Source organism: Numida meleagris, chromosome 1 (genome assembly GCF_002078875.1).
Source record: "Numida meleagris isolate 19003 breed g44 Domestic line chromosome 1, NumMel1.0, whole genome shotgun sequence".
Lineage (NCBI taxonomy): Eukaryota > Metazoa > Chordata > Aves > Galliformes > Numididae > Numida > Numida meleagris.
The window spans coordinates 24,294,919-24,367,007 of NC_034409.1; the positions used below are offsets into that span (position 1 = coordinate 24,294,919).

Here is a 72,089-nt window from a genome sequence, read left to right on the forward strand (position 1 = left end):
CCCCTATGAAATCTGTCAAGAATGGACGTAAATGTGATGTAATGGAGGAACATTCGGGAATTATTTTAGCAAGCTGTGTGATATTAATAAGATAAGAAGGAAAGAAATAGAATGCCTTGTTTAATATAGAGAGACAACACTAGGCAAAGAAGAGAACAATATAAGAAGACAGACTATTCCCCCAAGCATAATCTGTTCAGATTAGCAAGTTCAATCAAACCTTTACTTCCTGTAACATTGTGCCAGATGTGACATTTTTAAAAATAGGAAACTAAGATTTGATAATGAATATTTTCTGCAGATATTGATGTTATTATTTTTTCAGCAAATTTTGTATACTTGATTCTTTATTAAAGAAGGTAAAAAGCACAAATCTTGGCTTGAAGATTTTATGATGCAGAATCCTTCTGCACTAAATCAAGTAGGTAGACTTCTGCCAGACAGAGATTCTCTGATGTTAATATGTCTCCACATGAGGCCAGAAATTTGCTGCTGTAGGCAATATACAAGGCCAAGCTCTTCTGAAAAATCCAGCACAATAACTGAAATAAATCATCACAATTGTTTCAAAGGAATCAGAAAGAACATAAGAACAAAAATTCTCCACATCTATGTTTTGATGTCTATTCATTTTAAGATACACTTTGTTTTCAAAAATGATATGGTTTTTAGTTAAATTTTCACATGCAATTGCCATATTCTATTTTCTTCTTGAGAAATAAGTGATGTTACTTGCACTGTTCTACTGGTGCTCATAGCCCAGGAGTTTTACAGAGATTGTTTTCCTTCATATTAGAGTTTGAATTGCTCACATGTATCGTAACAGACACAAGAGTACAGCCCAAGCCAGAGCCCAACAGAATTCTTAGTAGCAGAAATGATGCAAGAAGGCCACAAAAGACTGTGAAAAAGCAAAGCTGGGAGAAGGGGATAGAGCACAGGAACAATCAGGGAACACATGCGGAATGACTTGGCAAAAATACCTAACATGATGAATAAGATGGCAAGTCCATCACTTGCTCAGGCAACATAGGAAAAAAATGAATCGTTAGGAAGCATAATGAAGTGTATGAATCTGAAAAGTAAAATTTTGGGTACAGCAAGCATGTTTTTGGAGGCACAAAGCCGAACAAGTTCAGCAGAATGAGGCTTGAGCACAAGTGAAAATTATTTTCTTGAAATTCAACTAATATTACAGGGTTACTATTCTTAAATACATTTTTCAATAGCAAAAAACAGATTTGGTTCCTGATAACAATGCAGTGATGACAAAGTACTACTGAATGAGGACATCACTGTGAAGAAAACCCAAGGAAGAAAGAATAATCATGATACTTTCCTTCTGAAATCAACAGAAATATTAGTAGACATAAAGCAATCCATGGAATACAAATAACTTTTCTGCAAAATTTCTGTGAATTACATATTTTTTTTATGTGTAGAATAGGGAAGATTAGATATATATGAAATTTTGAGCGTTTGCATTTTGTTTCAGTATTGCTTTACAGATACACAGAATTAAAATTACCAGACCTGTGTCACACTGACTCATGTGCCAAGATTAGAGATCTTGTTAATAATTTATTGTAAAACAATCTTACCAGTCCTCTCTATTTGTTTTCTTCTGACTGCCTTTTTTCATTTTGCATTCTGTATTGTACATTGATGAAGAAGTTCCTACACAAATGATAAGTCATCAGACTGTAAAGTACTGCTATCTTTCTCTAACCAGGGTAAGGACAGTTTTCTGACTCCCTATTATGAATATTTCATAATGTCTTTGTTCAAGAAAATGATCAGAAATTCAGAGTACTTGATACCAAACCAGCTAAACCCTAGTGCCTATTCAGAATAAGAGCTGCAAACTGCCTATGAGAAGGGCCTTAATTAGGCTTCATAACTTCTCTCTTACAGGGAGTCTGGATGTGGAAGCCCACTGTAGTATTAAATCTACATCCTAGAATCTCTCTATAAATGCTTTGTTTTCACAGCAGCTGCATCTCTCTCACACGGTCTGAATACAGCCTAAGTGACTTGCATTCATGATGAACCTCACTCAGCTTGTCCTGGAAGAGTTAGGTATCTTATTCAAGCCAGTTATCTGGCAGCACAGAGAAATAAACACACTAGTAGAATGAGTGTAACTATTTTCAGCAACATTTTTGATAACATAAACTGTCATCTGACAGTGCTTATCTTTCTCCAGCAATTGCACAGGAAGCTGAAGAGACTGTCTTGAGCTTGACTCCCAACTACTGTTAAGTAAAATCAAGAAAAATTAATTTCATGACTACTGACAGAAATTGCAAACAAAATGAAACATCTTGATGCCTCCTTGATGAAATTAGTAAAAAGCAGTTCTCATTTAACATCATCACCAGAGAGGGAAAGAATAAATAAATGAAACATTTCCTCAATTTAAAAGTTTTCTGGTACTTTTCTATGGAACACCAGTCCAAGGTTTGTCTGTCTGTGGAATCAAAGTAACTAGAATAAAAGACAAGTATTTGCAAGCACCATGCTCAAATTAGCAACATTTCTTACCCTATTGTGATGGTATATATGATGTAATATGCTGAAAGACAGGTTGTGATACACAAGTGTCCTCTGCTACAAGGTAGGTATATAAACATGTCCAAAATAGTAAAAATAGTATCAAGGAATACAAGCGAAGTAAAGCAAGAAATATTGCACAGGCGGTTATTTGTGTTTATTTTCTTGCAGTTTTAGAACAGAAAAAAATGTAGAAAAAGTTGCCTGTATTATTTTTAAATTTACTTTCTCTAGCTCCAATTGTTTTTACATGTAATTTATACTTTTTCCTCATCTTTTCTTTAGTATTGAACATATTTTCAGCTTTGTAATGGCTCTTTAATATTGCACTTCAAAATACTAAAGCAATTGTTTAGAGGAAATAGGAATGTAAGCAGAGTTAGTACCATTATGAACTGCACATTTAATTCTAACATGCAGGACTCTACTTAAATTTTCACTACTACATACCATACCAAACCATACTGTGACATCCATAACTTTATATAGTCTTCAATTCTACATTAACTATGTACATATATCTTTCCCACATGATAGGTCACATATAAAATGCTCAAAAATTTCCTTTGAACTTTGAAGGCTTCAGAAACTCTCTGTTCTAAACACTATTCTCATAGTGAAGATCTCATCTATACTCTCCAGCTCATAAGATCAGCCACACTTTACTCTCTGAAGCTTTCATTCCACATCCAAGGTAAAGCCACCTACTTGAAATATGTAGACATCCACACCAAAACTATCACTCCCACACAAAATTGACACCACCATTTTCTCAGGAGATGTGAGAAAATGTATTGCTGTAAGCATACTCATTCTACCTTCCAATTTCTTTTCTCCTTTCAGTGAGATATTTTTCATTAGGAATATACACAACAGAATAATTAACCCAGACAGATAATTTTGATTAAAAAAAAAAACAAAAAACAAAGGCAGCTGTGCTTTTAATAACTTCCATAAGTGCTCTGAGAAGCTGGCATGGAAATTCCTCTTTCCAGAATTACAAAGTCATCTTAAAAAAAGATAATTTTTCCCTGAGATTACGCGAGAAAAATGATGGATGCTCCAAAAGTAATGTCTCCTATGTTATTTTGCTAGCCCACAATGTCAGAGGTGGATGTTGGTGGTATGGCAGTAGAGGTTGTACCTTCCCACCAATATTCTGTTACATTTTATTGCTGAGTGACAGATGGCAGGAGAGCGGCAGTCTGACAAAAGGGCATGTGACACAGAAGTGTGTATGAAGCTAGTGTGTCATTGAATTCCCCCATGCAGAAAAAATGACACCCATTGACATTCATTGATGCTTGCTGAATGTTTATGGAGACCAAACAGTGGATGTGAGCACACTGAGGCAGCGGGTGGTGCACTTCAACAGTGGTGACAGTGGGTGACGTCTGCTGGTGCAGATTGTTATGAGCATGGCATGAAGGGTCTTGTTCATCACTGGTGAAAATGCACAGCATCTGGAGGTGACTGTGTTGAAAAATAGTGTCTTGTAGCCCAGTATCTGTTGTAGTTTTTCTGGAAACAAATAGGAGGCATTACTTTTGGAGCAACCAATGTAGATTTAAAGATGAAAACCTGCAGATAAAATATAATTCTTTATTTTAATTTCCTTTCATTTACAGAATTAAAGGAATGTTGCATGTTTCAATACGAAGCTTCTTTTAATGGATTATCCGAGAGACATGTGAGCAATGTCTGGTCATACTGAAGTTAAAGGCCTTTTGCAACCAAAGACGCTAGTATGATTCAAAGTAGGTCCAGGGTGCTTCTTGTATTGAGTGCCTCATTGATATTCTTTCCTCTTATATCTGCCCTCCGAGTGTATATAGTGTTTTCTTGCTGTCATTAACAAGTCATGACAACACCTGTCAAGTTTACATTGCCACACAATCTTCATTTCTCAACTTCATAACATCCTGATTTTCCTACTCTGAAAAACACATTTCTGTACTTTCTATGAAGGGCTTTTGTACTTCAGATGCTTAATTTACAATTAAAAAGTTCAATATTTGACCATCTTATCTGAAACCCCCTCAAGCCTTATGTTTACTCAAGATGTAAATCAAGGCAGTTTGGATTTTAAATCAATTTGGAGCTTTTAACTGGTGCTATTTTTTTTTACAGTAATTTTTCATCTTTCAAGTGCTATCTCATCAAATCTGTCACTGTAGTAGAGATGCTTTCTTGTTGCATTTGCCCCTCCATTCCCCTTTTAATATAGTTGTGCCTGGCCACTGGCCATAAGACTTCCTAGATAACCCATAACTTACCTCATATTAGGAAAACAGAAAGAAATGCAGCTGCTAGATTTGCTATATGCTATCAAGAGCAATTATAGTGATGAAAGTCAGGGCAGGAACTAAAAACAGTGTCCTCTGAGAACTAGATAGTAAAATTCTTTATAGAAAAATCTTCTCTCAAATTAAAAAATAAATAAATATATAAAAAGAAAGGAAAGAACAACAACAAAAATCACCTTATAAGCAAAATGAGCTTTCCAAATAAATATTCTTAGGAAAGAAGAATGATCTCAAATCGAAAAAGGGGGATAAGGGACTGAACAACACAGAGATGTCTCACTGATGTAACTCACTCAGAGATGTAACACTCTGCAGTTAACTACCTTTCTCCCACTGCAGAATGTGTGAAGCAAAACCTTTCTGAACATTAATGTATGGTAATGGATCCTCCAAAAAGGAGGATATTATACTGAATATGATAACGTAAAGCTGAAGTTGGATAAATGCTCTCAGAGTGCTCTGGCAAAGCTGGAATGCATCACTTCAGTACCCATCCCATGACGAGCAATGACAGTCCAACTTGCAGATCACAGTCTGACACAACGCACCAAAATGGCAAATGGCATACCTGCACCAGACTGAGCTTTTCTTTTTATATTGAGGTAAATAAAGAAATATACAAGCTTCAGCCATCAAACTGTCCCCATGAGAAATAATTGCTCTTTTCTACTTAAAACAAATGGCTGGTATTTTGATGGATAACTTTTAAAACTAAAATAAAGGACAGATTTTTTAGGCCCTTATTATCATACTTTGGTTAATCCTATCCAATTTCTTTAAGCTACCTTCTCAGAAAGTAAAGATACGCTATAGATCACTACAGAATCCGAGCATCTATTCTGTCCCATTACTTGAAAAGCAAGTTCATTTTACTGCTCCATGACTGACTACTGACCAAATAACAACTGGAAATTCAGTTATGTGAATAAAGACCCATGCATCATCTAGAGCTAAAGCCTGCTCCTTATCAAAATACAAACAACTTCTCAATTGTTACTGTTTCTATCAAAGTTACTTACTTCTTTCTTTATGAAATCATGAACTATCAAGCAGGAAAAGATTATATTATGAAACTTACAAATTAATCAACAATAATTTCCTGTAATTCTTACGTATTTCCTCTTTTCATAGAGTCATAGAATCATAGAATGGCCTGGGTTGAAAAGGACCTCAAAGATCATCAAGTCTCAACCCCCCTGCTAAGTGCAGGGTCACCAGCCACTAGACCAGGCTGCCCAGAGCCTGGCCTTGAATGCCTCCAGGGACGGGGCATCCACAACCTCCTTGGGCAACCTGTTCCAGTGCGTCACCACCCTCTGTGTGAAAAACTTCCTCCTAATATCTAACCTAAATCTCCCCTGTCTCAGCTTAAAACTATTCCCCTTTGTCCTATCGCTATCCACCCTCACAAACAATCGATCTCCCTCCTGTTTATACGCTCCCTTCAAGTATTGGAAGGCCACAATGAGGTCTCCCCGGAGCCTTCTCTTCTCCAAACTAAACAAGCCCAGTTCCCTCAACCTTTCCTCATAGGAGAGGTGCTCCAGCTCTCTGATCATCTTGGTCACCCTCCTCTGAACTCGTTCCAAGAGCTCCACGTCCTTCTTGTGCTGGGGGCCCCAGGCCTGGACACAGTACTCCAGATGGGGCCTCACAAGAGCCGAGTAGAGGGGGACCACCACCTGCCTCTCCCTGCTGGCCATTCCTCTTTTAACACAGTCCAGAACACAGTTGGCCCTGCGGGCCACCAGCACACACTGCTGGCTCATGTCGAGCTTCTCATCCACCAGGACCCCCAAGTCCCTCTCTGCAGGGCTGCTTTCAAGGACTTCTTCCCCCAGGTTGTATAAATACATGGGATTGCCCTGGCCCAAGTGCAGCACCCTGCATTTGGCCTCGTTGAACCTCATTAGTTCTCATGGGCCCACTTGTCCAGCCTGTCCAGGTCCCTCTGGATGGCTTCCCTTCCTTCCAGTGTATCGACTGCACCACTCAGCTTGGTGTCATCTGCAAACTTGCTGAGGGTGCACTCGATTCCATCGTCTATGTCATTGATAAAGATGTTGAAGAGCACCAGTCCCAAGACTGAGCCTTGGGGGACATCGCTTGTCACCGGCCTCCACCCTGACACAGAGCCATTCCTCACAACTCTTTGGCTGTGACCAGCCAACCAGTTCTTAACCCACTGAACAGTCCATCCTTCAAATCCATACGTCTACAATTTAGAGAGAAAGATATGATGAGGGCCCCTGTCAAAGGCTTTAGAGAAGTCCAAGTAGATGACATTCATCGCCCTCCTCCCATCCACCGATGCCATCACTTCATTGTAGACGGCCACCAAATTAGTCAGGCAAGATCTGCCCTTGGTGAAGCCATGCTGGCTGTCTCGGATCACCTCCTTGTCACATATGTGCCTTGACATGTCTTCTAGGACGATCTGCTCCATGATCTTCCCAGGCACAGAGGTGAGGCTCACCGGCCTGTAGTTCCCCAGGTCATCCTTTCTTCCTTTCTTGAAAACGGGAGTAATGTTACCCTTTCTCCAGTCACCAGGGACTTCACTGGACAGCCATGATTTTTCAAATATGATGGAGAGCGGCTCGGCAACCACATCAGCCATCTCTCTCAGAACCCTAGGATGGATATAATCTGGCCCCGTGGACTTCCATACATTCAGTTTCATGAGGAGGTCTCAAACTTGTTCCACTGTTACAGTTCTCTCCCACATCTCGAGGTTCAGGGTCCTGGCAGAGATGGGGAGCCTGGCCACCAGTGAAGACCGAGGCAAAGAACTTATTGAACACCTCAGCTTTTTCCACGTCTGAGGAAGCCACGTCTCCACCCTCATTTATCAGAAGGAGAACACTCTCCTTGACCTGTCTTCTCTTGCCTATGTACCTGTAGAACCCCTTCTTGTTATTTTTAACATCCCTAGCCAAGTTTAGTTCTACCTGTGCCTTGGCTTTCCTGATCCTATCTCTACACATGTGGACAACAGCCCTATATTCCTCCCAAGCTACACAACCCTGCTTCCACTTTGCAGACATTTCTCTCTTTTCCCTCAGTTTAAGCTGCAGGTCCTTGTTCAGCCATGCCAGTCGCCTGCCTCCTCTGCTTCATGTGCTTTGATGTGGAGATACATACCTTTGGTCTAAAACAGATGTAACTGAGCTAATCCAGGAGTATCTATGCTTCACCCAATACAATATAAGTGTAAAATTCTGAAAATTTTTACCCTTTTCAGCAGTCAGAAAAAAACTTGTATGTTTATTCCTAACTGTTAGATAAAAGGAAAGCAATTATTACTCACCTAAGGGCATCGGATTGAAAAGGAGCAATGAAAATTCATCTCATATAGATTCAAGTATCTCACTGATAATAAAGCCTAGCAGAAAACCCAGTGGGTTGATATTACTTGTATTTCAGTAATAGCTGTGTGCAACTATTTAGATTTAAGATTTCCTTATGCAAAATAGTGGATGCACATAAGGGAAATGGGACAACCCTTACCATCAAGGAAGGTCATTTATTACACAAACTACCGCTTGAATTTCAATAGGGTGGAAAGAGGGAGATGAGAAAACACAGAGATATAAACAAAGATATTGTACAACATGACAGTGGGTGGTATAACAGCATTGTTACTACAAACTGAAGCTAAGAAAAAGGTCCTCCAGCATGTTCATTTTGTAGATTTCCTATGTTAAGGACTAATGTTTCTGCTACCCAGAGGGGACCATTGCACTTGCTGCAGGGATTTCTTCCACTAGTAATGAAGACCATTATCTCAAAGGAACCTTTCTGGAGTACCTAGCTGAAACGATGAAGCAGAATAAGAGCTGGGGAAAGAAACTTACTACAAATAAAACCGATACTTAAAGTTTTGCTGCAGTTATGAGACTGCAAATAGTAAAATACAAGGATATTGATTGCTGTAGTTCTAGTGTTCTGAATCATAAGCAAATCCAGACAGATAGTTAAGTACAAAATTACATCATCAACACTCATGAAAATTCTCATAATGACAGTATTTATACCACAGTATTACAGTGCCAAACAGTTCTAATTTAACAAATTAAAATTTCCCAAAACAGAAACACTGCTGCCAGCATAAGAATGCACAGTTAAGGTCACTGAAACAACTTTACTTCTATCCCCACATCAGTGCTACTTTACTTACCCAGAACAGCTGGCATTTATGATACATAATTAGAAAGGGACATAGAAACCAATAATACGCCTTAAAGTGAAATGTAATGACAGCATTAACTATGAATATATTCCTTTCTTTACTCCTTCAGAAATCCAGTCTATCACTAATTAATTCTTAAGATTCTCAGAAGCAGCCAAGTAATCAAATTCCTTTGCACAAAAATGTTGTTGGTACTAAGAGCAGCCTATGTTGTATCTTTCAATATTTTTTACATGGTCCTTACCCTCTAAAAAGAAAACATTACAGTTGAGTCCCTGAAAACCATCCTTTGGCTTTGAAAAATACACGTGACTGAAATGCACACGACTGTTGTGTTTTAGCCCTGCAGGTGGCTCAGCATTATTAGTTATTTGTTCACCCTCCCCTTCGCAGTGGACTGGGGGAGAGAAACAAAAAAAAAAAGGAGAACCTGTAGCTTGAGATAGAACTATTTACTAAGATATACAAAAGGAAAAGGATAATAGTTATGACTATATATGGTTATATAAATATATACAACAATTGATGCACAAGCAATTGCCCACCACCCCCAACTGATGCCCAGCCAGCCCCTCGAATAGCAGACGAGAGAGAGATGAACTCCCACCTCCTTCAAAACTCCTTCCACACGACATGTGGTATGGAATATCCCTTTGTCCGGTTTAAGTCAGCTGTCCTAATTCCATTCCCTCCCAGATCCTTGGGCCCTTCTCTGCAAATGGCCTTAGCTCTTTACAGCACTGCTTAGCAGCAACTATAGACATCAATGTGTTATCAGCAGTGTTTTTCTCCCAGAACCAAAACATAGCAGCATACCAGACACCCTGAAGAAAACAATTCTGTCCCAAGTGAAACAAAGAAAATGTTAGGAAAGTACTGTTGGGAAATATTTTACTTTTCACAGTCTTCCTTTCCCTTGATTTACACCCAGTTTGCGAAATAATTTCTTAATGAACTAGGTACAGAAGAAAGAACTAGAAAGCCAGTGTTCAACTATTACTTTTATCTTAATACCAAAAGTTACTGTTTCCCAAAAACAGTTTTCCCACAGAGAGTACAGGCACAATGGTTTGTTGTAGCTTTCTCCTCCATAGGCTTTGAGTGTCACTGATAATTAAATGGGATGAAAACCTCAGATCAAATAATAGATAAAGTTCAGATTACCTGGGCCACACAATCATGACATAAAATTCAGACTAGTGTCCAGCACATCTATTCATTTTGCTTAGTCCTTTCTGAAGATTTTTAGTGGCCTGACTCATCATATTTTTTTCGTCCTTAAATAGATTCCCTGAGACATCCCTCATCCAATAGATACCTGAAGATACTGATCCAGCTGTATCATATTCTAATTGTGACTATATCTATCACACTCTCTTCTAGTGAATGCAACAGAACTCATTGTTTCTGAGTATGCACAGGAATTTCAGTTAACACTGATATTGATCTCTTCCCAGTTGCAGGACAGATTAACAATTGAGTTAGAGAGGACAGTCGAAGGGTTAACTATTGCATGGGGCTGGGGTAAGTAGAATGTAAGGCAAGATAAGAAAAGGAACTCGGCGAAACTCCATTATCAGCAGGGACCAGTACAAGGAACCGACTGAAGGCAGAGTGACTGCAAAGCAGCAGTGGGTTGAAAAGGGCAGAGTGATGAAGACCTCGAGCCTTCATCCAACGACCACCAGGAGGAACTACAATGCATGCGCTAGAGGGACGGACCGTATGCAAAGGAATTCCCAGGAAGAGATGAATATGTAGATGGGTCCCGGGAAACCTGCTGAATATGTAGATGGGTCCCGGGAAACCTGCTGAATATGTATAAGCTTGGCTTTTAAATATCTAACATTTCTGCCCATGGTTATGTGAGTTTGGTAGGGCGGTGACCCCCCTCACATCCAGTGTGGGCGCAGCACCGTAATAAACATACCTGCTTTATAACCTAATCTCGGGTTATGGAGTTTGATTCCGCAAATCACAATGAGTACTGAAAATTAAGTGTCTTCTACAGTGGCACTATGCAGAGGTACATGACAGAGGTACAGGGTGGATTAAGTTACTAAGTTTTCTGGGTCTTATTACACCACAAAACTAGATGTTCTGAAATGTCATTAGCAGCTTGTGTGAGCAACCTTCTCATTTTTATCTGCCTGAAGGACATGTGATCTACATCTATTCAAACATAGTGTTCTGAGGTGCCCTCTATAATTCATGGCAGGAGACTGTCAGTCTCTTGAACCTAATTCATCACACTAAAAGGTTGATAGAATGGACACAACTCCAAAGTTGCCTACCTTCCTGTCCCACCAGGAGAGTAAGTAAAAAAAACTGTTTTCTGAAAAATTCCTATTTTATACACAGGTCACTCCAAAAGAAATGCCTCCTGTTTGTTTCCAGACAAACTACAACAGATACAAAGAGCACAACAGTACTATGTGATAGAGCAAATTCTCAGCTACAAAACATTATTTTTCAACAAAGCCATCACTAGTAGCTATGCATTTTCAGCAGCAAAGAATAAGAGCCTGCATTTTACGCTCAAAACTTTCTGCACCAGCGGAGCTGACCCACCATCACTATCACCACTGTTGAAACGCACCACCCACTACTTCATTGTGCTCACATCCACCTCTTGGTCTCCATAAAAGTTCTGCAAGCATTGATGAACATTAGTGGGTGCCATTTTTTCTGCATGGAGGAATTCAATGGCACACTTTTGCTTCATATGTATTTCCATGTCAGACACCATTGTGTCAGACTGCCCCTCTGCTGCCATCTGTCACACCGCAACAAAATGCAATGAAATGTTGAGAGGAAGGTTGAGCCTTTACTGCCACTCCACAAACATTCATTGTGGGCCAACATAAGAGAATAGGAGGCATTACTTTTGGAGAAGCCTTAGTACTTAAGTTGTTAGAACTGGTGAGATGAATCTCACCCTTCTCAAGTATTAACTGACAAAATTTGAAAATATGATGGGAAAAACTCTTTCATCAACAGGCAGTCATAGACTCTAATGGAGAATGGATCTGAATGAAGAAGTTTTTTTGTCTGGTCTCCAAGTTGTTTTATCATTTTCTTCAGGAAGGCTTGTTAAACCTCTCCAAAAATATTTTGCAGAAGAAATTTTCCTTCTCTCCATATAAACATTCTCACCTCCGGGACTTCAAAATACAGTTGATGATACTACTGATCTTAACAAATAAGAAAAGGCAGATAATCTAAGAAAGCTCATGACTGGCAACCACATAAAAAAAAAAGCTGACTTTAAAAGAGAATTCTAAATCTAGCCTTTGGAAGAAAACTTGTAAAATAAAGAAAAATAATTCTCAAAATCCAGCTACTGAAAGGGGTAGTAATTTTCTGCCTTTATAGAATAATAAAAATGAGAAATTGCTGCAAAACAAGAAAGGTTCTTATCATTACATTCCTGAAAGCACACATACACGTTCCCGGGTTTCGGCACCACTTGAAAACACATTCATTCATACGTTCCCGGGTTTCGGCACCACTTGAAAGCACACATACACGTTCCCGGGTTTCGGCACCACTTGAAAGCACACATACACGTTCCCGGGTTTCGGCACCACTTGAAAACACACTCACACACACACACAGACACACACACAATAGCAGCAAGAAAAGCTTTTTTTTATTCAAAGGTATAGCATTACTTTTATAATACTTGTTATCCACTATTGCCATCTAAAGCTTACTCCCTTAATGCTGATTGGATATTTTTGCTGAGGCATGTAGCAGTGAAGCATGAAGCAGTATTTTCCATCTACTGACATATCAAAAGGTAGCTTATCGGATCATCTTAGCTTGCCATTTTCCCTGCGTCACGGATACATTCTTTGGTCAACTTGTCCCTATTCCTTTGGGGAGGGGGCCTTTCTCGTTACACCTCGTATCCTCGCAACCGCCTAATTACAACACATTCCACCTGAATCAAAAAATAAAATGTCAACTGTGTTCCGCTGTGACCTCACATTATTATCCACTTAGTTGGATTTTATGTCATATTTCCATCATCTGGGAAACTACATTGTGTTTTTAAAAACACTGTGAAATATAACTTAGAAAAGACAAGAGGTCTTTACACAAAGTTCCTGATAAAGTCATCAGCTAGATAAGCAAGAAAATTCATTGTACTTGTATCACTCCAAGAAACAGAAAAAGAATTTTCTTCACCTTATTTATCTTTAAACTAATTTTTAAAGTAATCACACTTGTAAAGAAGTTACTCTATCCAGAAAATATATCTGGTAATATTTCTTTAATGCATTTTTTCTGTCTGCTAAATGAAATTAAAGTCTGAAACACAGTATTATAGTAACAGCACAAAAAATCTAATTTTGCATCTTGACTTCTCTTCAATAACTAGTTCTAAGCCAATGTTTCTGTCTCTATATCATCCGTACTGGGGAGTTGCTTCTATTTTCTCTTTCAGAATGGATATAGGTTTTTCCATAGGGCTGCTACACACACAAATAGGGAACAAGTCATGTTTGGAGAAAAATATTTGCAACCTACTGGATGCCCTAGCTACAATGTAGGATACTAATCCTTGAAGCCTGGTCTTGTCATAGAATCATAGAATTGCTAAGGTTGGAAAAGACCTTCAAGATCATCAAGTCCAACCGCAACCTACCATACTACCCTAACTCTAACAACCCACCACTAGATCACGTCCCCGAGCACCACATCCAAATGGTTTTTTAAACACATTCAGGGAAGGTGACTCAACCACCTCCCTGGGGAGCCTGTTCCAGTGCTTAACAACCCTTTCTGTAAAGAAGTTTTTCCTGATATCCAACCTAAACCTCCCCTGGCGCAACTTGAGGCCATTTCCCCTTGTCCTGACACCTGTCACCACTGAGAAGAGACCAGCAATAAGGTCTCCCCTCAGCCTCCTCTTCCCCAGACTAAACAGCCCCAGCTCCTTTAGTCTCTCCTAGTAGGGCATATTCTCCAAGCCCTTCACAAGCCTTGTTGCCCTTCTTTGGACCTGCTCCAGCACTTAAATGTCTTTTCTGTACTGAGGCACCCAAAACTGAACACAGTACTCAAAGTGGGGCCTCACCAATGCTGAGTACAGGGGCAGGATCACTTCCCTAGTCCTGCTCACCACACCATTCCTGATACAAGCCAGGATGCCACTGGCCTTCTTGGCCACCTGGGCACACTGCTGGCTCATATTCAGCCAACTGTCCATCAGCACACCAAGGTCCCTTTCTGTCAGGCAGCTTTCCAGCCACTCCTCCCCAAGCCTGTAGGGTTGCCTGGTGTTGTCGTGACCAAAGTGCAGGACCCAACATTTGGCCCTGTTGAAACTCACACGGTTTACCTTGGCCCATTGATGCAGTCTATCCAGGTCCCTCTGTAAAGCCTTTCTACTCTCTGGCAGATCAACACTCCCTCCCAACTTGGTGTCATCTGCAAATTTACTGAGGGTGCACTCAATCCCCTCATCAAGATCATTAATAAAGATGCAGCCCCAGTACCGAGCCCTGTGGGACAGTGACTAGCCACCAACTGGATTTAACTCCATTGACCACAACCCTTTGGGCCTGGCCATCCAGCCAGTGTTTCACCCAGCAGAGCATATGCCCATTCAAACCATGGGCAGTCAGCCTCTCCAGGATAGTCTTTCTGGCCCTTTTTGAAGATGGGTGTCACATTTGCCAGTTTCCAGTCCACCGGGACATCCCCGGTTAGCCAGGACTGTCGAAGGATGATGGAGAGCAGCTTGGCAACCATATCTGCCAACTCCCTCAGCACTCTAGGATGCAGTCCATCTGGCCCCATGGATTTGTGAGTGTCCAGCTTTTGGAGCAGGTCCAAAACCATCTCATTGTGATAAGACGTAAAGTCGTTTGTTCATTGTATGAGGTGTTATTTGTATAAGAACAGACTCACGGCTAGGGATGGGAAGATTGGGAGCCTTCTTTATGACTGTTTGTTCATTGTAAAGGGAAGTGCTAATGACCTGGCGGCTGGGGGTACAGGCTGCGGACAAACATCCTGATCTGGTGACTACATTTGTAAGAACATGAACATCCTTTTCGCCACTTCACCTCCCCCACCCTAGATTGAGCAAACCAAGGACAAGGAAGACTGTGATGACACCTAGCAACAGGGAAGCGCAGCTGCAGAAGGTGAACAAACATACTAGAATCCACAGCAACCCGGAACTAAGAGACTATAAAAGTTGGGAGTCACGGGCAGAGTGCGCGCGCCATTCGCGGAGCTGCGACTCCCCGGCCGCCCAGCGCTGCTTTTGCTTGTGTTTTAGCTTATTCAATTAATAAAACATTTTTGCGAGCCGATTTGATGCGGTCTAATTTATAACATCATCATGGATTATGAAGGGCGTGTTCTGTTCCTCTTCCCTATCTACCAGCACAAGGGACTGTGTGCCTCCGGAGCAACTAGTCTTACTATTAAAGACTGAGACAAAGAAGGCACTAAGTACCTCAGCCTTAGTCACTGTGTTGCCCTCAGTGTCCAACAAGGGATGGAGATTCACCCTAGCCCTCCTCTTACTGTTGATTTATAGAAATATTTATTGTTGCTCTTCATATTAGTGGCCAAGTTCAATTTTAGCTGGGCTTTGGCCTTTCTAATTTTCTCCCTGCACAGCTTCACTACGTATTTGTAATCCACAAATTCTTCTCACTCTTTTCAGAAAGATGTGAGATAAACGTGCCTGTGTAATGTATTGTAGAGGAAATATATTCTGTTTTTTGAGGTATTAGTTCAAGCTCAGTTATTGTAATTCCATTCACTCAGATTTAAGTGAGTGCAAACAAGGCTCATGTTTAGGTATCTGTGGGGGGAGATGTAACAACAAAGAGCTCAACAGACTCTGGTAGATCTTATCGCTATGAGGCCTCCGGAGTCTGGAGACAGGGCTAAAGTGTAAACAGAATACTCCTTTAGTATGAACAGCTAATGTGGTCACATCTGGGACAGTTAAGGAACCCTTTGTTTGTTATCTATGTTGTTGTGAAGAACTTAAGGACAATTAACCGTGAGTGGATTTACTGCTTACGAGTGAAGGATATATAAGATGTATGTTAAACACAATAAGGAGGACTTACTATTCTGATGCCACACTGACTGAGAATTCTCTAAGGGGACAAGCGCCGACAGGTATCTATCTGCAGGACCTCTTGTAGGCAGACTCAGAAAGGTTCCTCACCCATCGCCTGCCTTAGCGTGTCATGCACTAGTAGTTCATTGTGTGCTAAAGAGTAAAATGTGACTGCAGTTGAGCAGGAAAGGAACAGCAGCAGTTACAGGTGAGCAGAGCTGGAGCTCCTGCACTATGTCAATGTTTGGTGTTAAAACCAAAGCCCAAAAGACTTGGTGTGTAATTGCACTGTCATAGAGCAGAATGTAACTTCTTGGACTGATTGATGGACAAAGTGTTCAGGCTTTTTTATCATATGAAGATAAATAGATCTGTATTTTCTTACAGGTAAAAAAAATAAAAATAAAAATAAAAAGCCTTCCTGTAAAATAGTTAAAAAATAGCATAGTTCACATCAACTGAACTTTTCATACTAGTGCCAGGAAAAAACATATGGAGAAGCCCTCTAACCAGGCAGTTTGGTCAGGATAGATGAGGCCGTGCATGACTAAGTTTTACAGGATTACCTTTCTTCCCCAACTATAAAGGTAAAAGACATCAACATTCTCATTATTCCTGGCAATTCATATTTTGTTTCCATATTAACATACCAGTGAAGTCACCAACTCTTTCATAAAAAGATATCACTGACCGGGATATTCACATTTATGAACTGAGTCAATTCCAGTACAATAATTGGGAAATTTAATTTGGCCAAGCAGTTGACAAAGGCAGAAACTGGTTAGAGGAATTACAGAATTGCAGGACTATTATTTCTAGTAAATGCTAACAGACTTTTTTTTTTTTTTAACTCTCAGGTATTTTAAATACATAGATAACTGTGGATAGGAAAACTTTAACATTAAATACACTCAAGAAATTGGAACCTCAGTTCTTCTGCTTACTATTTTGGATGTGACTTGTACTCTGCTTATTAAATGGTTTTCATTTTCCAAAAAACTATAATCGTAAAAACAAACAGAGAAATTGCTTAATTTACATTATTTTTTTTAAGTTTACATGCCAATTATTTGATCTAAATATTAATTACAGTACTGTCAGATTAAATACTATTTGAGACTTTGCTTTCCATTCACTTTAACTAAACATTTTTCTTTAATGTGCTTGGAAGACAATCCAACTTGAGCCTATATTACATACAGAGAATTTTATAAGATTACTTACAACAGAGTACTATTAAAAATGATTCTCTTCTGTCCATAACTGCCCTAATTGAAATATAAAACTCATTTTTCTACATTTCCTGTTCATAGACCTTTTACTTGATTTCTCATTTCTGTACTGCTCTAAATTGTATTTTTCAGACAGTAAATCTCCTTCACTACATATTCAGAAGTGTTCTCTAGGAGATTAAATAAGTTTACCTTGTAATTACAACATTTCTTTTATAAGAGAACAGTGCAAGCAAGGAGAATCTACTTGTCAAAAGAGGCTTTAGTTCAAGGTACAATGTATTGGGTCTTCTGTCTAGGATGAAATAAATTCTCTCCATTGCAGTGCTGTGTTTTGGATATGTGCCAAAGCAGTGTTAATAGCACAGTGTCATTTTAGCTATGGCTGAACACTGCTTGCACAGTACCAGGACTTCTTTTTTTCCTCACTTTTCTCTCTCAGCAAGTAGGATAAGGTTGGGCATGAGGGGACACAGCCAGGTCAACTGACCAATAAAACTGGAGTAAAAGATCCTATCCCTAAAAATGGGTTCATAACCTACCTTAAAGCCAAGATAACTGTGTGTAAATAGAAAAATTATCTATTTCTAAAGTTTTAATTCAATGACTACAAATAAATATAATTTCATTTTGACATCTGTAGATTATAAATCTTAAAATGTGTATTTCAAACAGAGGCATTATGATCATGATTCCATTATTTAGCAAGGAAATTATTTCAGTATTTCTTACAATTCATTCACAACTGGTGTCTTTTTATTCAGCCTTATGCTGTTTATTGTTTTTCTGCTTTATGCTTTCTCGTGGCATTGACTTCAACAGGAGACTTTGTCGACCTTCAAGCTGTGTTCATTCATGGACATTTGAGTTACCACAGACCTATAATTATTAACTTGAATTTGTTCTCTCCTGTCCCTGAATAACTGATTTATTATCTATCTCCATATATTTGAGAGGATTCCAAGCTACGCTTGTGCTAAATACCATAACTGTAAATAGATTCACTGGGTATTTGTTCGTTCATTGATACGTGGCTTCACAGAGGATAATGGATAAGAATTCTGTACATGTAATGCAAATGAAGGAATTTAACTGAATATTAATTTGGGTTTATGTGTGCAAATACAGATAAATGGGATTCATTAAGTACCTATAGCAGCTAAATCATTGTTTAAATGTGGTTTTAGTTCACTACAGGTTCAGCTGGACCAGTGGAACACCTGCTAAATATGTACGCTTATGTTCTGCTTGATCCTTAGGCTAATTTCAGATATCTAAAAATTTGATTATGATGTAGTAAGCTAGTTCTTTAAGTTCCCTCTGAAAATTATGGGGAGAATTCAAAAATCTGAAAGGGTAATTCATCTCCTTCAAAAATAATTACAAATGATACAAATCCCCCTAGAAGAGCTTTTCTCACATGACTAACACTGTCAGGAGATGGCAGAAGGCTGAATTTGCTGAAAATAAATCCCATCCCAAGTCATCTTTTCAATTTCACAGTACAAAATTTTGGTCTTTCAGTGCCTCAGCAGTGTTGTAAAAAGTGAAGAGTCAGGTTAAAGGTAGGCAGTACAATTTTATAATTGATATGAACTAAGCTGTATATGTGACTAGAAATTGACTCTAATGTGACCATAATCATAACCATAATTATGAACCCACTATTAAATTCCTTTCTTAATCTACCCAGGCTGCAAATAGCCAGACACGGGGCAGAGTTGACCATTGGCTCAAGAGGGAGTACTCACATGCTTGAAGATAAGCATTTCTTCAAGGTTTTTGCTGGTTCAAGGACAAAGTACTCTCCAGGTTTCAAGGTGACTCCTTTATCCCAGCTTTACAGAATGGAGTTTTAGGTTAGGGGGAAAAAAAGGTCAAAAATTTCATTTCTCTTGATAGAATTAAAAATTATTCATCTTCAGAGATTAGATCACCAAAAGTAGTATGCATCCTTTCTACCATCCTCTTTTTCTTTTTGTCCTTAGTTTCTGATCATATTAAATGATATTTTCTTGCTTCATAAGAGATTAAGGAATACAGTAACAAACCATAATAATGATCTGAGACAGCAGCCACTGAAATCAATTGGAGTTACTCAACTGAATTCAACAAGTTTTGTATTGAGCTCTACAATGTTAACTTCAGTAAAAAGGAATTTAAAGATTTCTCTGATTAATAGTCAAAAGCTCAGCCTACCTCCAACAAATTTATTCTTCTGAAAACAATGACATAATAACTCTTTTCTTGTCTAAAATGAATTATTGTAAGCCTCTGTGACATAAACAATCCAATAGTCAGCATGTACATATATAGGTAGAAAACACGCAAATGCATGCAATTAATTAAATTATGATTCAACAGATGTAATGAGATGTAACTAATAATAACCTCATTAAAAAGTCTGATGAATACAAAACCTCTCTCATTATAACTACTCAGAAAGAAAAGAAGTGTTGCTAATCTGCTGAACTGCTGTTGACACAGAAAATTATAAATAATAGAAACATTGCACAAAATTATTCCAGATTAGGACAGAACAGTGAGTATTTAACAACAGAAGTAATATTTTTAGCAGAGAATGGGCATGATCTTCTGCTGGAGACTTAATTATTGGACTCTTTTTTCCTCTCATGATCCTATTTTTTTTTAAAGAAATAACCTCTCTAATAACAGGTTTAAAGGAAGCTAGATGCTGGCCAGCAGCATTCAACAAGCAACACGTTGTCTGAATACTAATGAAAGGTCACTTTTCAAAACATTTTGAAGCTGTAAAGGACTAGTGAGAGGCTGTTCAAAATGCAGAGCAGCACAGAACAACAACTGGAGAACTTCTAAGTTTGTGGTATTCATTTTGGTCTGTTATGGATAATTAGTGTTATCATGGTTAAGTCAATTCTGGAGACAGTGAAATTAAGGTTTTTATTGTTTTATTAGTTTGAGCTACTTCTCCTATGTAGCAGCATAACTGCTGGAACATAAACAAGAAAAGGCTAAGCTACAGTTATTTATCATATTTGGCACAGAAAATTCATCACTACTGTATCATACACTGCCAGCAAACTGCATTTGGCACTTAAGTAAGTGTCATTTATATTTTTATCTTCAGAATAACCTTCCCATGTCTTTTAGTAACCCAGTTAATTTGGCATGTATTAAACATGTTTTGCATGTGAACTCCAGGCAACAATATAAACTAGAAGTAATTCTCTGCCTTCCATTAGCATCATTATTTTTGTTTAGTTATCAGTTCCTTGAAGAGTCAAACTGAGAATTGCTTACATTAATCACGGCAAGAAATGCTAAGGCAGCTCATAGGAGTGCCATTTTTTACTTATTGGCTTTTTGTACAAGCTGTATCGGCAAAGTCATTTCACAGGTTTAATGGATGGCTCCAGCTTGTAAAACATATTGGTCAAGGTAGGTCATATACTGTAGCATTAACAGAAATGGAATCAGACAGGTTCAGTGACTACAGTAGTTAAATAATAATGGCAAAATGGCTGAATGTTTATCTTTGTTTTTTGTGCCCTCAATAAATATTTTTGTGATGTAGGAAATCTAATGCTATTACGCAGTCAAAGGATTGGGCTATAATTACTATAGTCCCTTCAGGTCAAAAGTTACATTAGGTTGTAATTTGCAATTTATAAAACCCATCATCAGAAGCTTAATGTGCCCGATAAATCTCGAAGTTGTGCTATCGTGAATGGTCAAATCGTTGATGTTCATATACAGGACATGTGAAGCATCTGTAGATGCTTACACAATTCCAGCATTAGCATTAAGGGAGTTAGGAAAAATGCTTTCATTTTAAAATAAAAATTATTCACACTGAATACTTTCATTTAACAACTAGCTACTAGAATAGAATTCTTCACACTGCTTTCATCTCAAGGATGATTTTTTTTTTCCCAGTATATACATACTTGGCCTTATTGAAGTACATTTGTTATCATGAAAAAGAATATTGAAAGTCACATGCTATCACGGTGAGGTTAACAATAGAACAGACTTTGGGAGCTAGCTGATAGCACCTTTTATTTTGTTCTTGGATTAACAATTTACACTTTTCATTTTGAATTAGGATTTGGTTCTTCATCATTAGTGAAGGGTATTGTTTACCTTGTAATCCCAAACACATTCCTGTCTCATCTGATCGATTTAGCTTTAATCTATCATTGATTTAAAGTCCACGGATGTTTGTAGGTATTTCTGTATAGGCAGGTGCATAGAAATATGCATTTGCACTTATTCATGCCAAAACCAAACCAACTCAGCTCCTAATTCTCATGGTAGCACACTGAATCTACCGAACTATTCAGAGAGGTATCAGCCTTATTTTGGCCTCAGGTTTGTATTACTGCACTACCATGTCTTCCAGACTGATCCAAGACTTACTGCAGTAAATTCATAGCTCATGCAGCGCTTTGTCTTCTTTCACCTGTGTGAGTGAACCCTCTCTACACCAGAGCTAGGAGCCTATTCCTTGCCATTCCTGACCAGTCTAAATACACTTACCAAAGCAAGATTTTTTTGTGTAACTTGGATTAAAATATCAACATAGAAAACTACATTTTCAGAGCTTACACTAGTATAGTTTAGCATCATGCAGGAAAGCTCAAAGACTTCAGATAACTTACTCTAGGACATACTGAATGTTATCACATTGACAATTAAATAACGAGGTAGAAAGTTGCGCTTGTGGTGAAAAGGAACAAACAGAATAATATCACATTAAGTTGTTCTTCCAATGCAAAAGCTGTTTCACAACAAAGTGAAAAACTCTGCCAACAAGGTTTTCAAAGTTAAATAAATCTACTTGTGTTTGCTGCTTTAATTTAGTAGGTCAGTATTTCAAAGAAACCTCAGAGGTAAACAAGCTGGCAGGAAAATGAGGGCAGCAGTTGTGAGGAGGACACTGAGAAAAGAGTTTCTGCCTGAATTACTCTTGGCATTTACAGACTGTGAGTAATGTTAATAAAAATTACAGCTGCAACAATAATGACTCTCTGTTGTAATACAAACTGGCAGAAGCAGCCTTCTCAGTGACCTCTGATAATATGATTCTGTTGGTGGATGCTGAAGAACTTGCTGAGAAAGCAAGTTACAGCTGCAGAAATGGCAAGCCATTTCTCATTCCCCAAAAATGAATCTGACACTGCCAACAAGGAGATTCAAAAACTGCAACATGTATGGTACAAAATTAATAACAGAATAAGAAAACCTTTTATTTTTCCTAAATGAGAGGAACACTCCCATTCTACAAGAAGAAAGGGTCATGACTGTGCATAGCCACAGGGTCTGTGTAACAAATTGATGGCTACAGTTTTGACTGTGCAGAAATGTCTTTTGTCCACAGAAAAGCTGTGGAACAAGCAAAGTGACTGTAAAAAGCAATGCTTTTTTCTATACTTGAAACAACCACAGTAATTTCTTGCTTGTATTTTTTGTTATAACTTCCTCAGTAATAGTACTCTATATTTCATTTTCAACCCACCTGTGAAAATAAAAATGCAGCAATTATCTACAAGCATTTGCTTGAGATATACAACATATAATTACAACAGCAAAAAGCCACCACATTTGCATTTCTCCCAGAGTTTGCTTTTATAATCTCAATAACAGTTAAAAAGGAAAAAAGACAGATTCCTACCTGGGCCACTAATCCTGAAGAAAGTGTTTTGTATCAAGGTAACACACAGTAAAAAGTAACTAATCATTAACACTCTACCAATCTAGTTGCTAGAATTTGTAACCACCAATTTTCTATGGTTTCTGCCTAATAGAAATTGCATTAATCATTTCACTTGTTCCTGAAGTATAACAGTCACAAAGTTACGTTTGTGTGTAAGAGAGCCAGCTCCCTACTATGAAGAGACAGTTTCCTGCTTATTACAGTAAGTAAAATATCTAAGCAGTGTTTAAAAATTTAACCTTGATTTCTTGTATTGTTTTTTCCATTCTCTCCTTTCTAGAAAAGCCTTAAAGTGCTTTTAGTTCTAAATGAATGTAGGAAGAAAGGCAAATAGCATGCATAGAACAATGTCATGGTTTTATGATTTTCGGTTATTGGTACTCCACATCATAACATCATGTAGTGAATGTACCGGGTCCTCAGAAGAGAAGGACTACTACAGTCCCCACAGTACTTTGCTCCTCTGTTACCATTTTCCAGCCAGAGGGAAAAGATAAAAGCTTGCAGTATAAAAACATGCAGATCACGAGACCTCGTCCCTTTTTCCGCCGTCTCTTGTCTTGGCAGCACCTCGCTCTCCAGCCGTCTTATCGTCGGTATTAGAGTAAGGCCTACCTTGATTTTGGGACATTCTCTCTCTCCGTATTGGATTTATCAGCTTAAATTGTAATTATATTGTATTATAGTGTGTTGTTTTGCATTCTGATATCTTATTTAGTAAATTAGTTTGTTTCTCCTCAGATTGTTGCCGCTGTTCTTTGCTCTCAGGGCCATCCCCCTACCCTTTTCCCCTTTCCCCTTTTTCTGGGACGTGGGCCCGTGGGTCCCCCGTCCCCTTTGTCACGGAATCGGGCCTAACGCCCGTAAACCGTTGACAAACAACTAACATTATTCGTATCCCAACCACTTTTTCATACAATAATGGTTTGTTGTGCTGAAACTGTTCACCACAGTTTTGAACTCCCAACATAAAGACATACAGATGTAACTGAAATATTTTTCCCTGTATTTTCAGAGAATTGGTAACTTCTCTGTTGAAATTTACTTAGTATTTCCAACTATATATATATATTATTCTATTGTTTTTAAGATAGAAATTAAATAATCACCTTTAAAACAGAGCATTTTAAGTGCTTCAAAACCTAATGCAAAGTTTTGAGAAATCTCTGTCATACATAATGTGAAACAATGAAATAACAAAACCCACTAATCAATGAGCATTGTCACATCTGTAAATTACTAAACTAATTGAAGTATGCCTTCCGGACACTTCACAATGTTATCACACTCTTCCAAGTTTTCTTTCTTTGTAACTTGCCAGTTATCCCAACAACATTATTTTAGTAGGATGATCTATATAGGAATTGATAAGGTTGAAAAAAATTGACTAGGATACGCAGAGGAAACACGGCTAAGGTCATGGAACATTCCTAAGTTGTCCATAGCCACTTAACACAGTCATATTTCTCTGCTCTGTTGCAAACTGTCTTATTCTGTCTCCAAAACATTATTTTTTTTTTCTTATTCTGGTGATAAATATTCTGATCATTTCAACTGGAAACTAGAATACATAACTGATTGTCAAGCATGGAATTCCACAATCACAAAGACAAATGCCAGTTTAAAAAAAAACAAACAAACAAAAAAAAACAAGCAATCACTCAGGCAGTGAAAGTACTTGAAATCCTTTCAGTGATGTTTTGGGTTCCCTGCCCCTCCCCCCCCGGAAAGAAAAAGAGATTAAGAGATTCAAACTTTCTTCTGGAACTTCCCAAAGTTGTGCCCTTATTACCATTATTGGTCAAGACATACCACAGTTTAGAGTTTGGAGGCCAGCACAAGAAAAATATGTGCTCATTCAATGAAATAAGGCACTTCTAAAGCCCAGAATGACATATATTCTCTTTAATCCAAATGAGTAAGTGTGGTGTTTTCACACTGATGGGCAGCTAAATTCCACTGTGCCACTTTCTCACTTCCCTTCCTAAAAAGACCCTGGGGAGAGAATACAATGATAAAAGGATTATTGATTGAGATAAGGACAGGCATATCACTCACCACTTACAGTCACAGGCAAAACAGACTCAGCATAAGGAGATCAGTGTAATTTATTGCCTCTGGTAATAGACTAGAGCAGTGAGAACTAAAACAAAAACTGAAATCACCATCCTCTCATCCACTGGCTTCTACCTCCTCCCCCTGAACAGTGCAGGAGAATATGGAATGGTTGTTTGGTCAGTCCATAACACTCCACCAGCTGCCATTCATTTATTGTCACTGCCCCAGCACAGAGTCCCTTCCATGGGATGCCACACTTCCCAATCCAATCCTACATGAGCTTCCCACAGTCTGCAGTTCTTCAAGAACTGCTCCAACATGGTCCATACCATAGCGTCCATCCTTCAGAAGCAGGCTGCTCCAGCACGGGTCACCACAGGTGACAGCTGCCCAAGCCCTCCTGGGCTCCTTTTCATGGTCTGCTGTTCCACACACACCTCTTACGAGTTCCTTATTGTAGGTATCCAAGGCTCATTGTTTCCATTCTCTCATTATGCTAGAGCTAACAGATTAAGAGACCACAGAGAAAACAAAGTTTTTTTCAGATTGTCCTGGGACAGTTGTTTTTCATATTGTCTGGTATGATGTTATGTTTTGACTTCAGGAGACAAATCATATTGTTTTTCTCCTAAAACGAAAACTTTGCACTACACTAGACACTATGAAGAACATCAGCTCTGTCACAACTGAAACAAGAACACAGACATTCCATTGCTTTCATTCAGAGAAATGGTACAGGCAAGGAACAGTAATCATACACTGAATTTATTGAGAAGTAGAATCTAATAGATTGATCTTTTTAATCCCCCTTTTGAATTATTTCCCTAATTTGATTCCATCTATTATCATTATAATGCAACTCACAGCTATGCACTTACTAGGCCTAGGAAGCTGTACATAACTCCATAATATTTTGAATATGTTTGTACATAATGCATAGATATTACACACACTTATTTGCAGATCCAGACTTCGTGGGTTTGAGATTTCAGTTTTACATACTACAATTCAAAACCCCCTTACATTTCCTTGAAATGAGAGCTGTTGCTCACATAATTGCAATGAAGAGCCTGAGTGCCTCTTCTTTTCAAGGTGAGACTGGATCAAGCCCTGGGCAACTTGATCTAGCTGTGGTGTCCCTGTTCATCATAAGGGAGTTGGACTAAATGGCTTTCAGAGGCCCTTTCCAACTCTAAGGATTCTATGATTTGCATGGTCTGGCTCTGTGCAGCTAGTCACAGATCCTTTAATGTTCTGGTTAGACTCTTCTGGCACTACTGAGCCCATATGGGAGAGGACTCACTGCCAGAGAATTTCATTGCCTTTAGGGAGGGATAAAGCTCTCCTGCCAAGGTTTCAGTCCTTGCCAAGTCTTCATTGAAGGAAATAATCTTATCTGCAGGTTTGGCCTGTGGTCTTCATCCCCACACTTCAGCCCCAGGCCTATTAGTCATACAACTAAAGCACAGGGCAGTAAGAAAACTGTACACTATTCATGTGTGTGCACATGCACACATAAACATCTAAACACATAATGGAAAGACAATGTGCTTGTTCCCATGTGAGAAGTACATGATTGATTCAGCTTTCCTCAACACTTCAGTTAATTTTAATCTGTCACGTTCATTTTCATGAAAGCTGTGAGCATGGGAAACATTTTTTCAGAGTTAAATTATACTAAGTACCTATGGAATAAGTAGCTTGATGTCCCATGCAATTTGATTGGGATTTAAATCAACATGTATATGTTGCCTTTGACTGTCTTTGTGGTTGACAGAGATAAGTTCACATTTCCAGGAGAATTTATATCATCTTAAAATATATGTCTAAAGCAAGTCAGATGAATTGTGCCCTTGCAGTACCTTTTACTCCTCGCTGACTATAAGAAGTATGACTAGCTCAGATGTACAAGTCTGCACTGTAGACATTTACAGGTAGGTGATAAATTCTACTCTATATGATTTATGATGGACTGACTTTGATGGTTAAGGAGGCATGAGATCCAACTGAGCATGTTCCAGCTCTAAAGCTGGATCATTTATAGGGCTTCTCCGCAAAGCGTACACCTCTTCATCTTCTAAGGAGAACTCATATAGCAGCCCTCAGTGCCATGACACTTCAATGGCCTTTCAGCCCTTACTTACCTGTAGAACTGTAATCACCTCTGAAGTGATCTCACCCTTCTGAAACCTTCTGTGCCAGGTGTGACTGAAATAAACTCATAACTTCAAAAGTTGTTAGGGAAAGACCAATAGAGACACATACAGCTAGCACAGGTACATAAGTTTGAGGGAAATCATAAATACAATTTTTTAAAAAGGGAAGAAAGTATGCATAACTTTCATATAGCCACAAATAATTAATTGAAAAGAGACACAATAGCAGCATAAATAATCATGTCTAGCTGTACCTTTTCTTCTTCATTTCCTTCCTACTCTTATTATGCAAATAATTGTGTCCTTTATTTGTGCTAAAAATAGCTCAACTGAAAACAATCCTCTATTAAGTATGAATGAGAATGTCATTAGCCAGCAATATACATCTGTCTATATATGTCTGATAAACTCTAAGATTTCTCTGGCACAGAAATTCTCCTCTTAGATAGCAATAAATAAGTACATCACATGTAATGATCATTCATAAATGATAGAAATAGTGTTATTTACAGAGAGAGAATAATAAAATCACTGCAGTTCAGAGAACTATCAGGAGAGAAATGTCTTCTTAGCTAGTGGTCATTTTGTATTTTAATATTCTATACATTTCAAATTCACACTACACAGCTGAAGTTCTATTTGTAACGTTTCAGGCTATGAGCATATTGCACAAGGGTGGATACTATCTAAAAATAATGGTTAAGTATTATTATTGCAGTTACTTCTTTACATCGGCTGATGAGATAAGGAATATGTCATTCTACCAATGTTACTACAAAGGAGGAAATCCATTATGATCTCAAAAGAGCTAGACCCAAGAACCACTGAATGCACTGAAAAAAATCTTCTGTTTTCTTCAATTTTCTTTGCTTTCAGCCCTTGTAGAAATCATTGTCACTTTAACGATGAGCTAAAAATAAATGATCTGTGTTTTTTCATGTACTTTTTTAAACAATATTTTCCACTTAAGTTGTTATGCTGCAATTTCACTGCTCTATGGCAACCTTGATATGATACTCAGCCTCTTTGTGATAGCCTAGTCCTTTATAATGAAGATATTTGAAAGGAAATTGAAAAAAAAAAACAGTACACTTGGAAGAACAGGAGATTACTTGGTAAGAACAGGTTAGAGTTGCATCAGTGTTTAGCATATAAAGGATTTGTTTTCTTAATTGTCTTAGACAAATACTTTATCTGAAGTTTGGACTACTTGCCATATGTTTTTTTAGAAGTCCTGCTAGTATACATTAGATGTCACGAGGATCTCCTGTGTCTTATTAAGCCATTAAACTTGCTTGGTATTCAGGTCCATGACTATATATTACATAATCTGTTTTGTACACAATTTGAAAGGTTTCAAATGTCTTTCTTATTTTAGAATGATGTATTGTAAATATGAAACTGAATTCATGAGTTGATTGTCTAACAGGAAAAAAAAAAAGGTGATCTGACATTTGCAATGAAATGTAACTCCTCTCAGGACTCGAAGAGAGGCTCTAAAGATAATTGTTTGTTGTTAATATTAAAATAGCCTGAAGAGGTAACATAAAAATCAACTCTAATATTTCTCCTTAGAGAAATTATGCATTTTTTAAGTTAATATACTTATATTTGTTCTATAGCAAAGATTCATGCAATTAAAGACATTTAACTTTAACTGTGCCCCTAGTGAACACCCCATGTCATTTTGTCTTGTAAGAGTTTGGATAGTTCTAAAGAAAACCTTGTATTGGCAAATCAGCCAGAGGCACAATGTTGCCTTTGAGTAACTATGCAAGTAATTTTCTTTTATTAAGATAGAATGATTTGGTTAGTATTAGTATTGATCATTTTGCTCAGTGTGGGTGACAGCCTCAGGAATGATTAGACCAAGTGACTGCTTGATGTCCTATGCTTTGAAGTAACCCCAGAGGGGCAGCTAATCCAACATTCTCCTCTACCATGTTATCACGCATCAACTACTGTGAAAGAGCTGTCCAGTAAAAAAGGACCTCTAATCTTGTAGGGATTTATTTTATAATGTTGACGGTCTGCAAGCGAGGAAGATGAGCTACATGGAGGTTTAGAAGTCAGGTAGAAGCATAGTACTATACAACTAGGGTAAGAAAAACTTGCTTATTTTAGTAAACAACCAAGATTCTTCCTCAGAACTTTCAAAAAATGACAGGAAATTAACTATTTCAGCAAAAGATCTGTTCTGCCAGTGTAAGTCATATTCATGCTAGGATGACATTACCTATATAATATGCAGTGTCACTGTAAGCTCTTTGGATTTGCAAAAGACCATTGTACAGTTTGAATCAGAGATATATAGTTGCCTCTGACCAGTTTTTGGATAACTTAAGAAAAGTTTCACTCACAAACCAATAATAAGAAAGGAATAGCTTACCCAACTCCAAAGATAAGGGCCCACTGGAAGACTCCCAGAAGGAAGCAATCACCAAGTAGAAATGTTTCCCTCTCAGCTGTCAGACCTTAAATGAGATTAGGGAGGGGTCAATCCTGGGTCCACTCCTTCCTGTCACGCAGGTGAATTACTTGTTCAGTCCCAGGCCTGGCCACACTTCTTCATCAGGTGCTCAATCACTGGTTCAGGCCATGATCTAGCAGTTCCCATATAGCCAATTAAACTTCTACAGTAGGATGTTTTCATTTGCATTATTTGGTTATATTGAAATTATACTAATACTTACACCAATGAAGTTTAAAGGAAAGAGGATTGCTGTTGGACAAGTGATCAAGACTGATAATCAACACAGAATTTCCCTTATTTAGATCACAGTAGTATTTATCTGTCACATTTTAATGCCTCTTGTGTTGCTATCCTGGCTTGATGATTGTAATCCAATTGGTACGTAAAAGTAGATCTCCAGAAGGGCAACTCAGAGAGTAATGACGTCCCCACTGATAGAGGCCCATGAAACAGAGGGGAACAAACCCCATGTTTTCAGAGCTCCAAAGCAGCTTCCAAATCATCTGTTAATTTTCCTTTCCCGGTGCAGATCTAAGTGGTGAGGACTTATTGACGTAGTAGCAATGCTAGGATGAAGCCAAGGGCTGAACCAGTGATGTAGTTATTGGTTATCCACAGACCAGAGAGCTCTAATTGAGCTATGTAAACAGGAGATATGTTGCATGGATAGAGGATTCATTTTTATTTCTTGCAGTAAGATCTTGGATAAAAGGACTACCTGAGCCTGGTTGAAAACTACTGATAATGCAGGGAAAAAAAAAAAAAAAAAAAAAAAAAAAAAGTAGCGAGCTAAAGGTAGGACTTTGAAAATAAGAAAAGACACCATGAATGCTGATATATAAACAACAAACAATAGTGAGCAGAAGCTTCAGTACCTATACAGCAAGAGGTCTCATTTTGTTAAAACTGGTAGCTGAGAATGAAAATGGCCAAGAGAGGCACTTTGCCTTTTGGGGAGGTTGGGGAACATCATTTCTGCACCAGTCCTTCTGAAGCTGCTGCAATCCCTTTGCTGCAGCCTTTAACAGACTCCTCAAGGAGTACTTTGGGGAACTCCCCTGGAGATATTTCCACTAATCTTTCCTCATTACCTCAGCCATGCTCTTTGCTTTTTCAAAGAAGTTAGTTAACTTATTTTGCTTGAGGGTTTCACCAAAAATGGACTAAAATGTAACCAATCAGAGACAACCCTCCTCATCCTTGACAGTATCTAGCTGCAAAAGATAAGTAGCTAAATAGGATACTTTCTTTCCAGCTTTGTGCACTAGGTTACTGCAAAGCAGCTGCAACTTTCCTGCAGCGCAGTGTGGTTGCTCTCCTCTGCTTTGTAGTTGGAAGTTCTTAAAATGGTAAAATGAGCTGAAATGAGCGAAATATTATTTCTTTGCTTCTTCAACAATTGCTAATAAACTCCATTCTTAAAGAATTGCTAACCGACAAGTGTCATAATTATCTTGTCTTTATCTACCTGATATATCATCTTCTAATTATACTTTGGGAAGATGGTACTTCATCTGCTTCAACTGCTTTCAGCTCCCTCAGAGTGGCTGGGTATGCTTTCTACTTCTCAAAATCAATAGTCACACTGAGGTCAGCAAAATTTGAATCAAGCCTTCAGTGAATGGGAACTTCTGGTGACATTAACCTTCTAGTGTTCCAAGTGAATTTTATTTCATATATAATTCTCATATGAAAAATCATCTGGATTAAACATGTCCTTAAAGAGATGCTGACTGACCTGAACCATAGCTGGGGAGGAAGTTGTAAGTTCCAGTGAAAGACAAAGGAGCTTTCCCTTAAAGAAAACTGTTTGAATATGGTGGTAATTCACTGAAAGAGCTATTGCAAATTTAGGCATTTTGTTTCAGAAAATATCTATTGTTTTAAGAGCAACTTTTATGATGACACAGTAAGTGAGATTATGTAACCAATACAATACAACTGCAACCCTTCTCCTTGGAAGGGAGTGGGGGGGGCATTTATACATTTATTTATATATACTAATATAATATAATATAATATAATATAATATAATATAATATAATATAATATAATATAATATAATATAATATAATATAATATAATATAATATAATATATATTCATTAGTCACATAAATTAGTTTTCTTTATGCAATCAAACATGCGAACATGCAAATTTAATGTTTTAGCATTCTATCAGAAGTGCACTTCAATTTTCTGAAGAAATGCAAAAAATAATTAGCAACCAAAACCAAAGCAATGCATTTATTATGTTAATTCTAATCTTAGCTTTATGGTGCAATGGGTATGTAGGAGCACATTCTAATGTTCTGGCTAAGCGTTACCTCTACATAAACATAAAGGTGTTTCTGGTTAATAGAAAGAGTCGTATTGATGAGGAAGGGCTTAGGATTGGGTACGCAGGCCTTAATTCATTAAAGATCTCAAACATCTGTAAATCTTAAGCGTGTGTTTAGATTGTGTTAATAAATACAGGTAGCTAAGAATGTATGCAAGTAGCTTAATGATTTGAATCCTTAAGTGAATATGCTGAAGAATTCTGTACAGGAATGTTAAATTTTTGGCCATGGAGAATGTAAATTCAAAAATTAATAAACTTTTTTTGCTTTCTTTTATTGTTTTCATGCATCTCTTTTTCATTAGAGTTCTACTTTGCAATGCTTCATGTAAGCCTGTGGATACAACAGACGCATAATAAATGGTACGAGCATTTTTTCTTGAGCAGGGGGTGGTCTGATCTTTAAAGATGACTTTTTTGGGGTATTTAAAAGCTTAACTCAGCTTTTGCCCCTAGAAAATTTATTTTACTACGATTGACTACATATATTTTAAAATCTGTGTGTGCATACAAGAATGGCTCTGTGCCTTGAAACCATATCACATAGACAGGAAATTCTCTGCATTTTCATCACAATTCCTTGTTCCTTGAGATTTATCAGAAGGCAATAAAAATTCACCCTACCCTGAAAGCAAGGCTTCTGTGCTTTGATGCATATTATTCCATTCAGAATAATAATTTAAAAAAAAAAAAAGGAAAAAAAAAAGGGTCATGTTTCAGTGACAAAATTGTCAGGAACTAGAGAAAAGCACAAAGTAAGAACAATGCTTTTTTCTTTTTAACATCAACTTTTCAGAACATTACTTACTATCAAAGGACTTTAATGCCTGGATATTTCTAAGGAAAAAAGCACTTCAAAAGGCTTCTAACATACAATACATACTTCTAATTGTTGTACAACAATATCTTTTTTGGCTTTGCCTTAAATCAAAATAGAATCCTTATATTTCCAGGTTGGATATGACATACTTTTGTCTTGTTACAAGAGATATATCTTTTGGTTTAAAATAAAGTTTTTCTGAACTGTGTTTTGTTCTTATTTTCTCCAACACTTTATTGCATGGTACTATACTGTGTGCCAAAAACAGCGGCTTCTAAAATTTTAAGGATCCAAGAGTTTGAAGAGCTTAGACAGAGGAGACTGGGGGAGGGGAAGGATCAACAAGAATATCTTATTTTGAAAGTATTTCCTTTCTGTATCAATGGACATTCAACTCTGAAAAGTCTGTACATTTCACTTGCAAATAGATGGATAGTCACTTTTTAGCTGAAGTGGACCGTGAATCTAAGATGCCCAGATAGCACAGAAGGAAGTGGTTGTTGTAAATAGTTGTCTATCATGCGATGAACATCTTTAGACTTGTTGAAACTGTGTTACTCTATGTTTTCAGTTGAGGACTCACTGCTGCCAGGATGTGAATCTGCATTTTCCATCTCTCCATTAACTGTGTTCTCACTTAGTTTGATTGATAACTAAGAAACTGATCAGGTAGTAGTTCTTAGTTTTGTATCTGCCACATGAGGATTTCAATGAGATATAGCACAAGGGAAAACTCTGCCGTCTATGTTTCTACAGTTTCTTCTGAGCTAAAATTTCTCTTTCAACCATTCATGGCTGAAATCCATTCACTAGAGAACAAGTATGCACCCTCAAGGGAGCAGACTTCATATGAGGAGGGGACCATCAGAGGCTAACCACAAGCATGAACACAGCGTCAATGTCATCATAATAAAAAATCTATCCTATACTTACAATTTCCAGTACTTCTGATAAGGAGGGAAATCCTCTGGGTAGCAAATACAGATTCTCCTCTAGAAGAAATTGAATTAGGAATCCTTCTAAAAGCTGCAGCTCTGTTGAGTGTAACTCAGCTTCTACTGAGATGTTTGCAAATCACTGTTTCTCCCTGGTTTGATACTGTGTATGCAAGACATGCTATGTAACTTCCATTCTTCGTAACTTCAGTGTAGTAGTTTTCACTGGGATAGAGAAGTGTCAAAATTCCTGCAATCAGAACTCGCATACATCGTAGAAGGAGCTGGCCAGTAACTGAGGAAATAATATATGTCAAAAATGGCCATTTTACTAAACAAAGACAGTATTGCTTTGCTATCCTAAGAGTATATAAACATTTCCCATGCAATACCAGTAAAATGAAGTAGAGTCTACAAGTTTCTTCTAGGAATTAAACTCTGGATGAGTTATTTAACTGCTAGAAAGATCCAGGCATGAAGCTCAACTATTTTTAGGTCACATTCCTATTGCTTCCTCATCAGTCTAATGCTTGAGGCCCAACATTCCATCACTGATACAGAAAAAAAATGTCTATGAACTTATAGCCAGAGTATGGGTAAAAGGCAAGAGGTACAGGAAACGGTTAGTATGTAAGTTTTGTGTCTTTTCTGATAGGTGAGATATATTTCAGACAAAAGAAATGTAGCTGAGGAAAACCAATGTGTCAGGTGAAACATGTTATTGCCACAACCCAGTTGATAAATATGTTTATTTGAAGTCCTTTTCTCGTGAACAGGAGCAAGAAGTGGTCAGACATTACAGCTCAAAACTGTAAGGATATTATTTCTGATGCAGACGTGCTTTCAAAGAGCTAGAGGATCTGAACTGGGATATAGCTGCTAGCAGATGCATAGCAGTGCAGTGGGATAGCTTATTAAACCACCTCTCAGCTACACCCAGCTGTGGAATTGAAGTGAAAAGTCTAAGGTACTTTTGTCAGCAAAAAGTAGTCAGTGCCATGAGAGAGCTATGTGACTGCAGTCATGTATCTGTGCACTTATATCCTTAAATACATCTACAGTCAGAAAGGACTGGTCAAGAAAGATCTGTGCAATGTCGCCTATTATAACTCAAAAATGATGAACTACATTCTAGCATGTGTCTGGAAAAAAAGTGAGATTAACAAACACTCTTTGCCTAGTAATTTTGACAAGTAAACAAATTCACTCTCAATCATTCTAAAATACTATTTTCTGAGGCTTTTCCTTCCCATTTCATTTTAATTTTTCTTCCCTTTCACTTGATTCTTAACAAAAATATCTACTCCCTCTCTTCCCTCTCCTAATGCTTATTACAAACAACAAATTCCTTTAAAAATGTTTCTGAGATGATCAGCCAGTGTTATCTCTTATCTTCTCATTCCGCCAGTAATTTTTCTAATTAGTTATATTTACATACATTAAAAGTTAGCAAAGTACACAACTTTGAATGTGAATTTTGTTATAAATAAAACCAAGATTGAATGTGTTTTCTTCCACCTCTGATAATCCTGTTCTAAATCACAGTTTTAATCAATGGATTAATCTAGTCCACTGCAATCTCCAGGTTCACGGTAGCTTGCTATGATTATCTATTCATTTTGAATAAATTCAAGTGTACACATTCACAACAGTGGAATTCAGGACAGACACATAGTGGTAGAAGTCAGTAGGATAGATGGTTGCATAGCTGGTCTATCTTGTTTGCAATCAGCGTTAATAGTTTTTAAAATAAATAAATAGTTAATTAGTTAAATAGTTTTAGGAGCACTATAGTGACAGATATTCAAAGATCTTATTTGAATGGTGCAGAATGCTTCCTCAGAGCTTCTTAGGATTCTTAACAAACAGAGTTATAGTACAGTCATGGGACATCCCCAAAAAAGTAATTTGTATTCTGTTACAAAGTTGAATACTTAACTAGGTGATATTCTACACTGATCAATCCCATTTTTACTGCATTCTGTACTGTAGTATACTGCTGTAAAGACTTTATTCTAGTGTCTATTTGTTTTGGCTTGATGGATTGAAAAATTGTTTGCATTGTACAGGACTGTTCTTTTAACAGGTATTCATTTAAATGGGTAATAAGATACAAGAGTTGTGTAATGAGATGGAAAATTGCTAACCACGTTTTAGGTGATTACAATTCTTTTTGTCCAAATCAGTTTTGGCAGAAAATAATAAATCTAGAAAATGTACTTAGAAACTATATTTCAGTTTGGTAATCAGTGGGTCTCTCTTGTGAAAATATTTTTCCATTTATTCTTGTTTAATGGGGAAAGAAAACCATTGCCTTATATAATAGCAATTTCATAGTGAGATAAAGGAGTAATAGAAAAAGAGATAGGTAACTGGGATAAAAGATTCCCCTAAGCACGAAGTCAACTCTTGTATTTTTTTCTTCACTGAAAAGTATCCATTGAGATTTTTGTTAGTCACGTTGTAAAAAAAAAAAAAAAAAAAAAAACCAAAAAAAAAAAAAAAAAAAAGACAACACAAAAGTAAAGACAAAGAAGCACAGAAGTAAAACAAATGCATATATGAAGGTTACTCTGAAAGTAATGTCCCATAATTGAGGCATAAACAAGCAATCCTCATAATTATGAGGCTTGGAAGGCAGCTCTAGTGCTGGATTTATCAAGGAAATCTCAGGTTATGCTTCCCCAAGTCTTGCTAGTGTCTTCCAGTACAGTTTTCCTTCAGCACTCTGGCCAGAGTTCACACTGGAAGGAATTTTTTGTTCTCCTTCCCAGGATGCATGCTGGCGGTGATGTGACGCAAGAGAACCGGAGAATTCACAAGAACACTGGAGCCTTCCTTTGTGTGAAGTCCCACTGAGGACCACTCTCAGATACATTTTAAGGTGGGCAAGCTCACTCCCCACACTGCTGTCACCCCATTTTACTATCTTGCGTCAATCATCCTAGGGTTTAGCACTACCCTAAATTCTGAAATATCTGCATAGCATCTTGTCCTGGTTTCAGCTGGGACACCTAATTTTTATTGCATAGTGCCCAGTATGCTATTTTTTTTTATTTTTATTTTTATTTTTATTTTTATTTTTATTTTTATTTTTATTTTTATTTTTATTTTTATTTTTATTTTTATTTTTTGCTTTAGGAGAAAAACAATGTTGATAACACACCAGTTAGCAGCAGTTAGCAGCTAGCAGTTATAGTGCTACACAGAGCCAGGGATATTCCAGCTTCTTGTACTGTACTGTCAGTGAGGTGGCCTGAGGATGCACAAGGAGTTGGGAGAGGACAGAACCAGGACAGCAGACCTAAACTGACCAAAGAGATATTCCATACCATATGACTTTATGTGAAAAAAAAATGAAAAAGATTTGGGAGTTGCCTAGGGGAACAGTTGTTGCTCAGGAACTGACAGGTCATTGGTGGGTGGTGAGCAATTGCTTGTGCATTATTTGTTTTATATATATGTATTATATATTAGATCTACCTATTATTATATTGACAATAACTTTTTTTAATCTTCCTTTTCTGTCTTAGTCAATATTTTTATTTCAACCCATGAGTCCTACTTTGTTGTTTTTTGTGTTTTTCTTTTTTTTTTTAAATTCTCTTCCCCCATCACACTAAGGCAGTTTTGAGAGGTGAGCAAATGACTGTGTGGTACCAGGTTAAACCAAAGCACGCAATGTTGCACTTTGTGTCACCGGAGCAGTAAATCTGGTATACTCAGGCCTTAAGCGGAGGATGAGTAAACTGCCATGGTAGAAGCAGCAGAGTAGAGCCTGACAGCCTGCACTCCACACAGTCTGAAGAGAAGTCCAGAGCTCTAAAATGAAGTCTAGGACCTAACAGATCTCTCCCAATATATGTGTTCTAACAGCAAAAATGAGACATACAACAATGGCCTACGTATTTCTCAGCTCTTAGAGACTGTAAGATCTTCTAGTCTATTGCAAAGCAAAGTAAATGGGTACAATTAAGCCATTTCTGAGTAATTTGGTTTAAGTTTGGCATAAAAGAATAGCATCAGCTCACATGGTCTTTTACAGCTCCAAAGCTTTCTCTGAAGCTTTATCCTTCCCCAGCCTAGGATCTAATTGCTAAGTTTCATCTGTGATGTACTACCAGACTGTGGAGCAATTTCAATGTTAATAAATTAAATATGTTTCTGACCATTCCCCAGCACTGAAGCCAGCTAACCTAGAAAGGCTGGCACTCATACTGCTGAACAGTCTTTCTACACTGAACACAGTGACTATATCCAAAATGACTACTGGGAACAGTCATTGCACTGTGATAACTCCAAAACTGTAACCAAGAATTATTTAGGAGACAGCTAGTTTTCCCAAGCCAAAATTGAAAAGGGGATGGTTTTAATAATTCAGCAGTGCAGACAACTGAATACCAGTACTGCAGATGTTGCCTAACAATGCTTAATTTACTAGTATAAGTACAGTGTGACTGTACAGATTGATTTAATTCACATTAACATGTCAGATGTACGAACAGGTTTTCACTTTATCAAGAACCAGTCACCACATCCAGGTCTAAGGAGTTCATTCAATCACACACTGTAATGAGAAGTCATAGACTTATACTTGTATAGCAGCAACAAGAATGTCCTGTGCTACACCCTTTGGAACCAAGAAATACTATGAGGTGAACAGGAAAAAATAATTACACTAAGTGCCCACCTACACCTAAGCAAGAGCAGGACCTATCTTTACCATTGCCTAAATCCTTGGTATTTCTAGCACACGGCCCCTCATCATTTACTCCAAAGAACCATCTGTACTTTAGTTCTGTTTGTACAATGGACAGGCTTATAATTTATAATCCAGTATAGTTAATCTAGTGTTAGGCCCCCCGACTTGAAATAAGCTCCATGCAAGTGGATGCCTGCATTTGCCCAAAGCCTTATTAAAGCCTCTAAAGCTTCATGGGAGCGAAAGACTCAAATGAAATGCAGCTCACTCCAAGTTTGACGATGTAATATGGTCTTGGAATTACATTTAAACGTAATTGGTTTTCTGTGTTTCTATTTTAAGAATTTTGTTTAATACTCTTCTAAGTCAAAACAAAACAAATCTCATTCTGCTTCTGGCTTCCAGAGTGACTTAGCAAAAATTCTCTTTCCTCCAAAAATCGTACCTTCTAAGCATCTTCGTTCCTTACATAAATTGAACTGAACAGGAAGGACAGTGAGCAGCGAAATAACATTATTTAAAAATAAATCCCCATCATGTATTGGACATATCCGTTTGGGAAACATTAGTGAGAAATAAATTTATGTTTCCCAGCTTGTAGCTTCTGACTGTCTATTTTAATTTTGTTCCTATGCCACTGGCTATCTGCAGCGGATTTAATATTCTGCAGTACCACATTTTATGTGATTTCTCTGCTCTTCTTTGTCTTGCTTTCCATCTACTATTCCATGCTATTATTTTGTTGCAGGAAGGTACTTGGCTACTACTGTGTTATTCCATTTCTGCTGCCAGAATAGTTTTGATCAATACAGTTTGCAAAAAAAAATAGATCATAAAATTCAGTGCATTTAGCAGAACATTTCCAATCTGAAGAACCTTCATTTAAAATACAGGAGCTATAAATGGTCCACACTCCACTTTTGGCTTGTTAGTATATTTGTGCAGACTGTTAAATGTAAAATACATAAGAACAGTTAGTTCATCCTTGAAGAAACACATTGAGTTTGAGTTCTTTTAATCTTACTGTATAAATTTATATTTCAAGATATTTTCAGGAAGTATGCAAGACAACGGGGCAGAGCTAAGAGGATCATTTATTGTCTACCATTACCTACCGCAATCCTCCAGCAAGAAAAAAGGAGTGGCAGTCTCACTGTGGACTCTACAGGGTAATAAGCTTTTATGTTATATATAACAGAGTTAACATTTCTATTACTAAAATTATTATCCCAGAAAACCACACCACAATGTCTTTCTAATGACATTTTTATGCAAAATGTTTGATTCAGTAACAAGACCTACTCACACCTTTACAACAATTCATGCCTTGTTAAACAAACAATTGTTCCTAGCACAAAGTCAGCAACATAATCATTTTAATCTCAATAGCTCACAGAGGAAACTTACAAACAGTACTCTATGTGGCCAACTTTCTATTCACTTCTAAGATTTCTATATTAAACCTCTACTTTGAATGGGAGTACTTCTCCACTCTAGGCTACAGAGTCTCAATCCAGTAAGCATTTGAAAAGATAATTTTTTTTCCCCTCAAGTAAAGTAGGCCTAAGCATTTATCAGAATCAGAACTACTAAGGTAAAATTCATCAGTGGAAAGAGTAACTTCAAAAGCAACCGCTAGTCTTTCTCAAGCAGTTGTATTCTCTCCAGACAAATATCCTCAAGAATTTGAAGATCAATTGTGACTTTTCAGATTTCTGTCCAGCAGCAAGTTGCTTTTCCCAGTAATGTTGAAATTATATAAAATACACTGATGTTAACGATAGAATGTTCACTGTTACCAATTACAGGTTTTGGTATATCTGAGACATCACAAGGACAGGTTTTTGAATGCAAACACTTATAAATAATTAGTAAATAGTAGTTATAATAAATAATAGTTATAAATAATATCTGTAGTAGTTGAATAGTTATAGTTATAGTAATAGTTAAAATTATTATAATAAGTAATATTTATAAATAGTTATCAATAACTTGAATATTTTTTCCAAAATATAATTCAGGGAAAAGAAATTATCAGCAGAGAAGATACAAATAATGTTTAAACACAAAGGTGGAACCTTCTTCTCTATAAATTAGTTCATAGCTTTCCCAGATGTCTGCTGTATTGTGTTCAGTTCGGTAACAAAATGAAATGCTTATCAACTAGAAAGATGTTTATTCAAATAGAAAATATCTTGTTTTGTATACATGGGATTAACAAAGCCTATTTTCTTGTGAAATTCTGCCCTGCACCCCTATGCACTACAACAGTTCTGCCATCTGCATCCTCAGTAAATTTGGAATCACAGAGACTTTGCACAAAAAAATCAGGATACAAAGCATGTTAATGCCTCCTAAATTACTTGCATTAAAACATACCTAGCATTACTAGACAAAATACATTCCTTAAATATATTACCAGCTGCTACAGGGGAAGCCAGCTGTTCAGCTGGTCTAGTTTGTATTAAAGGAGCTTCTCTGAACAAACGTGTCCAGGTTCTAGGAAACTCTCTTCTGCATATTCATCTGTGCAAGTTGCTTTTCCCTTGACCCAGTGATGCATTGGATCACAAATTTATTATCATACCTTTCAGCATGAGTATTACTTCTCACCTGTGCAAAACAAGGCAACTTACTGGAATACTACTAGATGTTTCGTAGAATCAAAGAATCATAGAATCATTAACGTTGAAAAAGACCATTAGCTTCATCTAGTTCAATTATCAGCTCATCATCACCATGCCCAATAAACTATGTCCCTCAGTGCCACATCTCCACTTTTCTTGAACACCTCCAGGGACGGTATCTTCAGAACCTCCCTGGTCCCAGTTCACTGCCATGGTGTAGTTTGTGTATACTTTTCAATGATGAATTGCAGTTAATGCAGCTCTCCTGTTAGCAGAACTCATTTTTTTGTTTCTTCTGGTTTGTAAGGGTTTGTATGGGAGAGTTTTCTCTCCAGGATCAGAGTGAAAGTTTATTACTTATGATTAAAGCACTTGACTCAACCTCTAGAGTATTCTCCTAGCTTTGCCATAAAATTTGGTTTCCCAAAAACTTCCCAAACTCCACTTAATGAGGAAAAAGGAAGACAAAAATATTTCTTACCACATCTTCATATCTTCTAGTTAGATCCATTCTGTGTAAAATCTATACCTCAAGATCAGTGCGTCCCTAAGAGTAAGAAACCAAGGAAAGGTGGCAGGAGGCCCATGTGGATGAGCAAGGAACTCATGGATAAACTAAAAGGAAAAGAAAAAGGTCCATGAAATGTGGAAGAAGGACCTGTCCACCTGGGAAGAATATAGGAATATTGTCAGGGCCCGTAGCGATGCAACAGGGAAGGCCAAGGTCCTCTTGAAATTAAATCTTGCAAAAGAGGTAAAGGATAACAATAAAGGGTTTTTTTTAGGTATATCAACATTAAAAATAAGAGCAGGAAAAATGTTGGTCCCCTACTAAATGAGGTGGGTGCCCTAGTAACAGGGAATGCTGAGAAAGTGAAGATTCTGAATACCTTCTTTGTTCAGTCTTTGATACTAAGACTAGCCCTCAGGAATCTCAGGCCCTGGAGGCATGAGAGAGAGTCTGGGGAAAGAAAGACTTCCTGTTGGTGGAGGAGGATCTGGTCTGAGATATCTAGGCAAACTCAATGCACACAAATCCACGGACCCCAGTGGAATGCACACACATGTGCTGAGGGAGCTGGCAGAGGTGACTGCTGAACTGTTCTTGGCAAATGAGAGCTGTGCCTGAAGTCTGGAGGATAGCCAGCTTCACTCCAACCTTCAAAAAGGGCAAGAAGGAGGATCTGGGAAACTACAGGCCAGCCAGCCTCACCTCCAGCCCTGGAAAGGTGATCGAACTAGTTGTTCTGGATAACCTCTTCAAGCAATTGGAAGAGAAGAAGGTTATCAAGGGTAGGCAACATGGATTCACCAGGGGGAAATCATTCTTGACCAACCTGGTAACCAGTGTATGTTGTCATCACTGGCTGGGTAGATTTGGGGAGAGCAGTGGATATTGCGTACCTTGACCTCAACAAGGCATTTGACACCATCTCCCACAACATCCTAGTTATGAAATATAGAAAGTGTGAGATAGATGAGTGGATGGTCTTCACTAACCACCTGGATGAAGGAATAGAGTCCACCCACAGCAAATGTCCTGATGATTCAAAGCTGGGAGGAGTGACTGACATACTGGAAGGCTGTGCTACCATTCAGCAAGACCTGGACAGACTGGAGAGCTGGGCAGGGAGGGACTTGATGAGGTTCAACAAGAGGAAGTGTAAATTCTTGCACCTCGAGAGAAATAACCACATGAATCAGTACAGGTTAGGGGATGACCTGCTGGAGATGAGCTCTGCAGAGAAGGACATGGGGACAACAGGTTGGCCATGAGACAGCAGTGTGCCCTTGTAGCCAAGGTGGACAGTGGTATCCTGGAGTGCACTAAAAGGAGCGTGGTCAGCAGGTCGAGGGAGGTGATCCTCCACCTCTACTGCCCTGATGAGGCCACATTTAGAATACCCTGTCCAGTTCTGGGGTGCCCATTTCAAAAAAGATAGGGATCTCCTAGAAGGAGTCTGGTGGAGGACCACGAAGTTGATAAAGGGCCTGGAGCATCTCCCATGTGAGGAAAGACTGAGTAACTCAGATCTGTTCAGCCTGGGGAAAAGAAGACTGAGGGGGGATCTGATCAGTGTTTATAAATATCTAAAGGAAGGTGAGAGTCAAATGGGTGAGGCCAGGTTCTTCTCAGTGGTGTGTAGTGACGGGACAAGGAGTAATGGCTTAAAATTTGAACACAGGAAGTTCCATAAAAACATGCGGAATAACTTCTTTACGGTAAGGGTGATGGAGCCCTGAAACAGTTTGCCCAGAGAGGTTGTGCAGTCTCCTTCTATGGAGATATTCAAGACTCGTCTGGACACCTACCTGTGCGGCCTATTGCAGGGTACCTGCTTTAGCAGGAGGGTTGGAATTGACGATTTCTTGAGGTCCCTTCCAATCCCCACAATTCTGTGATTCTGTTACAGTCACAGAGGTAATAATAATAACAGTAATATGATAGTAGTTATAGTAGTGAAATGTTTATTACTTCATTACAGATCAGTGGTCAGTGGACTTGAAAATGTATAGCCTCTACAAAAAACGTGTTTTTTTCTACTCAATTCATGGTACGGTTTTACGTATCATAACTGGCACTTTTACTGTCACCTTGCCTGTAGTTCCAGCAGAAAACCCAAGCCCTCCCATGAGCTACCATGGTATAAAGCACTTTATAAAGGAGTGATTATAACATTTTCACTGAGTTAGTAAACAGATAAAAGGCATACATAGTATATTTTCCGGTCTTTGTAGGAACATTAACATCTGTTGCATACTGCTAATGGTTTCTTTTCTACATGTTTTTGCATGGAGCGCTTTAATTATTATTCTTAAAAGTAAAACTTGAAAATGAACAAAAAAAAAAACACCAGGAAAATGGCTTGTGGTCTTCTCATGGCCCCAGTACATGAAGTATGTAGCATATAAAATATAGGTGTTCACTCAACTACTCCCAGCCTGTTACCTTTCACATTGGTTAAATCCACTTATATACTGAGCAGAACATAGCAAAAAAAAATGCAATTAATAGACATACATTCACAGAAATAGATTCATCATCAAGCCTGCATATTATACAGTTTCTCCATTCAAATTAAGAATCAGTTGTTATTTCCCAGAGATATACAGCATTTTTAAAAATTTAAAATAGGTACTCAGCCAGACCCACCATTACTGCTGAAGAAGGCCACTTAAATGTGAACAAATTTAAGTGATGAACCTCCTCCTCCTCTTAAAACCCAGTCTTTGATTACTTTTTAATCATCTTTTTTTTTTTTTTTTTTTTTTTCTGGGGCTTAAAATCCTTATAATCAGTAGCTGTTAAAAAAAAGATTGTCAGATGCAAAAATGCCCTCTGAAATTTCACTGAAATCCAGCATAAGTTAACGGGACACTGCAGATGTTATTGCCACATGCCTGATACTTTGATGGACTTAGCACTTGGTTTCCTTTTTTTATCTCTTAGCAATGTTAGGTTCTAGCATCAGCTAAGGATAGTACATAGGTAGTTATTATGTCAGTTCATTTGTATTCCTTGTAGATCTGAAGTGTGTGGCTGGAACTGCATAAAAGCTGAGGAATTACTTTGTCATTTGAAGTCAAATTATTATGCTCAAACTGTTGCAATTGTATATTCTCACAAGACTACTGGCCTCCAGGCTTGCGGAATTTAAGCATGCTGCTGCTAGCCAGGAGAGATTAGTAAACATATTACTTGTGCTTCTGGAAAGCCATCACTGGGTACTCTCCCAAAAGAAAAGGTTCTGTTCTATTTTTATATAGCATCTGATCAGCATGCTAAAATATCCTGCTGAGATTTAATCTGTTTTGCTTTCCACAGATTTCTTTTATTCTCAGTTACCTACAAGTGTGATACAGAAGTAGAAATTTGCCATTACGCTGAGTGGTTGCTGGTACTTTCCAAAGCAGAGAAGAACACCTCCATAAGAATTAGGTAATATTTAACAAAGAAAAGTGTTTAGGTTTTGATTGGAAGTATACACAATCGTATGCTTTCTCACTCTTTCCTATTGAAAACACTCATACATACACAAAGCTCATATTAGTGATTTATCAGGATTGGAGTTTCTACCAGAAAATCACAGACACATTGCATATAGAAAGAACCTCTGGAGATCATCTAGGCCGACTCCTTGCTCAAGGAACGGATCACCAAGAGGGCTGCATTCAGTCAGGTTTTAGGCATATACAAGAACTGAGACTCCACAGTCTTTCTAGTAATCCCATTTCCAATGACCAACCACTCTTTGTTCCAGATCCCACCCCAGCTTCGCTGGCCTTCTCTGAACATGCTCCAGGGCCTCAATGTCTTTCTTGTAGTGAAGAGCCCAAATCTGAACATGGAACTCAATGTGTGGCCTCATCAGAGATAAGTACAGGGGGACCGTCACCATCCTGGTCCTGCTGACAACACTTTTTCTGATACAAGCCAGGATGCCAGTGGCACTCTTGGATACCTGGGCACACTGCTGGCTTGTGTTCTGATGGCTGTCAACTAATACCCCCAGATCTTGTTCTTCTACACAGCTTTCCAGCCACTCTGCCCCAAGCCTGTAGCATCTCATGGGGTGGTTGTTACTGAAGTGCAGGACCCAAAACATGGTCTTCTTGGCCTCAGCCCATCAGTCCAGCCTATCCATGTCCCTCTGTAGGGCCTTCCTACCCTCAAGCAGACCCAATCTTCCTCTCATCTTGGTGTCATCTACAAACTTATTTGAGGGTGCACTCAAAGTCATCATCCAGATCATCAGTAAAGATATTAAACAGGATCAGCCCCATTGTTGACCCATGGGGGGACATCAACTGTTACCAGTCACCAGCTGGATTTAATTCAAAATCTCAGTACATTTAGGAAGGTGCATCTGAGAAATGCGCTGACATTGTTGTGTGTATATGAGAAGACTGGTGGCAACAAGTGGAGAGAAGAAACAAAGGCAGAAACAATATAAGTGTAGAAGATAAAAACAAAAAAATCATATAAGAATTTTAAAAATCAAATAATGCTTTTTAGAATGGAACTTTATATTGTGAACAATGACCCATTGCGGATTTTTACATTATAAATTTTGACCAATAACATTCATCTGCTGAAAATAAAATGTTAGAATGTGGGAAGAAGAAATTGAGAAAAGACAAAATTGGAAACAAAAAAAAAAAAAGGAAACTTGGACCAATGTACATGGTGGACAAAATTTCAGACTTCTTAATAATAACTATACAAGAAAAGGAACAAAAAAGGTAAAAGCCTTTTTCCTTTTAAAAGATTATACCAGACTATCAAAGAAATATTTTTTAGTTGAGAAAGAAAGCGTGTGATACTAGGAGGTATCTAAAGACATCCTCCCCTTGAAGAAAACTTGTAGAGCTATTTAAATGAAGTAAATTTGTTAAAGCTGTAGGCGAGAGGGTTAAATATAAAGCTATACAGAAGTTACTACATGATTAAAGTATAAGACAGTCCTTTTCACCTGAAAAGACAAGCTAGCTGAAGGGTAGGAGAAAGAAAATAGTGCAGTCTTAATTTCATGGATGACCAGGAAAGATCAGAAAGAGAGAAACAAAAATTTTGAGAAATTTACCCTACAGATCATGTTTCAGTGAGGGTCTTAATACAGACAAAGATAAACCTGTACAAAACAGAGAACAGTGGAGAACAGGAATAAAAACCATTTTTATAGATGGCCTATCATATGCATAGAGCAACAACTCCTAGTTCTTCGGCCTTTTTACTCTAAAAAGGTGATGTTTTCATTCATAAATATACTGAAAAATGTGTAATTAACCACTAGTTATGCAGTCAAAGACAAGGAGATTCCAATAATGTCAAAAGGCTGAATTTGATTAAAAATTCCTGAGTAGTAAACAAGAGTCACTACCTGAGAAACAGAATAATTAACAGCATGGCATAGGCCACTTTTTATTTGTGCAGAAGTGTAATTTGCTCTAAAATCATCCCACATATATTTTACTTCTCCAGCAGTAGTCTAAGTTAGTTGCACTTGAAAGTTTAAAGTACACAAATAAAAAGCAGAAACAGCACTAACAAAAGAATAGACTCAATTTCTTTAAAGATAGTATACAATTCTTACAATTCTGTTGAATTTTTAGCACCATATCTTTAGTGAGAGCCCTGGATGGGAACTCCGTTGAATGTGCATTGACTATGACATCAGTCCATAGAGTAATACAAGTATTTGTGAAATATTTGCAAGTATTAACTCCTTTCTAGTAATATTGAGTATCCGTAAAACATTTATTTGAAAATATTTCAAAGGGAACTCTACTGATATGTTTTTGTGGCTGATGTATAAGCAAGTTTGCAAGAAAAGTGTAGTAGAGTCTTATTTGTTATTCTTTAAATCTGGTAGCTGAAGAGTTAATAATCTTGGAAAAACAAACACCATTATGCCAAATTGTATAACACTCTTGCAACAAAGCTGATTTTTTATGTCAGAAGTGCTAGGGAAACAGCAGGGTCTCAAACTTTATTCATGGCACCAGTAAATTACTGAAATAAACTTTGTCATCTGCAAACCTAAGCCTTGAATTTACAGACACTTGGGAAGTGGAAATTATCATCATACAGTGTCCTAAAAGCACTAATTTTACAGGATATCTTGGGCTGTGTTTTCTTACTTACATGCTCTAAAGATGTGATGGAATATGACTGCAGATGGATGCTTTGCATTACGAAGCTAGTGCAGTCCAGAAAATTGAAAGTACAATAAGGTTTAAAAGATGAAAAAATTGAAAGATGTGGAGTACGTAACAATAAGATTCAGTTCCCAGAATAAATGACTTGGGGGAAAAAAGTTAATGCACAGTTATTTGGCCTGATCAGTTATAATCCATAAGTTTCTTTTATCTCCTTACAGTAACTATAATTCAGTTGTGTATACCCTCAGTGTCAACACATTAAACTGGCAATAGAGGAACAATAGAGGAATAAAATAGGATATAGGATTTTTTCCGCCTTTGTGGCATATATGCATAATCCTAGGCAGTGGAATAATTGAAGAACAGTAATTGCAATAACTTCTCAGCACAGTAATGCTGAAGAAGTACAAAAAGCTCAAAAAAGCTGATGTGTTAGGCACACTATTTGCACTATTTGAGCGCAAAAACTTATCTTGAACACAAATGCTACTATTCCCTGCTAAACATAATAAATGTTTATTTTAAATGATATTTTTTAGAGACAGTCCAAATTTGCAGACAGAGTCGCAGTGCAAATTCCAAGGAATTCTGCAGTATACGTATTATTTTGGACTTTTAGACTTTAACTACTCTTCCTTTTTACTTCTTCAGCATGTATCAGTACACAGAAAAGGAAATGTATATTTCCCAGTATTTTTTTCCTTCAGCTTTTCTCGTGTCAGAGGACATTCTCCTCTATGAGAAAAATAATAATACGTTACACATTTTAGCTTATCGGTATCAGTGGTCTAATGAAACCATTGAGAGCTCTGCAAGATATAGAAAACAGAAAGAATATTCAAGAATCTAGCTCTGATATGTGCTTTGCAAGCTAAGAAAAGAAAAATCTTCATTTTTTAATGTCCCAGAATCAATGGTTTGTTTAGATTCTGAGTAGACTGAAAGATACCAAATTCCTCTTACAGTAGCACAAAAGTCAGACAACTTATTTGTGTGTGTAAGTATCACATCCCTTGCATTGCTGGACTGCACAGAGGCTCCAGCAACTCTTAATGAAGCAGCAGCACAATCCTGAATCATCTTCTACAGAATGCTCCCAGCTGCAGGGACATGACTAAGGACTATAGTGTGAGTCTATAGAAGTGATCTTTTTATCAAACAAAAGCTCATAAGGGAGCCAAATAACATAGCTTCTTAAAACTGGTATTTCCCCATAACTATTACTTCTCTGTAACTTTAGAATGTAAGGTACTAATGACTTCAAATGTACAAGTTTACTATTCAAGATCAAGATATTTGGAAACGCTTATACAGATTTAACAGAGCAAGCAGATGATTTTCTTCATAGATTAGTAATATTTAGAAGAGAATTACTACATTTCTTTACAGTTTTGATCCTTAGCTTGTAGTTCTAGCTCATTTAACATGCACTGGGATGGAAAAGTTCAGCATTTTCTAATTCTGCAGTGGGATATCCAAGGATGAAGGAAATAGATGAACAAAATGGTCTAACTGGATGTTAAATAACACAAAAGTGTTATTTAAATATATGTAAAAAATAACTAAACACTCAGAAGTTTATATACCTGCTGTTCAATCTTTTTTTCTTCATAGGAAGCAGAATTCTTTTTGCCTTGATACAACTTGTGCAGCTTCCTTAAATTTCATCCTTTAGAGAAGAAAAAAATCTGATATGCAATGAAAAAGTCAAGGAGATAGCATGATGAACAATAATTCCTAGGAGAATGCGCATTTCAATGCTTAGCATTAATAGCATGATTGAAAAGATTGAGTTGGTCCATGAAATTTAATTCATCCTTGCAAACCTCTCATGTTGAAAGTTTATTGTAAATATCTGGGCCCCTCCTTCAGCATCCATATGTATGTAATTCATTCCGCTTTACTTCTAAGAACAAAAGACAAGTTAAAGATTTAAATTCATGCTGTAGCTGAGCATGAATCTTCCTTAACATAGAATACTGTGTATTTGCCATTAACATTCTGTTCCTAAAAATAAAATGTTATTGTATTATCTGCATTCAAATTAAAAAAATTAAATTAAAAAGTGCCTATTTTCCATGCTTCCTAGGTCTTTAAGCAAATCCTACAGTTGTTTGGACTTTATATTTTTTATTATATATTTCATGCATCATTAGTTTCAAAAGCTGTTTAAATTACAATACTTATTATGCTGAAATTGAATTGTTTTATCCTGTTAGGGAAAATGGCTGTTGTGTAATTACTGATACATAACTGAACTTTTCCTTGAACCATGTAATTTCTGCACTCTAATTAGGTCTCCATATTTCATTTACATACTTACATATTTTTTAATACCCTGATGGAATGGAATTTGCTCAGGACTGGTGAACAGTTGATTAGTAATAGTAGAGGAATAAGAAATTTATGGAGACGATAGCTCTTACTAGCCATTCTGCTGCATCCCAAGTAGTTCCTGCAGACATGAAGTTTCAGTTCTCATCGGCCTCTTGCCTTTCAGTATTCAAGCTGCTTATCAACAACAAATTACCATCTCATCTTCTTAATTTACAGTGCAAGTAAGAAATGATCTAGTACTCACTTTAAAAAGATGTGGAGAAGTGGTATGAGTGAAGAATGTTTGGAAGGCTTTGGGGTTGGGGGTTTTTTGTTTGTCTCTTTGTCTGTACACTGACATTTTCTTTCCCAAAGTTTTCTCATATCAATGTCTTTACATTGGATTCCTTACAGTGGTATCTCAGTGTTTCTGTTTCCGTAGGCATTATTAAAAATTACAGAAATCTTGATCCAGCCAATCCAATCCCGTTGTCACAGAAAGTGATCTCTGCCCCCTTGCCTGGAAATCTATGACTCTATGGATAGAATTAAGCAGTAGAGATATGGTGGGCATTTTAAGCATGAAGTTGAGTTGCAGCAGTGTGTTTTATCCTCAGTGAAGGGTTTCTTCACCCATCCCTTCCATTCCACTTAATGACTGCCCTATTGTTTCAATTCCTTGTGGATTCCCCGATTTCCCATTATCTAACATTGGGATTGTTGTAAGCAGTCTGCTGGGCTGTGTCCTTTCAAACCCATCTACCATCTTCTTTGAATGTAGAAGCAAATCATTAAATCTGCTAAATTCTTCGCTCTGATACTGCATATTTTCTAGGTATTGAGCCACTTAAATTAGTTATCTATTTCTTGAGGAAGGAAATTATATTTACAGAGGTTTGAATAACCCCTTTTACTCATTAAAATGTCAATTTAGAGATATGCATTCCTGCTGCTTCTGTTCCTATTTTTTTTCTTTACATCTAGAATCAAATTATTTGCTGAATTCTCTCCGGTAGAATAAAACTTCACATATTTGTCCCAAACTGTTACCTGGCCTTCCAGCAGAACTTTTAGAATGCATTTGTCTTTCCATTTAGTTCTGATTTAAAATATACATGTGCTGTGTGCTTTATTCCAGTTTTAATATCTTGAATATATTGAGATTAGAGGGAACTCAAATGTGTACAGTGATGTAGAAATCTATCATTTTCCTTTGATCTAAGGAGGCAATACTTCTAGATAATTTGTAGTATATTAAATCTCACGACTGTACACTTATTATATAGAGATGTTTAAAACTTACTGAAGTGGATTATGAATCTTTTTATATTTTGATCTACTAATTAACAATACATTTTCTATTACCATTTTCTATTATCACAAGTTTCATTGTGTAATGATCTCAAGTCAATTTGTGCTATTATGATAAAATGCTTAATAACTCTGATGTCATATCCCTGAAAAGGTAATAAAAATAGGCTTTAGGAAAAGACAAGTTTCTGTCTTATGACACTGTGGACACTCTTCATACAATGGGAAGATCTTGGAACAGATCCTCCTGGAAGCTGCATTAAGATACATGCAAGACAAGGAGGTGACTCGAGACAGACAGCATAAATTCACCAAGGGAAAATCTGGTACCCTGCTATGATGGAATGACTGTATCAGTCAACATGGGAAGATTGACCAATGTCATCCACCTGGACTTCTGTAAGGTCTTCGATGTGGTACCACAAGACGTCCTTATCTCTAAATTGGAGAGATATGGACTTGAATAGTGGACCATTCAGTAGATAAAGAATTTGCTGGATGGCCACAACCATAGTGTTGTGGTCAGTGGCTCTACGTCCAGGTAGAGGCCAGTGACAAGTGATGTCCCTCAGTGGCCATCTTGGGGCTAAGGCTCAACAACCTAGACAGTGGGATCAAGTTCACACTCAACAAGTTTGCAAATGACATTAAACTCTACTCTGCCCTCATGAGGCCCCATCTGGAGTACTGCGTCCAGGCCTGAGCCCCCCAGAACAAGAAAGATGTGAAGAGGAGGGCCACAAAGATCATCAAAGGACTGGAGCACCTCCCCTGCAAGGAAATCTGGAGGAAGCTGGGCTTGTTCAGTCTGGAGAAGAGAAAGCTCCAGCAAGACCTCACTGTGGCCTTTCAGCACCTAAAGGGAGCTTATAAAAAAGATGGCAACTGACTTTTTACACAGCCTGATAGTGATAGCACAAGGAATGGTTTTAAAGCAAAAAAGGCAAGATTTATATCAGATGTTAGGAGGCAATTCTTTACTCAGAGAATGGTGAGGCACTGGCACGGACTGCCCAGAGAAGCTATGGATGCCCCATCCCTGGAGGTGCTCAAGACCAAGCTGGATGGGGCCCTGGGCAGCCTCATCTGGTGGGTGGCAGTCCTGCCCATGGCAGAGGGGTTGGAACTAAATGATCTCTAAGGTCCCTTCCAACCCAAGCCACTCTACAATTTGATGATTCTGTGAATGCTGCTGAAGATAATTGTTAGATATGAATATAGGAGGGGAAATGTTTTCAAACTTAGAGAGTAGATTTAGGTTGGATATAAGGAAAATGTCTTTTACAGGGAGGGTGGTGAGGCACAGGAACAGATTGCCCAGAGATGTGGTGGGTACCCCATCCCTGGCAACTTTCAAGGCAAGGTCTCATCAGGCCCTGGGCAGCCTGATATAGCTGTGGATGTCCCTGTTCACTGCAGGGGAGCTGGACTATATGACCTTTGAATGTCCCTTTCAGCTCTAAGGGTTCTATGATTCTATGAATATTATAACTTTATTAAAATATATGTTTGGATTTTTTTAATGGAGTCTTATACTGCTTTATTTCAGTGCTTTATTATTTTACAATGATGGTAATAAGCGTTATTATCTTTTTTACCTCTTTTTAATACTGTGCTATATCTTTAATATTATTAAACACGACATATATTCATGGCGAACACCACTGCAATTGAAGTCAATGATTATACCCTTGTTAATTTCAGCAATATGAGGTTGCACCTGGGTAGAATTACACCTTCGTATACGTGCTTTCCAAGCTGAAGAGAGAATTCCTCTTGATGGTCACAGCTCTCAAACATAATAATTTGCTAAGAATGGCTATTACACTTATGGAAAGAAATTAAAATAGTTATGGCTCTGGTAAGTACTTTCTATTTCATATAGATTCTGAAATGTAGTGTCCATTAAAACCCTTCAATATGAACATACTCATTAACTACATTGCAACTATGGTTTACAGTTTATTCCACGAGTTTCATGCAAATGTACCTTTACTTCTATCAATACTTCTTGATGATTATGTTGATCTATATATAAATGACAAAATTTAAATCTAAATGATTCCTTCATGTTACAGCATGTTAGTTGTTTGGTGGAATACATTATTTATGCATGGATTTCAAATGGGGAGGAAATCACTTTGTTTTTTAATGACATCAAGTAAGATTAAACTCACAGGAGTATCAAGACTCGTGAAAGTCATAAAAACTTGTTGCCTGCAGGCAGAAAAAGGACACGACACTGTATTAAATTAAATTATTGTTAATGCATCATTAAAAATTATTTAATTTCAATAATTTAAAAAATTTGAAGGTCCTCAAGATTTTCACATCTGAAAATATGTTCTGGAAAATAAGCTCCTTTAAGACTTAAGATGGTAGGTGTTTGTATGTTAGAGAAAATTTTTCATGTAAGTGACAGGAAAATAGAGGCAGTCAGAAAAAAAAAGATAAAGAGTAAAGGGCATAGCACCAAAAGAAATTCATAAACAGCTAAATAAAAACAATTTGCGTAGTTATATCAACTAGTGTAAAAATCTGGCAATCTTCAATGATCAGAAGAAAAATTACTTAGAAAAAAAACAGATCGTGGAAGATTGGAAGGAACATCTTGAGCAACTGAAACCAGTTCCCTGCAGCGAAATCATATGATCCTATTGGTAATTTCCTGAAGTTCACTCCCTAAGCCAGTTAAGAACTGTTAATAGCAGAGTGCTCAGAAACCTTTCTTTTCTGCTTATTAACAAACTTACTCTGATTTTCAGTATTTCTCATCTGTTCTCACACATAAACAGATGGTCTCCCTCCTTGATGTTTACCCAGGTGCTGATTTATCAGAGCAGATTATGGTAATTTTAGCTTTCCATTAGCTTCTGTCTCCAGCATGCTGCTCTCATCTCCATAATCCCATATGCCACGTTTACAAAATTGTGCTGACAAACAGGGAACTCTCTCAGGTAAAAAAAAGGAGGAGAAGGGGCTTAGTGTCTCTTAGAAAGGAGACTTCAACACTATTTACAAGTGGCTTCACTTATATTCTTTTGGTTTACCAGTACAGAAGAACTATGTTTATTGAGATCCTTCGCTTGGCTAAGAAAGCCACAGTCTTTCAGTCTGCTTGAACAAGAGCCTCTCCATTCCTCATTACCTGTTTCTTCTCCAAAGGGAGGCTCATCAGCACCTGATACCATACTGTTAATACTGTTTGTACTGGTCAGGGTATAAGACAGACCCAACTGTGCTTATTCCCTCCAAACATCACCATGGTAAGAGTGATTATTTGTACTCTTCCACCCAAAGATAAACATGTAAGCATGGCTAGTACATTCCACAAAATGAAAAGAATGTCTCAGCTTTAGTGGTTTTCAAATCAGGCTCACTGCACACTAAGTAATATTAAAAAAGGACAAGTTGTTTCCGTGGTTTAACACTTCCCACATCCACAAAAATCACTAATAAGCACTAAACATTTAAATAGATTGCAAACAGCATAAAACATACTTCTCATTTTCATAGTCATGCGTACACATCAGCCATAGCCTAATTCCTAAGACAGAATTACATTCCTAATTATAGTGACTTTTTACTTTCAAATGGAGTATGAAGTGGCATTGTTTAATTACTGAATTCAGGTGAGCTTCAAATTTCTGCATGCTGATCTCACAACATTAGTCATTTGAATGACCTGTATTTTTAATTCGGCACGAAACTTTTGCAAGCTACATAGTGGAACTAATGAGGCTGCCAGAATTGTGCAGGGCAATAATCAACAGCTTCTTTGTTGCTGGAGTGTGTATTGAGGCTACGCATGATGTGTACTGAGAAAGGCTTTTTATTTCAGAGAACAGTCTTGTGTGTAATAACACATTTTCTCAGAAAATACATAAGCTTATAGGCAGACATAGTAAATGAAGAAGGGCTAGGATGATAAGTTATTCTGATCTAAACTTTTGACAAGTTAAGAAAATATGTTCTGAATAAGAAGTGCAAATTAAATTTAGAGCTGAAGTATAATCTCTCTGCTACAATAAGCAGTAAAGGAAAAACAACAACCAATCATCTGTGTGGCAGCACTTCACCACTGATAAACTTGAGATAGAGCCTTTCTATCTTGCTGTGATCCCATGCACTAGAAACAGCTGGCTGTCCTGGCATGCTCACATACAACAAAGGATAAACATCCTTTAACATGATGGAGAGGCCAGAGTCCCACAGCAAGACACACTCAGATGTGTATTTAGAATCTGTGTATCCTGTCCAGGTATTCTGGGGGTCATTGCAGAGGTGGTCTCTGTCAGTAGAGACCAGGGGCTGCCTCGTGCTGGACACAGACAGCTCCAGCTGAATCTAATTGCCCCATCACAGCTGAGCTCCACCAGTCAAGATGGTGGCATGTAGCTAAGGTAAAGAGAAATGCCAGACAGAGAGAAGGAGGAAAGAAAGAGAGCAAGAAGCAGTAGAGGAAGTACTAGGGCCAGAGAAGTACAAGGAGGTGCTCCAGGAGTCAGAGCAGGTAGTCCTTGCTGCTTGCAGGAGAGACTCCACCTGAGCAGGTAGTCACTGCAGCCTGTGGGGGATGCACAGCACAGCAGATGGACATGTTCTGGAGGACCTGTGGCTCATGGAGGACCCACAACAGAGAAGAGTTGTCTTAAATGAGCTTCATCCCATTTGAAACCTGTGCTGGAGCTGAACAAAAGTGTGAGAAGCCATTGTGTCAAAAGTATCTGACCCCCGCCGCTCCTGCAGCGCTCATGAGAGGAAAGGAGTGAGGAGAGTGAGGGAGTGGGGCTGAGACTGGGAGGGGGAAAAGGTATTGTTTTAATGTCTGCCTTTTTTTTTTTTTTCCACTACTTAAATATATTTTAATTGGCAATAAATTAAGTTAATCTTAACCCAAGTCTGTTTTGCCTGCAATAATATTTTTTATGTAGAGTCCCTGTCTTTCTCTTGACCCATGAAGTCTCACCCCCCCCCCCCCCCCTTTCCTGCCAGGTGGGGGTGAGTAGGTGTTCAGGTGTCAGCCAGGGCTAATCTAAAACACTCCCTTGTCCTAGTGCATCCTTCATTTACACCTGCCTCTTCTGAGTGGCCAGGGACAGTGATCCTGACCATTGTATGCTGCAGAGTTGGTGATTCATATAGCAGCTAATCTGATTAGAGTCAGGCCTGTGCTGTGCTGTGCTGTCCTGTGCTGTCCTGCACACATAGCTGTGCCTTCAGGCCTGTGCTGCACAAACAGCTTGGCTGCAAGATAAGCTCTGAAGGTTACCTATAACAGAGGAGCCTGCAGACAGCTCTCCTTTGGCACCAGTGATTACAACACCTGCATGTTCTCAGTGAATATCCTTTTGCTTAAAAGTAGAGATGATTCATAGATGTTTTCTTTTAACAAAATCCTGTTGGAGCTCTACATTCTGGTGAACTTCTCCATGGATAGGGCCCTCCACTGTCTGATGCTGCACAATTTGGGATTCCTAGCACCTGAAGGAATGTAAGATTATTTATCCTTTTTCTCCACCTTTTGCTAGCTCTGAGAAATAGTATTGTAAAGAATACCATTTTGGTGGGTTTGCCTGGGCAAACATCCTTGTGCTCACACAGCTGCTCGCACTCCTCCTCATGGTGATGGAGGGAGAAAATGGACAGGAATGAGAAAGGTTACGAGTCAAGATAAAGACACGGTGAACAACTATCATTACAGGAAAAAAAGACTCGCATGTTTCCTCTACAAAATTATTTGGTGATGACTTCTAGTCAGCAAAAATAAAAAACGAACAAACAAAAAAAAGCTTCCCTATTTTCTTCCTGCTACTATGTTGAATAGGGTTAAGAAAACCTTCAATAGTTATGAGATGTAATTAAGGTTCAGAATTACCTATACATCTAGGCATCTGCCTCAGCTCCACAGGCAATACGGACTCACAACCCTTTCAATGCTTCAGGACACTATTCCCTCTCTGTGCTTAATAGAAAAATGTGTAATTAAAACACAACTGAAGCAGATATATATGAATAAATATTTATTTGTTTCATGTACCAAGCAAAATAAATTCATTATTAAAAACAGGGAAAGTAAATTCATTTTGACATAAAATTAAATACTCTACTTCTTCAGGGAAAATTGAGCACTAAATAGTGCCAGTGTGTCATAATCTAAGCATATTAGGCTTTACTTTCTTCACAAAGATATTTCATATGCTGATATTTTACCAAAATTATTTTATTCAGTAACATCTCAGTTATCCTATTATTTCTGGCAGCTAGAAGTATACTTTGATTCATTACAGTTATTTAACTCACCAGTCAAAACTGTCAAGATTCATCATTCTCCTTTCACAGGACAGGAAAATGAAGTGTAAGTTCTTGTTATTTAAGTGCTAGTATATAAATTACCTCAGTGTCATATGCTAGTGATTGAGATAATGCATCTGATAATGTTGAGATATATAAAGTTATTCACATGGATGATTATAGGACTGATTAAGCTGTTGTTGCCTTACTGTCCACAGGAGCTGGTCACTGACCATTTAATCTGCTTGAATTTTAGATGTTTTACACATACTGTGTTTTCCTGTCCTACACCCTTTTTCCCACAAACACTTTTTTCCTCTCCATGCAAGAAATGTAAAACAATTGAGTGTCAAAAGCAAGAAGAAGCTGATTAGGAACTCTTAGGAACTGCTTCATCAGCTGTATGGGCTGTACCCAGCACAGTCAGATAATTGAATTTACACACTACTACACTCATCTACTCTCAGACAGTGTTTCAAAAAGGGTGATGACATCCCTGGCCCTGGAGCCTCCTGCTCGCATGGCATAGAACATCTATCACTTCTCACAAAACACCATGGCAAGCAATGGTGGTCCCAAGTGCTTAACGGAAGGGGGAGGCCAGGATATACCTGAAAGACAGAGGGTATTAGCTTAAGTTTCCGAAGTATTTAATGTCCAACTTTTTAGCCTTCCTCATTGTTCTGAGCAGTTTCAGGCTCCAGGGGAAATTTTTGTAAAGTTCTATGTGCTCATTTGAATTTGCCTTTCAGGCTGAAGTTTCAAATTAAAATTAATGGTGCCAAAAGATTATAAATGCACTACGCTCTTCAAGCATAGTGGTCATCATTCACAGTATTCTGAGTATGCTATTCCTTTAACCTTACTGCTCCTGTAAACATACCTTTCTTTATGAGACCTGAGATGCAAGGTTGTTCAACAACTTAATCATCTCCAAAGTCAGTAGTAAATAAATGACCTATAGTACAACTTGATATATTCAGTGTTTGACAATGACTTTGCTATACAATGATACACACAGACTCAGCATTCCAAACGCACTCCCCATCCTCTTCAGTATGGCTGCTTTCTGTTGCTGTCACAGTTACATGCAATATAATCCAATTAAAGCAGATTTACACTTTCATTCTCTGATCTGAAAAATTACATTAATGTAATTTTTCTTTGTTTTCAGGCTTTGCTTTTTTAGAGAGTGGCTGAGAAGCTATATTTTCTCATTCACATTAACAATAGTACTAAAAATAGTAATGAATAATTTCTTCCAAACATTTGTGCTAAGGATGCTGAAGTTTGTCACTTTCTCCCAAGAAAAAAATCGTCTTTCTCTTACAGGTCTGCAACCTATACTGTAGCCATGATTGGGAAAGAACAGCCTTTCATCGATCTCTCCTTCTGAACGATTGAGCTGGGTAGAATGGTGCGTAAGAGCAGTAAATTTTTTCTTGTACAAGTTGCTGTCAGTTATGAGTTATTAATTCCCTTTTACCTGCCCCAAAGCAATACAAAAGAGCTCTGGGAACCCCAATTTTTCTCTGAAAAATGGAAAGTTTTCTTCTTTATCCCCACTTTACACCTTTAGTGAGAGTCTTGTTGTCATCTTAGAAACCTGTTACAGAGATTCTTTATTTAATTAAAAAAAATCCTTAATAAAGAAAGAGAACTAGATTTAGCATTATCTGGTAGAATCTCTGTAGTTTACAAAATAAAAAAATGTTTTATTGATTTTCTCAATAAGTCTTGAATTGCTTCTTCAAGATTTAAATTCTAAATTTGCTTATAATTATTCAGTCGGAACAGTTTAGGGTTTAAGCCATGAAAAGGGCAGCATGTGCCAAAGAAGACTTGAAAACTGAATTGGTTGGGTGTTCGTGGTAATTATTAAGCCACAACGATATGCTAACAAGAGAAACAGTAGCTTTTGCAGGCAGAAAGGCTGACACATGAAGACAGAGGAGCAAACACATGGTCCACAGTATGTGGAATTACTTACCATGAACAGCTTTTGCATCTGTTGATGAAATTGTTAATATTTGAAGCACAGGGAATATGTATCAAGAATATTAATTCAAAATGAATTTGAAGGTGCTGGTATTCTACTGCTTTTGTTATTAATGTTCATCTAACATTTCATTGACATTAATGATCACAGCTAATTTGTTTTCATGAAAATGTTCAAAAATTCACAATGCATGTGCAAAGTGTATGTCTGTCATATATTTCACAAAGTACTGCTCCTCCTAGTCATATACGTGGTATGATGTGGCTACACTGAAATGAACCAAACATAGATAAAGTAAAACACAACAGTTTTTCTGAATATGTGACATCTGTGTTCCAACACTGATTGTATAAAAAAGATCAATTATTACAAGCAGAAACAAACAAAAAAGCACCTTTTCCCATTTTTGTCATGTCGGTACTAGACAGTATAAATAGGGGTTTTTTTTGTTTTAAAATCCTGCTTCCATAAATATATTCAAGTATTTACATTTTCCTTTGGGTGCCAGATGAATCTGATGGTATTGAAACACTGGTTAATCTGGCATTACAGTAGCCTAGTGGTATTTCAGAATGTAATTTAATTTCCCACACCTTTTTGATGATAATTAGAAGGCTTATGTTATATACTTTATTTTTTTAAGGATATCTCGTAAGTAATCCAAAAATGAAAACATAGAACAGCACTGAAAATGTTTCCATGAAACCTTCATAGGGAGTCAGTGATTTTCTTAGTATAACACAGAGTGATGGAGAAGAAATGAACTGGCCAAACAACTTTGGTGTATGGATTTATAGGTTACTTTTAAATCATATGTGATTTGTTCACTTTTTCTTTGCCATCCCACCATTCAGTCTTCCTAATTGAAGAGATGATCCTTTAACTGTGAAATCTATATTCTGTTATTCTCTCTACTTATTGCACAGACTGCTATTTTTAAGCATGACTCTTGAGTTTCACTCCAGGATGATTATTACTTTTATCAAGGTAATTCTATCAAAGCTTCTTTCCAAGAAGGAAACTTCTTAGATAAAATTAAATTACCTCTCTGTAGGATGATAATAGACTTTATAATGTGAAACTATGAGATTGACATAAAATAGTAATACAAATATTATTGTAAATGTGAGTCATATTAAAATTTTATCTACATTCTGGTTTGAATTATTTTCAGGATATAGCAATTTCTGATCAAATGTATCTTTTCAAGTATCTATGATTAAATATCTGATTTCAAGTTCTTGTGAGAACTGTTTACTGACAACATGCTTTAATCACCTTGAACATATTAATGCTAAAACTGTCCCCTCAGAGCACTAAATCATATTTAGGAAAATACAGACTAATCGTGATAGCAGAAGGCTTAGAATTTCTCAGTATTTCTGGAAATTAAAACTACAAATTAATCTAGTTCTAAAGAAGATAAAAGCAGCTCTCATCCAGCCTTTCTGTAAAGCAAGATCTTTGAAGCAATGTGACAGGGCATTTCTGTGCTAAATGCAAGCAGGAGATTTGGAGGTTCTTCACTTTCTCTGTCACTATGCATATAGACAGCATCTTATAGTTTTAACTGGCCATTTGATTAGCAATGAGAACTGTATTCTATAATAGAGATGCAATAAGTGTTCTGCCACCAACACTTCTCAGACATACCAAGGACCCCTAGCAAAGCAAGAAATCAATAATAAAATACATCATAAAATTTCATCAGAAAAGTATAATTATGTCAATTCAGTGACTGTGTTTGTCATGGCTGAAAGTCAGAGCTATGGGAACAGGAAATGTAGAGTAATTTGACAATTTCTGTTTGCTCAGTTCACTCATGAATTTAACACAGCTCATTTCAACAGCACTTACTGATCAATCAGACAGGTCACCAGGTGACCATCTTTGCTATCTGTTTGCACTTGTTATTTGCTAAAATAATTATAAGTAGTAAAATAAGGCAAAAATAGTCCTTCCAAGTAACTTCCACTAGGCATTTTGAATATTTTTAATTTAGAGTAAGTGATAAAATCACTAGAAATAGATTGGAGCTTCACAGCCACAAGCATAGAGGCTGAGTAAGTTTCTTAAAGGAAATCTATCTGCTAGCTGCAAGGCAAAAAGGAAAATAGTCTCACTTGCTAAAATCTGTCCATTAACCTTACTCATCTGTGTATATAGCTACATCTTATAACGGTACATATATATATACTAAAAATTGCTGCAAGTGAGGAATATGGCACCTTTTATTTTGGGCAAACTAGAGAACAAAAAGAAAATGCAATTCCAATTGGATTCTGTGTTTGTACAATTGATTTAATGAAACAAGGATGCACAAATTTCAATTTATTTGGGAAGATATGGTCCTTGGTCACTTATTTTTTCCCATGAGGAATAAGCTAGTCTGTGTTCATGAAACTGTATTAAATTTGTCTTGCAGCAGTCCTTGCTGTCTTCATTTTGTTTTAGGAGAAAATGCTCAGAAGCAGTCTCTTCCACGTGAAAAGTTTTCTTTTCTTGGGTGAAATTCACTTCCTTATGCCCCACCTACTCCCTCATTCAGAATGACATGTCATTTCACTTCATGAAAAGGCTGCTAGGCCTATTTTGTTCTGTGTAACATTCCCTCTCTGAAGAGCACCATTTAGCCAGCTGTCACTTCTTTTGACTCCCAGTCTTCTGACTGGATTTCCTTTTATTTTATCCCCCCCCCCTAATATTAGAATATTCATGTTCTGTGACTATGCTGTTCTGACAGAGAGGGTAATGTCAGACTTCTGAAACTCAGAGCTGTTAATCTACACTTTTGAATTCTCTTATGCACTGCATTGTGCAATGCAGTGCTGATTCCATCTTAAAAATAGACTTTGACTGAAGTCTTTATTACAGATAGATTAGACACATTAAGTCTATTTTTATTTCCCTACTCTCACTTCTTTCTCTTTTTATAACAAATTTGGGTTATGTTCCTGAATGAACTAGTATAGAAAGTTCTGTCTTCCTTTATTTGTGCTGCTGTAACTCCACTGGGATTCATTATTTGCTTACGAGCATCCCCTGCTGTTCCTCTTAGAGTGAGCTGCTCACTCAGGTAGGATTCTCCATATATTAACAACTCCAAACTAATACTAACTCAGTAAAATACATGCATAACATTGCAACATAGTAACATATTCCATACAATGGACCCAAATACCAAAACTGTGATAGCCAAACTCCTCAAAAGGGAATGAGAATATATTCAGAAAATGTGATCAAGGCCTTTCATATTAATCAGAAGTAAAATTCAGAAGCACTGGGAGTAAATCTTCTGGTAAGAAGAAATCAATAAACAGTAAAAGCTATGTCTCGCAGGCTTATACTTCTACACTAGTCACAGTTAGTTTCTTTAAATAGCCTTAGTTGTATTTCTTCTTAGTAGTACCTCACCCCTCAGATGGCTAAGATACAGTAAATCAAAACAAACTGCCTTCTTCTGGCACTTTTTCTCTGTCAGCTGCCTACTTTGCAATGCTTGCATACATATGTGCCAAATGTCTATCAAACACATGTGAGATATGCCAGTACAATACACTGAGATTTGCAAGAAAATTGCCTGTCTCACAGTGTGAAAACAGATTTCATTAAACAGCAGGAGGGCCTATACATTCTTCATTTCAGAGGTGGATTTGTAATCCTGAAGTGCTTCCTGAAAATTTCCAATAGTCTGATATGATAGACATCGATTAAAACTATAATTTGACCATGTAGAATTTTAACCAGTAACTTCAGTATCAACAACAACAAAAAAATACCTAGAAACTTATTTGAGATTCAGTTATGCACTTACTAGTATAGCAAAATTAACTTTAACTCCACAAGAATCAGTAGAAAATATTTAAACTTGTTTTTCACTTGTAAGTGAAAATAGCTAGACCAAGATAGCCTATTCTACTGTTGGATTATAGATGTGCATCACCTGAGAATGAAGATGCAGGCCAATGATTTAAGAAGTGATTGATTCCAGTACAGAGAATGGATTTGTTAGAGTACAGCATTAGTGTTTGGGTGACCCTCATTTTTGCAGTTCTGAACAAGTTTCAACAAACTTGTCCATTTGTTGTCCTCCTAAAAATCAAATGTTTAGTGTTTCTCGTATAATTAAATGATGTCTCCATGATGCATACTTCAACCTAGATATCACATCATCTTTTGTACTTCAAAGGTCTGATGGGCAATACAACAATGGAAATCTTAGGACTGAACTGCTTATTTTGACAGCAATCAAAATCTAAATACATTGGTATGCCTATGACCAACTCCCAAAATGATCACGATGAAGATCTATGTTACTTTCATTACAGATGAATTAGAATTCTTTCCTTCATGAAATCTGTTGAATAAAGATCAAGGGAAATTCTAACTTGGATTTAGCCAAAGAAATATGCAAGACATTTAATCAAAAAACAAAGTTGTTGTCATCCTTACACTTCTCCATTGCCGCTGAAATAATATAATATATGCTTACATATTATAATGCCAGCTTAAGCCATTAATTTTTTCCCCTTCCAATTTTTCTTTAGAATTTCTGTTAAACACATCATAGGATTAAAAAAAAATCTAGGATCAAAGGAAGTGTTTGTGCTTCCAAACACAGTAATAATTTAAAGTTCCATTTTGATGTGTTTAGAAGTAATGCACTGACATCAGAAATCCTGAATGTTGAGGTTATGAAGGTTTGAATTAGGATACTAAAGCTGTAACCCACAAGCTTACTTGCTTTCCTCTAATTCTCTGTTGTGTAAAATAAAAATATTTTTAAGCAAACACTGCCAAGCTCTGTGCACTTGTGCTGTAGCTTAGGCATTTAAAAGCTCAATGTCTGAGTCATTTTGGAAACTCCATACTGATGAGAAATCAGCATTTTCAGAAGGGAATTCATATACCATATCTTAGATAACTATCTTAGGAAAACCAACATATCTTTACATCTGCTCTTTACTCTTGAAAAATTAACATGTTTTTGGCTGCTTAAATACAGAAGTCTAACTCTTGCCAGTCTAAAATTAGGTGAAAATGAATACCCACCCAATCGTCTGAAACATATGAAGTATTTAGTAACATATCTGCTAAAATAGCTTTAAACATGGTTAGATCAAACAACAATCAAGAACTAGTATGTGCCTGAAACATTGAAGTACTATCCATACAGTACTTACCCTGAAATTTCAAAATATGCCTTTGGATTCACCAAGTTGGAAAGGACTAGACTGGCATTTGGCAAGACTGAAATTCTTTTATGCTTTGCATGTTGCACTATGGGATTTCAATTTCCGTGTAAAATCTTAGTAACACTAGTTGGATCTACTTGGGACTGTAATCAAGCAAAAGCTCATCTGCTTCTCCTGTTGGAGAAGGAACATTGTTGGCACTAGATCAGTTCAGCCATGGCTTCATATAGTCCCACAGTTAGACTCCTGCTCTCTCAATGACATTTTTCAAATCTGAAATGCTCTCCCAGAGAAGACATTTTTGTTCATCAGTATCCTGAACCTTCCAAACTACTGCTTGTGGTTGCTGCACTATATCTCCTAGTGTCATTACCATGAAAAGTTTGGTTCCGGCATTCTTGTAACTCTTCTTCAGGGAGCTGCATCCTGCTGCCAGAAAATCAATGGAATGTACATCTAGCTCGTGCCTATTACACATTAATCAAATGGAAAATATTTCTGCTTTCATGTGTCTAAAATTGAAAGAATGATAAATTGGATGTTTACAAGGAAAAGTACAGCAGTGATAGCTGGGAAGTTCTTTTGTTTTACTGGCCAATTCTATGATATATAATCTTTGCTATAACAATTTTATTTGAGAATTTCTGAATTTTCTAATTGACAACTTCAACCACTTTCAAATGAAGAATATCTGCCTCAGAACTGAAGAAGTGAGCTGATGTGTAAGTTAGAGGTCAGCCAGCTAAACATGGCAATGTCTTATATATGTTTTTTGCCACAAAATTTCAATCAAATTTGCAGTATTATGGGCAAGTTTGCTGTTATTACCACTGTTAATCCTACTACTGACATAAATATGAAAGACAAAGGATGACTATTTCATCTCACAGTGATGGCCATTGCACAACAGGTAGCAATTTTTTCTAGTTCAAAGCATAGTATTTTGAATGTAACCAAACTTGTTTATTCTAAGAGGTATTATAACAGCCTCCTTAACTTAGATGTAATGTTTTGGCAACAGTAAGGGGTATATTTCAATAAGATTATGGATACATGTAAACATAAAAACAAGACCGTTGAATAAGAAAACGAAGATACAGCTACTCCTGAAATGTAAGCTGGCATGATGAGAAACATATTTTTAGTATAAATATAATTATACAAGTACGGGATAAAATTTGTATTTAAATTAGCCTTAAATTATACCCAAAGGTTTGCTCTTCTCAAATATCAGAACTGTATTCTTCTGGTCAAGTGTTTACAGAAATAGAGGTTTTAACTCATCTTGATAAATGGAAGTTATTGTATGCTTTTGCAAATCTTTATACTAAAGAGGTTTGAGTATTTTATCCAAACAAGCTACAGAAATAATTCTAGGTGGTTTATCAGACTGATATAAAAGAGCTGAAAAAGCTAATACACTATTGGCTGGACCCAAGGGCAAGTAGCTCAGAACAGTCCATACCCTTACCACCCCCAGAAAAAAAACAAGGCGGACTCAACTTTACTGTCTTTGGGAATGTTCCATAGTAAGTGGTATATAGAGATTTGAAAATTAGCAAAATTCAAAAATGAGTCTGTGATATCTTTGCAGCAGCACCTCATCTGTTACATGGGCACAAAAAAGCATATAAAACTAACACAGAAGGAAGCAGCTCTTCTGTCAGAGCCAACGGTAGGTGATTCCATTGGGGAAAAAAAATACATCCCTGACTTTTTTCACTGGATTTCCTGGATATTCTACCGTCTTACATTAAAGGAAAGAAATCTTCAGTCATTTTAGACTGCTAGTTCAGCTTTGCCAAGAAAAGCCCGGTTTTGGAAAGCCAGAATTAATAATTGAAGCTATTATGACATATTGTATTACCTTTCTTTATTATAGTTATGTCTTGGAGGTGGCAAAGTAGGGACGAAATGAGACTTATAAGATCCAAGTTAACCCAAACTGGGCCAAGTTAAGTGAGTCAGAAGCAGCTGACCTGCTGAGATCTCTTGCAACCTCAGTCATTCTGTCCTTCTGACCTTTTCCCTTCACATGTACAGCAGCATCATTGAGTGTTTAGTATGTTTACTGTTGAAGAGACACTGCCTATGTTAAAGAACTATGTTCTTGCTATGGTCAATATTGTAGTCAAGAGTAAAATTGCAAAATAGAAACATCAGTTGTAGCTATTTGCAAATATGTACACATATATGTATAAATTAAAACCTTTCTACCAGAGGAGACACTTACCTCAGGGTCAGCAGGTATTTATATCAAAATCCTTATGACCCTTGGTAAACACTTTCTGAATACCATTCACCTCACACCATAAGCAAGTCAGTGGGCATATTGACACCAAGCATGGCACCAGAACACATTGGAGCAGGATGCAGAAAAAAAGAAAGAGAAGTACGCACCAGAGCAGATAGTATAGCACTGCCAGCAGCAAAAATGTTACAGAACCATTACAACTATGCACTGAAAGCAGATTGAAGCAGAACCTAACACAAGGGCTGATCTGAAAGTACTGCCTCCTATTTTGCTGTGTTGGCCCACGACATCAGAGGCAGATGTTGGTGGTATGGCAGTAGAGGTTGAACCTTCCTACCCATATCCCATTACACTTTGTTGCCCTGTGACAGATGGCAGCAGATGGGCAGTCTGACCAAATGGCATCTGACACAGAAGAGCTTATGACTTATTGACTCAGTGACAAAATTTGTGCTATTTGTTTCAGTGTGACTTTGATTCCAGGACGCTATTATCCATAGATATTTGCCAAGATGTTTCTTCTCATTTATCACTCATGGCACTCATTGAAACTCTATTTCTTAATTGGCTTAGTCCTTCAGAGAAATTTCATCAATTTTCATTGACATTGTTTTGTAGTCGACACAATTTTGGTGAGTTTCCTAAAGCAGTTTTCCTTAAATAATCTATAAACAAACTAGTATTAGAGATCAGTTTTAAAGGACTTCAGCACTAACCTTCTATCTGACTACAGAACATTAGTGCATTTTCTTCATTTCATAAATTTGAAAATCCCGTCACTCATATAGAACAGATGAGAGGACAGATGTGGTAGGCTTTTTTATGGAAATTACACCTGAGTGCCTAGTGATTAAATGAATAGTTGTAGATTCTGAGTCTGTGATAGCTTCTATTTAAAACTATAAACTTTGACATTGCAAATAAAGTTCATGTTTTTTACTGGTAACATGTTGAATGACACATTAGCCTTTGTACTATAAATCTCAGTCCAACATTCACAGAATCTCAGAATGGTTGAAGTTGAGGTTGGAAGAGATATCTGGTTCTCCATAACTCACTTTTACTGAGGAGCTTAAAACTAGATACTGTACTCCAGGTATGACCTTACCAGTGCTGCGTAGAGGGAAAGGATCACATTTCTTTTCCTTCTGGCAATACCTTGCCTAATGCAGCCCGAGGTACCATTAGCCGTCTTTACAGCAAGGGCATGTTTCTGATTCATGTTCAGTTTGGCGCCCATAAAGACCCCCTGTTACTCTGTCAAGCTGATTTCCAGATGAGTGGCCCCAGGGAAGACTGTTCCACTCCAGGTGTAGGACTTTGCACTTCCTTTTTGTTGAACTTTGTGAGGTTCCTGTCAACCCTCTTCTGAAGCCTGTTGAGGTCCCTATGGATGGCAGCATGATAACCTCATGAATCAGCCACTTCTCACAGTACTGACTGATGGGATACTCTGTTCTAGACATCACTAATCACAACTCTCTAGGCCTGGCTGCTCAGACAGCTTTCAATCCACATATTTACACACTTTTTCCAGCTCTGCCGTATTCATTTTTTTATGCATCAGGAATCTAGTGACAAAAAACTTAATAACAGTATTTACCTGTAAGGAGATTTGCCTGTTCACCTTCCAAGATAAAACACTTCATTTATTTTCTTGATACAATTCACACTTTTTTTTTATTCTTAAGATACTGCTTATAATCTGATTGTAGTGGTAGCTGATTAGATGAGGTGCCAGATAAGGCTAATTGAAAAGAGCTGATTAGCTCCTCAGTAGCTTGTTGATTGTCTAACTCTATTTGTTTATTTTTTTAATAGCATTTTTACAATCAAAGGAAAATAGATGCTACATTTTTAAATTTCTACGCAAAAATACTGCAAACTATAATTAGGAATGATAAAAACAGGCACATAGCCGTTCAGCATTGATACCCACCTATTTACCCCAAAAAATCATTTCTGGTATTACTTACAAATATTTGAGTATTCAGTTGTTCCCATTTTTACTCCAAATGTCTATATTTGATTTTGCAAATCTTAAATTTTGCATTAACTTAGAAGGATACTCATCTTGTGGAGAATCATTTGTGAAATGAAGACTTAGAATGCACCCTACAAGAGTGGAAGAGGTCAGAACACCAAGCTACTGAACACTTTCCTTTAGGAGTCATTTGTCTTCTCTGGATAAGTAGAAAGGGCTGATTGTAAGCTTTGTTTCAAATAGTGAAACAAAATTGTTCAGGTGTATCACACACACTCCCTGGTGACACCTGGGGCTTCAGAATGATTCCCAGCTATCTTGCTGCATGTTGAGAGTCTTTGCTCATTACTGCTAGCTGGTTGAAGATTCTTTCAGCGCCAATTCTCAAAACAAGGCAGTGACACTTTTCTTCATGATAGATGAGCAACCCAGAGCAGCTCAGCTTCTCTCATAGCATCCCATAATGAAATTTTCTGATTCCCTTGGATCAATGACAGAACGGAATGTTAGGATTTAACATAATATGGCTTTCAGTTCATCTTCTTCAAATAATATAGATACTTCTGATAACTTGGCCTTGGGTAATATGGTTGAATATGTAGATTTATATTTCTTAAATAAGAATTATTAAGGTGCATCACTACCTGAAGATTTTCTGCAATTACATTATTATCGCTTCTTCCTGTATAGAATTATATTGGCCTTGAATGACTTAATCCCAGACTAAACAAAACAGAAGTACATTTCAGCATTTTCCAGCACCTCACAGTTTCAGAGTGTTACGATACTGAATTTATGGAATGTACCAAACCTCCTGTTGATCTATGAATCCTCTCACAGAATGAAATTTCTCATATATATATTGTCTGGAATTAATCAAAAGAACTCTAAGCCACTAAGTAGATATTACCAAATCACCAATCCTGTGTTCCCCAGCAAAGGAGGGAGGAATAATATTTAAGAACATCTGTGCACCAAAAGTCGAAAGGAAATCACTGAGAGAGTCAAAATAAATCTTCCCCTCACTATTATAATGGAAAGTAAATCCATAAAATAATGTATATATAAGGATCCTGATTCTGCTTTGCTGTCACTCTATTGGCATCTGTGGAGAATCTTTGCTCTACAGGAAGGTGAAGAAGAATGAGGTGTTTATGATTGCATGGTATATAGCAGATGCCACCACAATAGTCAAATGACATACCTGCTATTTTAAATATCTTTAGGGGTAGTAATAACCACATAAAATATTCAAATACAATTTTGAATCCATTCATATTGTTTTTTATAATTCAATCTCTTGATACAGAAGAATTATTTATATTTTGTCTTTACTGCCCATCCTTGCTTAGAGGCTTGGAGGAAAAAAACAGCATGGAAAACAGATGGCTGGATTTTGAAAGTTTTACCTTATGCAGTAAAATGAGTCTCCGTGCAGATGGACCTGTAGATATCAGTGCCAGTATTGTATGTCATCCATATGGACTGCAAGATTTATGGCAGAAGTAATTATTTTCAAATTCATCCTCAGACACAAGCTAATGTCTTCCTGTTTGCACAGCTCTACCATTTCTACCTTCTGTAATTAGAGAGGAAAGAATAACGTAAAATTAATATTAGACTGTTTCCATGATAAGTCACACTCAATAGATTAACTAGTGTTTTAAGATCTTTCAAGAAAAGGTTATTTCTCTGAGCATTATGCTTGAGTGTGGAAACATAAAGCACATAGGAGAGCATGTATTGTAGCAGACCAGTATTTTCAAATCAGAGTACTCAGGTCCTTGCAGACAGACATGTATGTAAAGGAGTGCACAGAGCTTCCAGACAAGAGGTTCTGAGCTGTTGGCTTTATCTAGGGAAAGAAAAAATTTAATAATGTCATTAAGAACTGAACTATATGCTCATCACAGGGCACTGCCATCCCAGACTTACACAGGTAATATTCTTAAATCTCACATTACTAAATTTTGTATGCTGCTCTCAGCCACCTAAAGGTCCTGCAGCATGTTAGGCAGCAAGATATATGGATGAGATCTACCATAAGAATGGCTCAGAGGAAAGACTTAACCAGTGGTTATCTTTAAGCCTAGTAAAAGAGTTGGGAGGAAGTCTCCACTGAGAAGAGTTGCAGAAGCACAAGGGCTAAGCACAGCATCACCACTGTCTCAGGACAAGTTTGCAGCAAAGGCTTTTGTACATTACTCCTTAATGAATTGCTCCTTTAATGTGTTGATGCTTTCATTCACAGATGTGTAAATAGGTAGATTGCGTGGTTTTAAGTTACTACTATGTTTGCAATACAAAAATCCGTAAGTAAAGAAACTAAGACTCTATGGTCCTTAAAGGAAGAAAATAAGAAATGTTAACTTTGACACTTAAATTATACAAAGCTCTTAGAATAGTATTTTCCCTATTTTGTTCTACAGTTAAATCCATAACATTTTCATTGTCTGATGTTATACAATATTGAGGTATTCTCTAATGTTTCATGTTTCAGGAGCGTGTTTGCCTTCAGAACCTGAGAAGTTTGATTAACTGATATTTGTAAAGTGTCTTAAGATACTCTGAAGGAGACTACTACACAAACATAAATTACCTCTACAACGACTTACTAAAAAGCAATTACTTGTAGAATTTAATGCTTCACTTTGAAAAAAAATACCTCATTAATAATAGGTTTGGGGGTTTTATTTCTTTTTTATTCAAGAAAGACATAGAATTCCATAAATAACAGTTAAAAAAAAACATTAAAAAATGTGAATAACACAAAAATATCTGAGAGAACAAAACAACATAGAAATACAATTTCTTCTGCACAAAATCGTATGTGTAACATTTCAGGCTAACTGAGCATAGCAACAAATGGCCCGTTTGGAATAC

The 72,089-nt window shown here is 37.3% G+C and overlaps 1 long non-coding RNA gene across 1 annotated transcript; it reads right to left on the bottom strand.

Moving 5' to 3' along the window:
* Positions 25,145 to 29,785, bottom strand: LOC110392516. Its single transcript, XR_002434442.1, has 3 exons — positions 29,684 to 29,785; positions 27,283 to 27,363; positions 25,145 to 25,640 (listed from the first exon to the last, which is right to left on the bottom strand). It is a non-coding gene; the product is annotated as an uncharacterized LOC110392516 (long non-coding RNA).